General features: G+C 39.6%; 1 protein-coding gene across 1 annotated transcript; it reads left to right on the top strand.

The window, feature by feature from the left end:
- Positions 1 to 23,533: 23,533 nt before the first annotated feature.
- On the top strand, positions 23,534 to 53,788 carry LOC104514696 (cyclin-dependent kinase 6-like; the record flags this gene model as incomplete). Its single annotated transcript, XM_010158447.1, has 4 exons — positions 23,534 to 23,643; positions 46,983 to 47,033; positions 50,929 to 51,064; positions 52,928 to 53,788. Coding segments are annotated over 4 exons (444 nt in total), but the record flags the coding sequence as incomplete, so codon positions are not given.
- Positions 53,789 to 68,527: the final 14,739 nt, after the last annotated feature.

The raw sequence follows: 68,527 nt of genomic DNA, 5'->3' as shown, positions 1-68,527 counted from the left end.
AGCTCTCCCGTTTCCTTCTGCAAAGAGCCCAAATTTTCCCTGATGTTCTTTTTATCTCCTATGTACCTATAGAAGCCCTTCTTGTTGGCTTTGATGTCCCTGGCCAGGTTCAATCCTGTCAGGTCTTTGGCTTTCCTGACCTGTTCTCCAACCTCTCGGACAACTTCTCTGTAATCCTCCCAGGCTACCTGTCCCTGCTTCCTCCCACTATAGACTTCTTTTTTTTTGCCTCACTTTGTCCAGGAGCTGCTTGTTCATCCACACAGGCCTGTGGCTGCTTTTACCTGACTTTCTCTTCATTGGGATGCATTACCCAACTTCTCTTCATTGGGATGCAGTAAGTACACATCCAGTTCACAGGCTTTGGCCAGAGAATTCCACAGGTACTTTATAGAATACAGCCTCTTTTTTTTCCCCAGTGTTAATACAACAGTGTCAAAATAACATATTAAACTTCTCAAGACCTTGCAGGTGATCCATTTTCTAATGCAAGAGTGAATGAAAAATCTTATGATGGTTGAGGAATATGAATAATATTGAAAGACATTGTTGAATAATATTTTAGGTGCATCGTTTAAAAGCTATGGTAGCCAGTTGAGAGACACTAACACAACAGTCATTGTTGCATAAAAAAGAAAATGTATCAATAGCAGCAGTTATTGGCAAAACTATTGAAATCGTAACATTTCCATGTTGTAAAATTAAATTTGAGGTGGGAAGTAATAGGTGCAAGTGTTTAAAAAGCACCATTAGATGAAACAAGCAAATCAAAGGAAAAAAAATATGTTTGTGTCAGGTAAATTCAGGTTTAAAAAGTGTGTACGTTAGATTTTGACAAGTTTGGATAAAGAATCTGTATTAAGGCAGAAAAGAATAAAGCCTCTCTCAATGTAAACACTGTTTTCAGATTTTTATAGTCAATGTAAACATCTTCTGTACTTAGCCTGAGTTTCCTGAATGCTGTCTCACTCTACTTAGTGTTTACAACAGCAGTGATATATTTACCCTGCAGAGATTTCTTGAGGCCCTAAAGGGGGTGGAGTTCCCACCCTGCTGTGAGAAGGTTCTGTGCATATTCTATGTATAGTCACATTTGAAAAACTGACTACGGCACTGCTCCAGTGTTGAACCGTCAGGTTCTGAAAATGGGAGTCGTACATGGCTGACTCTGAATGTATGCACAAGTTTATCCCCTCTAGTTTTGGACATTGCCACTAGCTCACAGAAAAGCACGGACAAGAACTATGGCTCTTCTTTGAATTTACAGATAATGATACATTTTTCCCCAGACATTGGTTGTTTGGGGTTTTTTTTGCTTTATGTGTACACATTCTCATTTCCCTTCTATTCTGAGTGACGTCATACAGAACTGCCTGATAGCTCCAGCCACTCACCTTTTTAAAGAAATTATATTATCAAGAATGGATTCACCAGGAAGGGATTAAGGAACTATTATTTACCCTTCTCTACATCATTAGTTTGCAGGATAGTGTGCAAACACAAGGTTGTCTGAGAGGGCAACTGCTGTGCTTATGCAGAACTTACTTTTCCCACAGTTTATACACCTCAAGTGTAATCTGACCCTCACACTATTAGCAAGTAAAGTGCATAAATCTTTCAAAAACTCAGATTCATACCGAACTGAGGAAGCTATTAGACTGACTAGAAATAAGACTATTAATGATAAGTGGATGTTAATTCTTATTTATATCAAGTATTTGATATCATTGTGTGTATTGTATCACTCTTCCTCCTGGGTATTCCACTAGTAAGTTTTTCTTATTATTTTTCACACCAAGGAATGAAAAAAGGGTTTTCTAAAATAAAAGAACTACAAAAATCTTCCCAAATCATTGTATGTACAATCAAAAATATGTGAAATACCTGAGGCTTTTTACGTCATATTAAAAATCAGAGAGGTTTTTTTCCTCTATACCTTCAGTAACATCACAAGCAGTGGTAGCAGGCAACAGTGCACAGATAACCAGTATGATAAAAATGGAAGGCACTTTATATTTTATCCTGAGGAAAAGCTAAAGGTTAAAGGAACCATGTATTTTGTATTTAATATGCATTGAAATAGGCCCTCTATTTACTTGCTGCTTTCTATGAAATTGAAGTGAGTTAAAAGTTCAATACACCTGATATCCCAGTCTTAATTTTCTTTTTCAGTGCTGCTAGTGAAATCATCATGGCAGAGAAGCTTTCACCTTGTACCTTGAGAAGATGTTCACATTAGATTTACATTAAATTGATAATATGAATAGCTCAGTAGACAGTAGCTGTAATTAAGCCCAGAATTCTGAAAAGACAGAATGCATATTAAACAGAAAATCGTATCTGATTGAACATTCATTTCAGGACTGAAATTATGTGCTCTGGACAATGCTACAGAACTCTCCCTCCATGCTTCCACCTCAGTCCTCAGGAAATCTCCCATTGCATAGCATGTTTATGGCATCGGGACAGTATTTATGCTGTAAAGGATTCCAGATTTGGTCAGTGGAACTGAAGATGACAGGCTGTAAAATGAGGGAAGTTATGGGACCGTCCTGTCAGACTAAGCTCACTCAGAGAAGCTGCAGATTTATGTTCTGACACCAGGAAAAACTTGTCTGCATTTAAGTCTTTGCTGTCATAATTCCTTCACAGAAATGAGATTCCCTCATCAGAACATAGTTGTGTTAAGAGCTGTATAAATTTGACTCAAGATCTAGCTTTCTTTCATAGCATTTTTGAAGATGTTTTATCATATTATTTATTTTTGGCCAAGCATTGAATTTTTTAACTATGATAAATTCCTAGTTAAAATATTAATTCTTCCTATTAGTCAACATAATTACTTTAATCAAGGATTTTAACAATAACTCCTATTCTTCAGAGGAAAGAAGACTTCTTTATGTATTACTCTCCTCTGATATTTGTAAGCATCTGTGTGAAGTTATGCAATAGCTTTTCATTCTCAGGGTTTTATCCTCTCAGGAATGTGATCTAAATTCATGTACATTACATTAGTGAGTTTTTACATTAGTATTCAAGCTTATATGGTCAGGAATTGAAAATAGGGAAGAAGTTTGGAATTGTAGGAGGAGCTTGACCTCTGTTATGTCTTTACAGATTTCTCGTAAGTATACTGTAATAATTTTTTAAATTCTAGTGTTCTGGCTAGAATACAGCCCATCCTACCTCTTTCTCTGCAGTCTGCTTAGTACAGTTCTAACATCTTTGTTTCCTGCAAATATTGTATATTTGACGGCACATCCCTAACATTCTGTGTAGAGTACATAGCGGGAGCTAGGACAAAAGAGAGCAAAAAGAAAGTGAGGAGGCATAAAAAGACCAGGACAGTCATTGCATTGACAGGGAAAATGAGCCCATGCTAAATACAATGACAAGGATTCTTTTTTTTGTTTGATTGGGTTTTGTTTGGTTGGGTTTTTATAATTTCTTGTTGCTTTCGGCCAAGGAGTGCGTGAATTCACTTTTATTTCCAGTTGCTGCTTTGCCTTCTAGACAGAAGATGCTACTTTTTTATATGCGAGCAGTTTAATTTACCACATAGCTGAAATTCCTTCCTAGTGAATATGTGAAATATTATACCCTGAATTTGCAATTAATATGACAAATGACATAATTTTTGTTCTACTCCCTGCTAAAGGTGCTTCACAGGCAGAATCATTCCAACTCAATTAAGTGCTATTTTAAAGCTAAGTAGAAGACATTCCAGAAACTTTTAAGTCTTGTCTTCATCTAAAACATCCTGACATTATCTTTGTGCCCATGTGGTCACAACAGAAAATCCCTTGTGCTACCTTCCATTCCTGTGATGGGTTGGTGCATGAACTAATCAAAACCACCAGCATCTATGATGTTGATCACTTGCAGACTTAACATGGCAGTATACCTATTTAATAAAAGAAAAATGAATGAGGTTCAGTAACATTTCCTCAGTTACCATAGAAACCATTGCATCTTATGTAGGATACTTGACTGCTTTTGGGCCCCCATCCTTTGATATGCCAAGTGGCTTTCTGTGAGTCCTTAATGTCCTCATCGCCTATTGAAACTGCCATCAAAATCTGGCAGCAAAAACTTAAATTCTGCAACTTGAAGACAGGCAACGTCTATCTTAGCTTCATCTGCTCGAATTACAACCTACTACAATTGGATTCCTTTGAGCGGTCTGCAGCAATGAAGAAGTAAACTACCCACACAGAAATCAGGGCCCCAGATCAGTGTGCTGAAGCTAACTCGTATGATGGGACCTTGCAGAATTAGGTGCTTTCCCTGTCAATCAAATGCACTATTTGAGTTGTGGGGAGCAAGCCTTTGCATCACGTTAGCCAGTTCGGGATTGATCTAACCTTAGCTGAGAAAAATGGCACTGTGTTCCAGGAAAGCAGAACTGATAAAGCGCTGCCTATGTACCTAAGCCTGCACAGCCAAAATCCCAGATGACACAGTATTTTGAGTCATATGCTGACCTTAGTGTGAAAGGGAACTTCAATTAGATGTCTATTGTGTTTTCAAATATAGAAGAATGGCTTTGTGTTCAATGGATTACCCCACTGATTAAGACAAGGAAACAGATGCTGCAAGGGCATATAGAAGGGAAGAATTTGATTTCTCCCATTTTATTATAATTTAGAAACTATTCCACGTACCAGAGCAATTAATACATAAAATAAAAGCCCACAAACATATTAGGACCATGAGAATTTCCCAATAGACAGAGGTACTGGTACCTATGTATACTGAAACTCCCAGCACCTTCCATGTCCCAAAAAGCAAATAGAAAGGGTGGGGGAGGGAGGAGAATCATGAAGGAAAGTCTTTTTATTTTCTTCTTTTCACATGAAGGTTTATAATTAAAGGGGAAAGTAAATTAATTACATGAATATTAAAAGGTTACTCTTCTATTCTAACATTTGGTCACAAGTTGTCTAATGAAAAGGAATGCAGGCTGGAGGGCTGCCATGCCTTTGCTTCTTTCTGCAGAGGGCCACAGGCTGAAGCAGTGATTGTGCGTGACAGATTCTGGGAACAATGAGCCTGCGCACAGATCATCCAGATGGAGCATGCTTTTCTAAATTACACCAACAACAGGGTGGCCCACAGGCAAACAAAATAGTTAAACAATACATAATAAAGTTTTTATTTGGTATTTCCTGTGAGCCTCTGCCAGTTGCCAGGGAGTGTACTGTATTTTTCTTTTGCTGTATTAATTGTTGACCACAACTGGCAAAGACCCAAACTAGCAGGGACAGATAAGGGGGGGAAAATGGCATCTGGACACTAAAGCCTCAAGTGTACTGGGAAAAAAAAGCACAAAAAATTACAGCATATATCTGGAATTTTCCAACTAACGATGTGCGGATGTGGTAGCGCTAGGGAAAAAGAGCCAAACTGAGCCTGCTTTGTTCACTAAGAGAGGCCCCCCTGTAACATTCCTTTTAGCTGTGCATATTTTGGCTTCAGTTGTGCAGTTTTAACTATATACTGTGTATGGAGCAGTTCAGTTGTTGCTGCATGAATCTAATGATTTTGTTGCAAGAAGTAAAATGATGTCAATGCATATGCATTTTTGTTGTTGTGAGATGTTTAAACAGAAGCTATGTTTTAAATGTTAAATTATAGGTGTTAAGTTTTCAGAGGGAAGAGGGAGAAAATTTCTTTAAGTGCAACCCATCACAGCAACAGCTGCAAGGAGACCCTCAGTAACAGTGAATGCTGCCTTTTTAAACTCATCAATGAAATCAGTCCTTACAGTTATCTGGTTTAGGGAGAAGCCCACAATATAGCTTTAACACTTGGATAAAAACCGGATACTGCATAAACATGCTAGTTTGATACTGGTTTTCTATTTTCTTTATAAATAGTTAAGGTATTGGCGTCTTTTTAAGGAAGCTTTATACCCTTGATTTACTATACGCAATGTAGTAGGTGATTTGCTACTACTAGTACACAGCAAAGAAGAGAAGAAACAAGAATAGGTTGCTGTTGTTTTCTTCTACAGGTAGAATAACCTTGCAGATATTAGACAGCATCTCTGAAGAAATTTGGTGTGAAGACTATCAATATGTATAGAGAAGAGAACCAACTGCACTAGGCAGTGACATGGTTTGCGGCTACGTCAGGTCTGTAGTTCAGTTGATGGGGAAGAAATCACTGTTATGAGCTTAAGTTGTCACATATTTCTATGGCATTTCTGAGTGTACTTAGCCCATCTTCCAGTGACCACTGGCCCTTGTTGCCACAGGCTTGTTTTCACTTCCCAACTCACATGCTCTTCCTGGCGTTAAGTAGTTTGTTTCTTGCTTTGTCTGTGTTTTTGGTTTTAGGGCAGATTTTTTTGTGATTGGTTTTAGCTGCAAAATATGGAAGTCATCTATTGAATTATTTCTTTGTACATTTGCAGTTTTCTTCTGTAAGAAAAGTATATTAAAAAAATAGAATATCTTCATTTGTCATTATATTTACGTGCACGCTGGCTCTCAGCAGAGCTGAACCTATGGATCAGTCACATAGATTTCTTCAGCCTGAGCTAGCAGAATACCTGGCTGTAATGGATGGCTGTCATAAGTAGCTCATTAAACTAGAAGGCGGCAGGATGCATTGCCGGGGGGGTTCCCAGATTTCCATTCGTCTTCCAACACACAACTACTGCTATTCCTTCCTCTCAAACCTGTATTCCTACCTCTCCTCCAGCCCCTTCTCCTTTCTGTACTAAATCTAGCTCCCACTGCAAACCCTCTGGGAAGTCTGCCCTCCCACTAGGCTCCAGGCATGCCCCACAACAACTTCTCTCCACTGCTTTCAGCTTCAGGCCTTCCTCAGCAGTTCCCGTCTCCTTTAAAAGTTTTTGTCAGATCCTGGTCTCACATGCCTTACTGGTCGTTTTTCCTTCTTCTTCCCTCCATAGCACATATCTTTGTTCTCAGTCAATGTCATTTACCCCAACTGTCCACCACACTTCCACTCCGCAATGTTCTTCAACCCAACAAGGGGACGTCTTAATGTCCTCTTTACCTGGCTTTCATAATCCCTTCCCCCAGTTTGTCCAGCTATTTTCATCTCCGTGGCTGAGTCTGATAGGTTCCTCTTCAAACATGGGCTAGACCTTTTATAGAGTAACACACTTTCTGTACTCAGTCAAAAGTTTGATGTGCCGTGATGTCCTGCTGAGCCCCCTGGAGCTGGCCTGAAGCATGCTTATTGGAAACAAAACCTTCCAAAAGTGCAGTAATTGTACACTAGTATAAATCCTTACTGAGCATGTGCTGTTTTTCAGATTTATGGCATGGCCAGATTTAGAGCCAACTTTTACAGGGAGAGCAAGAGGCACCTCCTTGACATAGAGGCCAAGTTCCACAGCCCTTATTCCAGAACATGAGGGCACCATAGCTTCTCAAAAAGAAGGTCACAAGAATTTAAGATGGACAAACCATGTCTTGTTCCCTAGCCTCACTCATGGAAACCCCTGAACGGCTTCAACAGAAATATTCCAATAAAGCTGAGTACATTACAGAAAGATCCAGAGTGGAAAATATTATTGTAATCAGTGACATTTTTGGTGAAACTGAAAACTGCTGAAAACAGGATCTTGTGCAGATAACTTCAGTAACAGGCCATGCTAGAAGCTTGAGTGTGTGAAATAGGCGCTGCTCCTGATGGTTGTCCCATACCAGAAAGTTATCTGCAGAGTTCTGAGAATCTCAAAGTACTCTTTCTGTTTCCCTCAGTAAAAGCCAAGGTGCAAAATGACTCAGTTTTCACTAATATTTTTGCTGTTTCCTATGCATGGATCCTTTTGTCAGACCCTTAAAACCAACCATTGAGTATCCTACCATATGTGGAAACACTTATTCACTTTTAAGACCCTCAACACTAATTTCCAGTCCCTAAGGGCATCTGTAAATGTAATTTATTCACAACTCGGGGAGTCCGTTGGGAACAAGCTGTCCAAGTGGTGTAGAAACACTAGATGAAGGAAAGGGTCAGAGGTATGGTAGAGATGACTATGGGTAGCTACTGATCCCTGGCAGTCATAGGACTCCTGAAGTCCCATTTAAGTCAGCGAAGTTCAAGAACAGGTCTGTGCTTAGCAACATAAATGTACTGGTACCAAAATGCCTTTCCAAATTACGGATTCATCTTTTTCTCTCATGAAAATGAAAAATCATGTATTTGCAACCTAGTGAGCTACTATTCATCATAAAATATGTAAAACTTCACAGGAAGTCAGATTAATTAGAATAGGCTCCATTTCCCATGAGTAAACTGCTTCCTTCTCCAGTCAAGGACAAGGCAAATCTTTTAAACTTTGAAAAAGAAGCTGATTTATAGATCACTTATTATGGGAGCAGTAAGTGATCTACTTTGTACTTGCCTGAGACGTAGTTGATTAAAATTACATTTGTGCCTCATGTGTGAGCTACAACACATGGCACTCTTTGTGTACAGCATTTCCCAGTCAAACTGTCGTTCATCCTAGGTCCTAGAGACAGGAACAGCAGGATGATTAAGAGAGGTCATCTGCAGTACTCTACATTATTTTTCAGCCTGAAGATTACACCCTGCAATGTTTTTAAGAAATACTGTGAGTCTCTGCATAATTGATTTCAAGGCACGTTGCCAGACTAACACTTCAATTATTCAGAAGAAGCACTGGAGGTCTCTTTTATTGCTGCTGTAACACCTTTGCTGTAACTTAAAAGATTTAAAATCCATTCTGTTTTGTTCATTAGTTGTGCTGTTCACTTCTGTTTTCCTTCTGCTGGATTATGGTAATAGGTTATTTTATTCTTGTTCCTACTTCATTTCAAACAAGTTTCATTTTCATATTTTCTTCCAGTAGCCCAAACCAAAACAAAGTTTATCTGCTGTTTAAAGATGCTTTGTAAATAAAAAAAGCTTAAGAAGGGATCATTTAGACCCATATTTTGTAAAAGCTTCACATTACAAAGAGTAATTTGGTCTAAATTCAGCTTGAGAGTATCCTTCTAAAAACAATCATATGGTTAGCTCTTGAAAACACTTAGTTTCTGATCCCACAATCATTAATGATTTTAAACAGCAGTAACACAACCTCATTATATTAACAAAAAAAAAATATTCTAAACTAAATGCATTCTTTGTTTACTATCATAAAATATTTCTTTTCCTTGAAGACTACCACATTCCTAGAAAAAACAGATAGTAATTATTAGATGGAATTTTATACTGTCTGGAAAACATAGGTTACTCCTAATTTCTTGTTTCTAAAACTGGTTTTTAAAATGCTAACAATTAAAATCAAAGACAGATCTAAACATAATTGATTTCACTGCCTGAAGATGTCTTTCTCTACCACCCAGAGCTTCCACTGAAAACAGTAGGAATTACATGTGTATTGGGAGTTAAGTTGGAGCTTTTTATGAGACGTCCAGCTGGAAGTAAAAATTTATCACTGCCTAATAACATTAATCTTCTGAGGCCGTCTTTTGCCTCAGAAGAACAGGTGAGGTCCTATCAGCTTGTTATGGACGTTCTTTACCTTTATGTTTAGACCCTTAGACCATGGACCTGCTTTAGGGACTGTTGATCTATGTCAATCCCACAGCACTTGGACTTAGTCTCTGTTACGAAGCTCTAGTTTCTAGAAGCACTGCTTCGCTCTGCTCTCCACTTCAGCATCCATGGAGCTGCGCATTGAAGGATTTCCTGACCGCATGGGAATGTTATTTACAGGAATTCCTCTGAAAGTTCATGTAGGGGGGTAGGATGTTGCTGTCCTTATGTGGCCGTTAATGCCGTGAAAGTTTTCTGGGAGTGGCAGGCACTCTTCTTCCCTTGCAGGGAATATATAGGGAGATTTTTGCATGGAACGATTGCTTCTGAGAACAGATCTTTGTGGGGAAAAGGCATGGACAAGCATGATGATGAGGGGGAAACGTGTATAGACTATGAAACTGATTATTCCAAGGTCAGACGGCAGTAAGGTTGGTGTTGTCACAAGAGCTCTTGGCTCCTTCTCTCATAGTTCTTGAATATTAGTTCCCATTTGATTTATTCTCCCTTTCAGGGATGCATTACACTGCAATAATAATTTTAGAAGACCTTTTTGGGTAGGTCCATTTTCATCATTTTTATAAGGACTTTTCCTGAACACTTAGGGAGCCATGAGCGAGCCATGGAGCAGCAAAAAGGACATGACAACAGGTAGAGACATCCTGAATATTGCATTTCTCATTCTCAGGCAGGAGAGGGACAAAACCTTGTAAAGCAGTAGATATCCATTCCACACTGGGTGCTCCGTTGCAGTGTATCTCTATTGTGCCATTGGCAGTTCAACCTGTCTTCAATTTTAAGTATCATACCTCTTCCAAGGAGACCGCAGGAGGAGGTGTTGTCACTAACAGCGAACAACATTCCTACTGATTGGCCAGAGAGAACTTAAACTACCTCTGTAAATGTTTCCTTCTCTCCTGGAGACTCAGTATGCTCATGTTTCACAACCCCTGTGCCTGTGAACTGATGTCCATTGCCTAAAGCTGAGAACATTCACTTTGTAACATGCAAACACAGCTAAGCCCAGTTCTAGAGTATTAAAAATATAGCTATCTCAGTGCCACAGCTACAACAGCAGGTGCAGAGTGCATATATTAGTCCACACTCCCTTAACCACTGCTGAAATTGGAGTCTGTCAGATGCCTGGAAGCAGATTTGGACTCTCAGAGAACGTGTTTCCTCTCTAAGGCCTCTATGCACACAGTGTGCAAGGGGTTAACGAGGCAGCTACTTTGAAAACAGAGGCAGAAGGTCATTGGCGGCAACAGCAAAGGCTCCTACAGCCTGCCATGGAGTGCCTTTCACCCGGCATTTCCCACCCAGGGGATTGTAAACATTGGCTTGCAGCCACGGAGTCCTACAGAACTTCTCTTTACTTTCAGCATATACATTTATATGTCTTAATGGAAACTAAAGCACAGAGAGTTATTCCTGCGTGTCCAGAAGGAGAGAGGTAGCTTCTGTTCAAGCAAAAGAGATGAGAGAAAGAGCCATTACTCACACTGGAATTTGAAAACAGAGAGATATGCTTGTTTAGTGGTGCTTCACGTGTAACATAGCTGCTGTTCTCAGGCAAACTTTCTCAACTCACAGGAATGTGTAGAATGCTGTCACTTAATCAGAATCCAGAAGAGCTCTTTTATCTGCCATTTGTTAGTAACTAGCAATATTCTTCTTATCTCATTGTCCTTTAGCTTGATGCAGTGCCCTCAGACATGAGAACTTGTAACATGAAAGCACTCATTACCTTGAACGTTCCTGTTTGTATTGTCTTAAGCTATTATCTCTGGCTTAAATAAGGTGTTTTGTATCAATTTTTGAGAGAGTTGAGTCATCTGGAGAAGTCTGTTCTACAACATCATTTTCACAAATAGAACATTTCATATTTTTATAAGTCTATAACTGCTCTGAAGTAGAATCTTCAGTGATGTAGACTAATTCAGATCTTTTTCATCAAATTAATACAATATGTTACCTGTAATTAATTTCCCTTGGAATCTGGCTTCGTGAAAATAATGTAAATTAATCATACAAGATTTAAAGTTAAAATTGGGAAATAAAGTTTAGCAAGGTCTAGTATTGGACAAACTGTAATATTCTGTTTTTCTGCTAAATCTTCAGATTCTTAATACCAGCTTAGAAAATCCTCGCTTTGTACTGTGAATCCTAAGTCTTGGCTAGAGAGTAGTGTATCAAGTAGCAAGGGAGGAGATGCTGCCTCTTTCTCCACAGAATAAAACAGAGCGCGTTCTTCTAGAGTTTTTATGAGTCTCATCCATTAGAATCAGAGAGATGGAATACAATCTGCCTAGATTCAAAGTAGAATCCAGCCTGGTTAATGTAATTAATGCCTGCTTTTATTTTTATCCAGTGATGGTCTAATGTAAAATGCATACACATTCCAGAGAGCAGTATCCAGAAACTCGGCTCCTCGCCCCTTTCAGCTGATTGTTCTTAAGCAGTCAGCTACTTTCAGACAGTCTTGCCCCATGACTCATATAGTCCTGGCAGAATAGTGACTTGGCTTCAGCAAAGGCAAGGAAAGAGCTGTCACCCAAAAAACCCCTAGCTTAGTGGTCAAAGTATTTGTTTGGATGTCAGAGGTGCCAAGTAAGTCCCCTTTGGGCTGAGTTTCCACTTTGAAATCAACATAATAACATCTCTACAAGATGTTAATGTGGATGCAAACACGTATGGCTTCCATCACCACCCTCAGTTACAGGCTTCACCAGGTAGGATTCCATATGGACTTCTGTTGAGAACAACCAAGTATCTGTGGTTTCTGTCTGCCTAAACATGCATCACATGCAGTAGAGCTTCAGCTGAAACACAGATGCTTGTTTCTCCAGCACAGGCCTTTCTTACGTGTGACCATCTACACCTAAGACCCACACACACTTTCAGACTAAGAGAAATTTGATGAGTAAAGACGCCTGCAAAGCTCGTAGCCTTGGAAAGTCAGCGGATTGTACTGGGCATTTTATCAGTTTTAATTTCACAAAGCTACTTAAATGTGAGATTCAGACAGCCTGAAGACTGCCCTCAGTCTTTTTGTGCTTTCTATCCAGTCCTTGGTTTTGACACGAAATTATTTGTCTGTGGCAGGTCCTTGTCCTGCTGGTATTTACTTCAAAACTCAACTAATTTTTAATGACCTGTGGTATGTTTAAGCATGTATAACACATACACCTGCCCATATATTCCATCTGTGTATAGAAAGTTTTTGGGGGTTTTGGGTTTGGGTTTTTTTGGGGGGTGGGGGGAAGTGAGTGTTGGGGTTTTTATTTGTTTGTTTGTTTGTTCTGGAAACCTGTATATTTCCAAACCCCTTTTCTCATTTGTTTTTAGAAAGAAAAATGTTTCTTGAGGGTTTTGTTTCGCAAATGTAATTTCAAGGAACCCTTGAAATGCATTTCCTAGGAGTTTCATCTCTGTGGTATCAGTTACATTTTTTACTTATTTCAGTTTAAAGCCATACATTTATTTAAAGTCATAGTAAAATTTACTTCATTCAATTTCAAATGTAGAACAGATTTTCAGTGTTTAGAGTTGCCCAGATTCTTTATGCCGTAGGTGTAGGAAGGTCCAGCTTCATGTCAGCTGTCACGGTGATAACAGGATTGAAGTCTGCACCTTGTGAAGTAGTGAGGGCAGGTACATCCCAAGAGGAGCTTCTATGGCAGAGAAGCTGCTTAGTTTACAACCCTGGATTCCCTTTGGGTTTTGCTGTAATACAGGAGGTTTAACTGTAAGTTATTGCTTCACATGAGCATCACTGACAGATATTGCTCCACTAGCTCTTTTATATACTATATGATCCTATCAATAAAATTGGTTCTTTGCCTCCAGGCCCCTACTCAATCCTTGATAGAGTCAGTGTCACTAGGACCACAAGTTTCTGCTTCCAACAGAGGCATCACAGCCCCAGTCTACTTTGGGGAAGGAGAGCTGTGTGGGTGTGTAAATACTATATGAGATGCTGTAGGAGTTCCCACCATACTATACCATGCCATGCCATGCTGTAGCGAAAAGGTTACAGCTCTTATTGCTGCTGGTAGATGGGTGTTTCTTCTAGGAGCTGATGGAACATAGAAATGAAGAGAGCCTGAAGTTAAAAGGATTTTTAACAACTGTAGCTAAAATGTAGTAGAGAATTGAAATTTCTCATATCTATCAGCTTTATAAGTTATCCAGACAAATACCTGAGTTCTAGATATGCTAGGGACTACTCTTGTCAAATCAGACTTTCAGTATAAAAGACATTTGGAGAAATATTTTCAGATTAATTGGGGCTGAGCTTGTTTTACCTTCATTACACATTCTGGGTAAAGATCAGGTAAGCTGTTACTCAGCAGCTAACTTGCTCATGCACATGTCCTCTGCTTACCCTGCCATATGCCAACAAGGTATACCTCTCTTGCTTCTGTGTCCCAATTCCTTACTTTCCTGTCCACGTCTGGCCATTAACTCAAAGCACAGCATCAGTTCATAAGTATCATTCTCAACTGAATGGAAACAGCATGAACTGAATGAAAACAGCATCTTGTAGAAGTTGTTCACACCAAGTTTCCTATTTTTTAGAGTCCCAAGCCGAAGAACTTCATTTTATTCATGGTAGCCCATAACAATTCAGAATCCTAACAGAATTCTGTGTTAAGCTCTGACCCAGTGGTTACATTTGCCTCAAAATTGTCCACAGTATTTCTTTTTAAGGGTTATTCATTTGTTCAGATCAATTTTGGTGGTGGTGTTTCATTAAAAACGTTTAATTCCACCTTCTTTCTCAGCTAGAAGCAGCTGTAGAGTCCATGGTAATGCCTCTCACCTAGAGCTGGCAGGATTTAATCCATTCTTTGAGGCAGTATTTTCTTTGTGTATCATCTCCTTTTGTTAAAGATAGTTTGAAACAGAAGTGGGTCCAAGTTCCATGGGACAGAGGTCTGTGATGGTCTTTATGGTTTTGCTTTATTTAGGTTTTTTCTGTTCAGAACTGAAGTCTAACACAGAACCCCAGGAAGTGGGGAGACTTTTTTCTATTAACCAGACTCTGGTTTTCTAGTAGCAATGGAAAGCTGGTCTTCATTATAAAGCCAAACCATAAGTAGTAAGGCTCAGATTCTCTAGTCTAGCTGTGATGAACTTGGGAAAAGACAAGTCATTCACAAGGGCAGCTTCTGAGGTTCTCAGCATGGAGCCGACCATGGTTTGGTCCTTGGCGCGAGACAGAACTACATGTTCCCCTTTTCCTATGGACTGGGCATAAGTGGTGTGAGAGAATGTAGAAGAGCTGGATTCCACCCAGTGGCAATATGTAGCATGCTAGATCAGTTGGTTTTGTGGCTACCTAAAGATGTAGAGCAAAGCAACCGGAAGAAGGCCCAGGATCTGGTACTAGAAATTACGACTGTCCCTTCAGCTAGCTAGTGCCAACAGGTGACTGACGCCAAGTGGAGACATGCCAAATTGCTGCAGCCGCATCCAGAATAAGATCTGTATTCCAAGGCATAGTCACAGGCTGCCACCTTTTTAATGCTTTGTTTCTTTTGGTAATGTGGAAGGAATTCTCTTCTTTCTTATAATCGATGTTTGACTTGATCAGCATAAGAAGCCAGTGGTGTTTATTTCTTTTTTGCCTATGTGTCTTTTCCAGCTCTGAGATAGTTTATTAGAATTTGCTGTGTCAGTCTACAAGTTTTATTTGATTATTAAATCTTGAAGCATGACTTAATAATGGCTACTTTTGTGAAAGCCTGTCACTGTCATTGTTGTCAGGTGTTTCTATAGGTAGATACATTGCAGTACAGCACAAGCCTCACTGCATGCGAAGCTGACCGTTTCTATAAAGAACAGAGCTCTCCGATATTCCATAGAAGGCAGCTCAGAGATTAAGGCATCGTGGTGCTGATTTTAATACACAGTAACTCCTGGCAAGTCTGTCTTTGACTTTCGTGGGCTCTGGAACAGGTTACGGCAGTGTTGCTCATATTATTTTTGCTTCTTTCTTTTCATATAAAGATAAAACACTTTTCAAGTGAAGTTTCAGGTAGTCTCTCAGAATGTTATCTGCACGGCGTCAATACAGAATTCTATGAAATAGTCTGCTTAATGGAAATATATTTCCTCGTATTAGTTTTGAGGTAAATTCTGAATTATCACTAATGATTGAAAGTATTACCTCATCAAAGAGCAATTTTTCCTTTCTAGTAGCTGTTGCACACAGCTGCTAAGTGCACAGAGACTTTTGAGGTAAAAAACACTGAATGTGGGTAAAGTATCTTCCGCTTGTGTTTATATATACACGTGATGTGCCAACACACACACCCACTCACACACACCCACATGTGCACTCCTACTGACAACGGATGTACCTAGAAATATTCTTCAGCAGCACCATCACACAGGGTTATGTGGTTCTTCCTAGAAATAAAAAGAGCAAAATTCTGATTAGTTTTGTGTGTATAAACCACTGAAGAAATGAAAAGCTTCTTTATTTGTCAAGATATCTTACAGGAGATGCTAAATCTTGCTTTCTTCAAAGCACAAATGTTTTAGCATTAAAAAGAGGAGATTACGTTCTAAAATAACAACTTGATAGTGAGTGGTGCACGTGATCGGGACTTGTGTCTCCTATAAACAGATAATTTTTTGCTTGATGTTTTAACTAGGGAAATAATAGCAACAATCCTTCCACTTGTCACAAAGCAGTTAATTAAGCTTGTGCCTAAAATGGAGACAAATGTGAATAAAGAGATAAAATTGCTATTACCATGTGCACTTCATGAGACACACAGCACTTGAAAGGATGTCTTTTTATACATACATTGAAACTTTTGTCAAGATATAAAGTGGTTTCTAAAAGCCACCACAGTAGTTTGGTTCACTTTTACTTTAAAAAGGAAACTATTCTAATGTTTCTATAAACATGCAAAGTATAATCCTGCTTCCCTAAGAAAGACACGTGCTCTCCAGCCATACCTATCTCTGTGATGGAGCTAAAAACTGTCACATAATAGTGGAAGAGCCACTGCTCAAAAAAAGAGATTAGACAAATACAATGATTCAGGCTGATATCCCTGGAAACCAAAGCACATTGTATCGCGTAGTGATTATTACCTTCTCCATCACAGTTAGAAGTAATAATAGGTCTTCAGAGATAGAGAGTCCTAGGCTTGCTTTATAAATGTGGAATGCTCGGCAAATGATTTAAGTATAGTGGTGGGAAAAGATAGTAAGACAGTCCCCAGCAAATGAAGCAGACACACTCGTCTTCCAAACCAGGGATGAAAAATAGGTTGAAGTCCTTCTACAAAGGCTAAAAAGCCTACACTACCATCACCTATCTTGGCCTTATTAAGCCTTTTGCACGGGCGGGTTTTGGAAGGGCTGTCTCCCCATGCTGGAGATTGCTGTGCAAGGTTCTGCAGGGTGCAATGAGGCATCATCCGTTTCTCCCTTCCTCGTCTCCTCTCTCCTTGCTCTCTCACTCACCTTCCAGCACACCCCAGACTACCACTTCCTTTGTCTCCTGGGGCTCACAAACAGGCACAGTGCAGAGCAGGGCTGTCTCAGACCGCCTGGGGAGGCACAGGGCAGGATGCAGGGCAAGTGTCGGAGCCCGTGATCCTGCAGAACTGTCATCCCCTCATAACCTAGTGTCACCTGCCCTCTGAATCACCACTTCTGCCCTGTTCAATCCTGGTTGTCAGTCACTATTCCAAACTGCAGGTGATGATACATGATTAGGCAAGTTCTCTCTTTTCCTAAGCAATTTTTAATATTAGATTGACTTCATTTTAAGTAATGTTACACTGTCAGACCAGTGAGCCATTTTTAAGTATATTCATTTAAGAAACAACATTTCTTATGTTCAAACTCTGTGGAGATTCAGTGCAGTGTTTCTAGCAAATGAGAGGGAGGCATGTTAAGGAGAGAGGGTCTCTCTGTAGTGGAAATTCAAGCCAGGCTTCAATCAATATGCAAGCCCAGATTTTTAGCCATCTGTAATTCTGTCCTCTCCAACTAATCTGTGGTGAATGTGTCAAGCTTAGTCATACAGTTGAGGAAAAATTTCTACAAAGTTTGAAGTAAATTGTGCAAGTCATTTTGGAGCCCCAGACCTGAAGAAGGCGTCATGCAGTAGCAGCTCCATAGTGAAGGTGGAAAGATTCCACTTTGAATTTTACTGAACTGATTGAAGTGATAGACTTTTTGTGAAGTTGGGACACCATGAAGCAATACTAAAGAGCTATATTCTGCATAATGCACCCTATATTCTATAGCTGTATTCCCTCATTTTTATTCAAAAAGAAAGGATAAAAATAAATGAAAAATAGTCAAAAAGATGCCTCAAAGATAATGTGAATGCCCTGTTAGTGTGAACTGAACAAAATAACTGAGTTTAAGAACCGTGTTAAGAAACTTAATAAAAAATTTCCAAACAGTCTTTCATGAGGCTGAAATACATTAAGCAATGAAATGAGCCAGCATCTAATGGCAAATATAATAAAATCAGCACCAGAAAGAGTACAGTAGAAACCTCAGTCACAAAAGCAAAAGATGTGGAAGAAGATTTTTATTTGGATTCAAGGATACTTTGTATGAATTTAAGCACCCCGCTAATTGCCTTTGTGGCATGATTTCTATGAAAGCTAATATTTTAAAAGGTTTTATAGGCCACTTCAAAGTCCCCTCAGAATTAATTAGAGTAGAATTAATCTCATCGAGCTTTAGATGTCTGAAAGGAAGATGTCTACTTGTGGGCCAGTCAGTCAGATTCTTCTCACAGATGGTAAGCAGTTGCAGCATGTCTTGGTCTGACCTGTACCACACACGGTAAAATAAGATCAGTTGCTGGGCAAGATGAGGAGTGGGGCATGCCTCCCCCTCCCCACTGCTCTCCTGGAGCCTCCTCTGAATCAGTGGAGATGAGGGAAGCATAGCAAAATGCCTTCTCTCTGGAGTGAAAGGAAGACCCGGAGCCGCAGTGTGACTCACTGGCTAGTAGATTAGAGAGTGCCAGGAAACATTCGTGGGTACTGGAGCTCAATTGTCTATACTGTTAAATTATTAGAATGGTTCCTGGCAAGGTTTTGAGTTATGCCAACCAGCCTTTCCCCAGACAGCTCCGAGGCACAGCTAAGCATGGACCAAAGACCATTCCCAATAAGCAGTTTACATGCGGTCACCTTTTTTGGGAGGCTGAGAATTTAATATTATGGACATAGGCCACTCTGTGCCTGTTGGTCTCGGTGCCAAAGGAACATTTCCTGTCCCATTTAATTTCCTAGCACAGACATAGCCGCTGTGTTACAGTCTGATCCCTGCTTTGTTCCTGTAGCTGTGCAACTGAACATTGGTCTGTACTTAAAGTCTGTGGCAAACCGAAATGTCGTCTTTTGTGTCTATGTTACTCAACCCCATCCCTAAACCTCTGTTTGTCTTTGTCTTTTTTGAACTGTATGCTATTCAGACAGCAACTATATTTGGAAAGGGCTGTGTATTGTGCAGATCTATTTAAATTAAGCAGTTATCCAAAAGTGAAAATCTGCTCAGTAAAGTAAATTGAAATTAAATGAGACTGACACAATGCCCACATCTTGTGTTCACATTGCTAGTGAGCGTATACTTAATGCTAACTTGATTTTTCATCAGGAACCATGAAGTGCAGGATTGAAACTCCTGGGGCTAGATGGTCCCAGACAGCAACATCTGTCAGGTATAATAAGGCAGAAAGCTTTATTTCAAAATAAAGTTCTCTTTCTTCTTTTGACTCTAAATGCAGCTCTCCCCTTGCTACTCACTGAGCACATTTCCTTCTTCAGGGGGTCAGACACAGCCCTGGTAGGCTTTTGCAGATGTTCTTTTCCTTTATAATGCTTCTCAGATAAACATTTCATGTATTTTCATTCTGAAGTGCTGCCTAAATCTATTGACATTTGAATTGATAGAAGCAGTTATCTGCAGCTACTGATACCATTCTTATCTGATATCATCCCATATGATCTGGGTAGTGGAAACTCAAAATGAGCACTGGAAAAGGAGCATAGTTGCTCCTTTAGGTATGTACTTCCAGTGTACAAACTTTTCTCAGTCTTTTAATATGTAGCTTGATCTATGAAATACAGATGTCACAGGGTATCCTCAGGACAGACAGAGTGGGCTGAGAAGCTGAAGAGGGAAAAGGAGCTCATTTGCCCCAGAGCATTTGGAGGCAATTGGAAGAAGAAGGGACAGTGTGTGAAATTCAGGGGAGTTTGAGGCTGCAAAGAACAAACGAGGAACATGAGGGAAGGCAGAGCATATGGGATGCAGCGGGGCAGCAGGCTGTGTCCACCCGGGCGTTTGCAAATGAGGAGCAGGGTTTTAGGCACGTTTAGTGACACTGTCGGGGGGCCACTGTCTTATGGCAGAAAGGCAGTGGTGGGGAGAGGAGCCAGAACATTGAGGGACAGCTGGGAGGAACCTGACTGGTGCGAGAGAGGAGCTAAAGAGGCCAGGCTGGGTGGGGAGAAGCAAGGAGGACGCAAAGGAGGAAAGTTTATTAAATGAGAGGTCTAAAATGTGACATGGTCACCGAAGCCTACAACCTCCAATGTATTTAAGAGTCTTGTGCTGAATTTGGGATCGCCGTCAGCATGTGAGCATGAATCCCCTTTCCTGCAGAGCAATCACCATGTGCCACATTCCTGCAAAACTGAGGTATGCGTAGAGGCAGAATTTAAGTGAAATGTACTGATGCAGGTACTTGCTTTTTTCATCCTAAAAATGGGACTTTATCAAGCAGCTCTTTATCAAGTGCTCTATCTCTCAGGGAGATCCTGTCTCACTGGTGGTGTGGCTTACCTAAGCAAAGCATTTTTTCATTCTAAGTCAGAACCCTGCTAAAGAGGAAGCACGTTGTTCAGCCTCACCATATCCTGTGTTCAGAATAATTTTCATTTCTACTTATCTGCAAGTCTTAATGGAATGTCCACAAATATTTTCTTGGTTTCTATGGTAAGAAGGAGTGTGAAACTCTGTGTCAAAACCCCTGCATCATCTGCATCATCCTGTGCTTTTCAGGAGAAGACCCTGACCACTAGAGGAGTCATCTGTGGCATTATTTGTGCACAAACTCACATTTGGTACATTCTGATCCCTTTCAGGTTCACATTTTGAAACACAGACTTGTGTATTACAAACCGTAAAGGTTACTTGGTCACTTTTATAATTACACAGTAACGATAGAGTATATCAAAACAGCTCAATAGAGATTACTTCCTCTCTGACTATAAAGCAATCAGGCATTTGCTGGAATTTAACTGTAAGACTTTGGAAATAATTTTTTTTTAAGGTTTACATTTCCAAATTACTCAGAAGCAAAATCTCCTAGTCCCCTGTGTACGCATGCATGGAGCGGAACAGGGTGCAAATGCTTGGGGAACCAAGCCACTAAGTGGTCACATGGGAGAAGCAGCTAACACGCTGCACGCTTCCGCAGCCTTCTGAAAACAGCGCTGTTCCCCCTGAGCAAGCACCCAGGGACGGGCCTCAAGCTGTGACGCTTCTCTCAGTAAAGGAGCAGCTGTCCTGTGCCTCATTTCCCTGGAAAGGGGACTTCAGTTTGGCGCATATATTGTCAGAAATATTCAAACTGTCTCACAACCATGCATCCCCCAACCCTTTGCCTGTGAGAGTGCTGAGCCTTAATATGGCAGGGATGGTGGGACTGGGGAAAATAAAGCACCCTTTCACGCTGTGGGAGAAGAGCCATGCGGATCTCAAACCAGGAATTGTGAGGTTTGGTGGTATTCCTGCAGATCAGAGATTGCAGAGCTCTTGCTCCTGACAGTGCACCCAGCCATGGACAAACAATAATGGGTCAAAAATGTTTTATCTTAATTTTCAAATCAATGTTTCTTCAGTAATTTTTTCCACGAATGTACTGAGAAAATAAAAGTGCAGTTCAGTGTGAGGTGTATCTGCCTCAGGAAAAATACTTACATCTTTTAGGAGGAATCTGTCAGACTCTGATGAGGTTGCTCTGCTAAAAATCCCTGACCTCCAGTGGCATTTGTCTTCTTTTCCTGGAGTCAATCTTTGAAGAAACTTTTCTGGTTTTTATAGAGACAGGTATTTTGGAAAAGCATCACTGGTATGGTACCAAATCAGGAACAAGACAAATGGAGTTAAATAAAGCCCAACTTCCACACAGGAATCTCTTTCTGCGGACAGGTAGCTGGAAGTCTAGCTTGCCAATGCAGTACTTTGCACTGCGTTATTGAACTGTTTCAAAGACAAATTTTATGAATAGAGATCAAAGTGTTTAAGAGGACTGTTAGCAAATATGACCACTTGTGCAAATATCCGTGAACCTCCCTTCAATAGCCATTCAGTAGTTCCAAAGGCTGTCAGGGCATGTAATGATTGTAATAAATGTTGTATTTGCTTTTGTTTCAGCTGGCTTTGACCAGCAAATTCAGCTGATTACTTCCATTGTTATTGTTGCTTAGAAGACAATTATATTGTAATCATTTAAAAAATCCACTCTTCATACACATTTCTTTGTACTGGTCTTGAAATCCAGAATTCACTACCCTAGGTAAAAAACATTTAAAAGTTATTTTCATTCTTATATTTGCACTTGTTTCTTTTCAATGATTTTGCTTTGTTTCATGCTTCTCCTAAATGCTGCATCTCCCACCTTTGTGTTTTTTGGAGAAACAAAACCAATAATTTTTGAGATCCTCCCTCCCCTAGATTAATAGTCAGAGGTTTAAATTATAGCATACACTAAGAAAATATATTGGTATTTATCTGATGATCATGTGTTGTTATGGCTGGGTTATAACTGTATTCATGAGCAGTATACTCCCGTCACTCTGAGATTATATTCTAGCAACATAATAGCTCACGCTGGACTCTGAAGAAGCTCCTTGTATTCTTCTGTAAATATACTGAGGATACGGTCAGCCTCAGCTGTGTTTGGTCTACTTGTGGGAAACAAAGGATAAATATAAACTGTCCCATCTCTGTTGTGAGGCCAATGTGCAGGACTCATCAAAGTACATCGATGGAGCAGTGCCAGTAAAATTGCCACTGAGTCTCCGTAACATTTTGCGACATGACTACCAGGACAAGAACAGCCTAAAAACAGATGCTTTACGTGGCATATGCCCCTGGGAAAGTGTGTATCATTTGGAAATAAACTGTGAGAGAAGTTAGGTCTGGTCTAACCAGCAGCACGTGGGCAGAGACGGTCACAAAACTGTAAAAGTCAGGAATCTGCCAAGGATCCCTGTGCTTAGAACTGAATGCCTTTGGTAAGGGACAGCTTTGAGGAGGGTTTGACTTAATCTATATCCAACTGATAAAAAAATAAGTTGTAATTTCTTCAGTTTCTTCTGAGAGAATTTTTGAGACTGGTCAGACGTGTTTACCCAGGTTGGCCCATACAACCATTTCTTTTACAAAAAATAATACATAAACTGTGAAAGGCTTGGGACAGTCATGGGCTACAGGCTTTGATTTATCCTGGGGGTAAACCCACAGTATTCCCTTGCTTATATCCTTCCTGTTTGCCTCTGGTGACTACATTTAAGTGGTCCACAAAAGTTGTTTAAGAAAAGGAGAAGTTGTTCCATAGACTAACGTTTGCTTTACAGAGAGTCCAAACCTCCACTGGAAAGTGTTTGGGGTCCGTAAGTTGCAAAAACTTCAGAGAGTTGTGGTAGTGTGCTGTGATGTGATACCGCACCAATTCTCTAGTCTGATTCTGTATTCTTCTTGTACCCTGAACTGCAGTGTTCTTGGCAAAAAGTGGTCTCGCTTCCCAACTCATCATCACTGCAGCTATCCATACTGATATTTTCTGTACAGTACCCTTTTCTATGTGAGATTTTATAATTTGGATTAAAATAAATGAGGGTTGTAATGCACAACACTTATGAGGTGGTAATTCTGTAGATAAGTGTGCTGTCTCTTCTGTTGCTTTTTGTCTTTACAGGTCGTTACTTTGTGGTATAGAGCTCCTGAAGTTTTGCTTCAGTCCAGCTACGCAACACCAGTTGATCTTTGGAGTGTCGGCTGCATATTTGCAGAAATGTTCCGTCGAAAGTAAGAAATACAGTTTTATTTTCTTCCTGGTTTTTATTTGAGATTTGAAACAATGTGCAGTAATGTCTGGTACAATGCACTGGTCACATTTATGCTGGAAAGGCCTGATAGGATTTTTTATTTGCAGCACAAAATGTAAGTATCCATCGTGAATTCATACTCATTACCATTTGGAGTCTTTGTTGGGAGTCTGCCTCAGCTCTTGATAAAGCCTGTATGAGCATTGTTATATTGCTCTTAAACCTGAGTCCAAATGCAGTTAAAAGTGGGCTAGAGAGACTCTTGACCAATTAGAGTAAAGCTGGATTCTAGAAAGAATTGAACCTGAGGAAGCCAGAGCATGGTGGTTGGCAGAGTCATCTTGCTCCAGAGTTTGTGCATTGTAGCATTGGTTGTTTGCTCATAGTCCCCTCTTGGCATATTTAAGATCTCGTGAGTTACTGTAAAGTTGATTTCTAGAGGTAGGAAACAGAGGTAGGATTTTTTATTTTAAGACTAAGCTATTTAGTATGAGTGTAGGGTAACAGAGGTGTTAAATATATTCCATAAAAACACAGATAAAAACATTTTGGGGGGGGCTGATTTGATTAAATTGGCTATCAAAACTGTCTTGCTACAAAATATTGTAGCTGGATGCAGATGAGTTGTGAATGCAAGAGAAACACTTGCCTTTCCCTATGGAAGGACACTAATACGTAGATTGTACCATGTAGGGTGTGGAGAGGATCAACCCCCAAGAACCTTAACGAGGTAAATCTATCTCAATATTAACACAATTACATGCATTTTGGATGAGTTTACTGAAAATAGTGCATGTTGTCATCACCTGGGTGATCTCCATGTAGAAAACGTATAGCATTTTGTAACAGTCACTCTGAAATCAACGAATATATGAAAGGAAAATGTGAAAGAAAATAACATGCTGGGTGGCCTAAAAATCAAAATCAGTGTGATTTACAAGGAGAAGTCATACTGCAAGGGCCTTGAGAAACAACTATTTCATTTGTTCTATGTGAAGTTCAAAATACTAATTGAAATCTTGCAAAATAACTTTGGGATTCTACTACTTATTAATGTTAGTATATGGAAAAATCATTTTTCTTGGGCTTCTTGCCTGGTCAAATGGCCTGGGTAGAATTATTATACTCCACCCTCTCTGTCTCTGACTCAGAAATGAGGCCAGAAAATGAGAGAAAAAAGAATGTGGATTTTAGGAGTATCGATTAAACCCTCCATTGAGAACTTTTAAAGATTTAGTCTTATCGAAAATACTGCCAGGTTCTCAATAGCATTAAATAGCAGAGTCAACATCTTCATGTGCAGTAAGAGTGATACAGGACAAACAACTAAACGTGGTACTTCATTACATACTCAAAACTCTCTTTTTTTTCTCATTTATTTTGCAGTATGCTGACAGTTAGGAAATATTGCCATATACAAGCACCACCAATTTATCTTTATTTTTTCTTTTATGATGTATGAGCCTCACTGACTCTCCAAACCCAACACAGTAAATTTAATTAGGGACAGTTAAATTTTTACTTGTTTACAAATGAAAGTATTATATTAATATTACAAAATCAGAGATTTTTTTAAATGGAAATGAGATCTGACTTGAAGCAGAGTTTGATAAAACCAGGACTTCTATTATTCTTGCCAAATGCAGGGTCAGTTTGACATTCTCAGTCCTGAATTTGGGAGACGGTCAAAAACTGTAGAAGTCAGGAATCTGCCAAGTCTGTATGTACTATGTTGTTTCATTGGAAACAATATGTCTTTCACATACTTCAGTATACAAGCATGATTTGGAAGACTGATGTCAAGGCTCATTGCCATAAAGCTACAGTGAACAGCACTGAACGCCATCTCCGTGGACCGTTGTATTGGGTTAATGTTGCAATACTCTCTGTATGATATATGTTGTCTTTCTGATTCTCCTGATGGATTGCAAAAGAAAACCCATGTTAACTGTGACCTTGGTAGCAATAAACTGTAAAATTTTGCAAACTTCATGGATTATTTCCAAAAGATTGAATAAATGCAACAGCTATTTTTGCAGGAAAATGGTAGTACCCTTGGGTAATCACTGATGTGCATTTCCACTGGTGGTGATGATAGGGTAAGAGCATGAGAATGCAGTTACAGCTTAGAAGTAGGTGTTGGTTTGACATTAAGCCAAACTTTTCTTTTTACTTTCCTACTGGCTACTTGTTGCCTTATTTCACTACTCTCTTTTGCTTTCTTTTTGAAATATTTTAAAGCTCTGACATTTTTAAAAACTGTACTGAGATTCCTCTGGGCTTTTTTATATCATGGAGACTTCACAGGAACAGGTTTCAAAATAAAACACTACAGAGCATCACAAAACATATCAGAATCCTGTTTACACCAAGAAGATGTACAAGGGTTTCAGTTTGCTAGAAGGTAGTTTTGGAGGCTGTTACAAACACAGTCAGGGTGCTGTAGGTTTGGACAAGTCTGGGATAGAGTTGAGTTCTGTATGAATGCTCCAGTCCCCGTGTTACAGATTGCTATGTCTCTAAGCAGGAGACACCTCATTTAATTTAAACCAAAATCCAAAACAGTTTAAGACAAATGCAAAGAAAGTATTTGTTTAAGAAATAGATCTGAAATACACAGAAGTGTATAAAAGAATTCATAGATACAAAAAATAAGATATCTCTGTCTAGATAGACCTAGCGTAAATTTGAGTATTTCTCTCATCTTGGCTGGTTCAGCTAAACAAATCACGCTTCTCAGGTCAGGACTCTGGTCCTCCTGTAATCTGAGGTTTGTATAAAATCATAGCTGTGTTTAAAACACGCACGTTTTAATTATGGTGCAGATTTGTAGGCTTCTACATACATGAGCGCCCAAAGGTTGTCTCCTGAAACCCCTTGCACAGATTCCCAAGGATCCTTCTCTACTTACAGGTCATCAATAGATTGCTCAGGTGTATGTGTATTTGTGCAGAAACTATCCTGCTTTGTGCATCTTTCTCTGTCCATGTGCGCTGCTGATGAGAGCACCCCCAAATAAGGCATTACTTGAAAATTTCCTTATACAGTGGTTTCAGTTTTTAACTTTCCTGTCCAGTTAAGTAGGTTGCAGTGACTTCTAGACACTTTTGGATGGACTGTCCTTATCTAACAAAAGTGTAAATGTAGTTGTCCCAGTGACTGTTTTCTTTGTGATTTAAAAGCTATGGTGCATTAATGATAATAACCAGTAAGGAAAATTGTAAGGCATGCTATGGCTTGCTACTATATCACAGAATCCTGCAGAGATACAGCTGGCCCAATGGCATGGGAGCATCCTTTGGCACAGCAAGAAGATTAGCGCTTTTTTTGTTTATGTTTACATAAAAATAAGTATTACTTATAAAAAGTTTTCACTCTGAGGCTGAGCATTTTCCTGGCCAGTAGGAAAGGGCCTTGTACCTCCTACTCTGTGAACAACTCATTAAAGAGAAAGGCAAACATGGGAGTAGCATCCACTTCTGTCTGGATACATGAAACCCTTCCAGCTGGTTCAAGCACTCTAGGCAGCTCCAAAGCAGGAAGCCATCGCCAGTGTTTTAGGGAGAAAGGGATTGTCTCTCTTCTTGTTTGGATTACGTAAAACTTAATCAAGGTGAATGAGTGTGAGAGGGGAAGATGACTATGTTCTGAACCTGATTGAAAAGATCTATAAAAGAAAGCAAGGGTCACCAGTCTTGGACTCTTTTCTGAGTAGACAGTCTTTAGAAAAAATGTCCGAATGTTTCGATGCTTAGCTCTTGGTGCATCTATACATGCCCAGTCTTTAAAAAAACCACAATCCTATATGATTTCAACCCTGCACAGACTAGGGTGTTAGTAGTTGTGTATGTGGGAATAATGATTCAGATACCTATATAATAATTCCAACTAGGTAAGTTTAACTATAATATTACAAAAGCAACTGAGTTTGTCTTCCTTTTTAGTAAATATGGAGCTAAAAATCATCATAACAAATCATCAGTTTCTCTAATCTGTGTTATATTCACAGCCCAGTCAAGCTGAAGAAGTCATGCATTTGAGAGTGGCGGGTGTTGTGACTGCATGTGCAGTCTTCACAAACATTACAGGTACTAATTAAAACCCAAAACTTGAAAGACAGTCCTCTCCCAAAAAACTTTTCCACCTCACCAGAGCAAAAGGAAAACTATATTATCTCAGTGCCCCAAACTTCATCCATCCGAGAAGGAAATTAATACCATGTACATGGGCTTCTTACTGAGACCATTCATGCACCAGCTCCATAATGTTTTAATCAGCCTGCTGTTGGTAAGATCATCAGCCCCAGAATTTCTTAAGCCACAAGATTGGCACAAATAGCGTGAGGTTATTTTTTATTCATTTTCAAAAATATTAAATCATGGTTTTAGCGGTTGTCCCATTTTTCATCTTTCTTTGCCAGCTCCTAATGTATGTGAAGCAGTTATTACATTAGAAATCATGCTTGAAAATTGTAGCAGCAGATAAGATGTGTGTGACTAATAAAATACCTATGATGGGACAAGTTTCCTCATGGGTGCAAACAACAGACATAGGGAAACAAGCTATAGGTATATAAGTAATCTTTCAGTGGTATAAATTTGTCCAATTAGAGGAGTTACATCATTGTGTGTAGAAAAGCCGTGAATCCAGGATTTTGTCCTCTAGGTAATATATACAGATGTGATGAAATCAAAGCTTAGAACCTCATCTGGTGATCAGGCTGTGATGTGAGCACTGGATTTGGGACCAACAGGCTGTACTTCTTGTGTGTTGACTTCAGAACTGGGTAGTAGGATAGGTCTGTGGAAGGAGATGGAGCACCTATGGGATGAGGGATCAATAGCATCAAGTTGTTGCAGAAAAGAAATAGCCAAATGTAACAGGAACACCCTTTTTTAAGCTGTCTCCACAACCTGAAGCTGCATAGATAAGTTTGAACTTCTATCACTGAGTAAAAAGAAAAACTCTTTTTACATGGATCATGTGGTAAAGTCTTGGCTTTGTTAAACTCATTGTTGAAATTAACCCTGACTTCAAAGGGGATTGTAACCTCTCTAGAAACAATTCAGTGTGACAGAGTGGCCCAGAGAGTGGCAGAGCTACTCTCTGTTAATGTGCATAGTACAGCACTTAGCTGGGGTGATCCCTGTAAAGGAGTGTTGCAAACCAGCAAGGAGAAGAGGGTATTGCACAGCGTTGTCCCAGCTTCCATTCCTTGCACCTCTTTTGGTGATCCTGTGCAAGCTTGCTGTTGTCTTATCTGTGAAACAAACCTCGCCAGGTAACTCCCCAGGGCTGTAAGACTTTCATTCAAACTAAGGGTTGCAATGTCTGTGGGAGATAGGAAGAATTGTCAGTTGAAAAGCTGAGGCTGGAATTCGCAGTGTCTCTCTTCTGGTTTTCTTGTGACTGTAGCACAAGCAAAAGAGTGTGTTCAGGCTGAATTTGCAAGCATTTAAGCCACTCTGCTAGTATGATTGTTGTTATCTGTCTGCCAAAATATCACACACACACAGAAAAAAAGCTAACCTCAAGGAAATCAGGCCATGAGTATGTAAGCCACTGTATGCATGTCCCTGTCAAAGAAGGAGGTACATATTCCCACTAACCAGTAGGCAACAAAATGATAACTGGTAGCAGAGCCTGCAGGTGCTCTGGTGCTTTGGATGGAACAGGCAGCTTTTAGGTCAGAGATCTGCAGTCCAGTTCATCCTTGAGTCTGTTCTTCTAACTAGCATCAGTTTCGTCGTGGGGTCATTTGGTCTGCATTAGCTGTTCCTGTAGGTGCTAATCTCTCACAGATGTAGTCTTTTAAGGTTGCACTTTGAAAAAATTAGGTATACATCTGGCAACGTACGTTCAACAGCAGAACCACAGGTTCTCAACTGCCTAAGCATGTTCTTCATCTGGAGAATGAAGTAGGGAGGACAGTGGGCTATGGGGAAAGCGATTCACAGAAATTCTGCTGTTCCAGAGAATTCCTTGAAAATTTGAAGTACGGTATTCTCTACTCCAGACATATTGTGGGTTATTCATTCCTTGTGATGAGTTGCGTTGATGTTGAATGGTCTTGAGGAACAGACAATGAATCCGTAACTTCGCAAATGCATACCTGAAAGGAGGATTTATGTGTACTAAGTGACTCTTAATTCAAATTATGTAACAGAATGTCATCACTTAAAAGTGTTATTCATTAATATTGTTGAATTATCCAAAGCATTGGGGGAGCAGAAACACTTGTTCAAAGCCTGTAATCACCAGTATAGTATCACAGACTGGAACATTAGCAGCAAGGTAGTATGCAATTTAGTATGGAGCTTGTTTTTCTAAGTACAGCACATATTCTTGCCATAGCCCAAGTGCATCAGTGCAGGCAAAGATGTGACTGACGATACTTTGGTTTGGACAGGACCAGAAGAGAGAGACCACGTATTCATATAACACACCATAAACAAAACACCGTCTCAGACTGAAATCAATGGATAAACCTGGCATGATTTATGTAGGGTAGGAAATCATGGAAAAATCACAAGGATTTCTGAAGGGAAGGATTATATTCCTTGTCTTTTTAAAATTATCCTTGCTAAGAGTTGTTTTGCACACTTGTGAATTGTCACCAGACTGGATTTTTAACTTCTTGCTGTGTGTATGGATATTGCAGTTGAAATGCTGGTCGTGCTGAACACAAGAGAAAGAAAGGCAAGTCTGACTGATTGCAGTGAAGACTTTGGTTTTGTTTTATCTTTCTGGACATACAAGGATAGTACCGTGAACCATCTGAAAAGAGACTCTAAAGATAATAAAGAGACTCTAAAATATGAATACTGCCATGTAAGGAATTGTGAGGCTTACTTCTATGACATGGGTTTGTCTCATTTCAGATGCATTTTAAATCTTTGTCTTCCTGTGCTTTAGCGTATCTGATCACTTAGTACTCACTATTTTAAGTGGGCGTTGTAGCTATGCAGCAGTAGGAATATTTTGCTTTGCCTACTAGATCCTGTATTTTCCATACAGTAAAGTTTCTACCTTTTTTTTTTCTAACTCCTAGCTTAACCTTTACTTTTTGTGCTCTGTTCTCTAATTTTCAACACATTTCTGAAATGCCTTTCAGAGGCAGAGTGAGGAGAGAGCTGTAATATATTTTCAAATCTTCTCTATGTTGAAAGGAAGAGAGAAATAGAGGGAACGGTAGAGGAATCCATAAAAGAAAAAAAAAAGGATATATAAATGGATTTTGGGAGGGAAGATATGATAAAACCAAGACAGTAGAGACATCTAGGCAAAAAGCAACTGAGTAAATACAGCCATGAATGCTGCGTGTGAGTTAGGTTTTGCACATAAAGTGGCATCTGTCTTAAATGTGGTTTAAGTGGGAACTGTTCTCTTTATCATACAGCAATTTTAAACACAGACTTTGCAATCATATTATCTGGTGTTTTCCAGTGAACCTTAAACCAACATATCTAGCGGCCCAAGAGCTCGAAAGTGTGATCATTCACTTGTCTGCTTGCAGTTAGATTTTGGTGGCAGGAAAACTAAAACAACAACCTTTTTTTTTTTTTCCTTTTCTGCTTTGTCTTTGTTTTAACAAGCAAAGGTGAATGTTGCAGCTTAGCACTGTAAAAGCTACACAGCTTGATTTGCAACCTTTGAACCAAGGTACTGTACAGTTCTGGCCTGAGTTTATTTTTGCCATTTTTGGAAATTAGCTTGTTTTGTTACAAGAATGATTTAAGTTTCAAGTGCCATAAAAGTTCACCACAGTCCAGACCAACTGTACTGGGAGAAGGTTTGCTCCTTGGAAAGATCTTGTCAGTGTTCAAAATTCTGCGCTTTGCACTTTTCCTCCTTTATTCTTCTGCCATTCATGTGCATATGGGTGTGTGGGAGGCTGATGGTTTTTCCAAACCAGACCTAATAAAATAGGATTTTTTCTTCCTCCCCAGATAAGTGGCCAGCCTATTACAAAGATTTTTTTCAAGCATTTTTTAAGTTGAATGGACCCAAGCCACAATTTAGCTTAGTGACCTTAGTGATCTGATGGAACAACAATGACATTTTGCTTCAAACTTAAGTAACAAAGGAAAGGAGAAGACTGTGCTCGTTCATGTTATTCCAGTTTTCAGATTAACAGGATTATTTTCTGTTTAATCTGACCTCCAAGGCAGAACTGCCATTGGCTTTGGGCAGAGGACAAACACACATTAATGGAGAGAAGGCCAAAAAATCAGAATGATACCACTAATTATCGAGCATGAAATAGATGCAAATTTTTAAGACACCGTCCAAACATTAAACGTAAAATACCCTGTTGTTTTTCAGCTCACATTTTCCCTCAAGCCCTTGCTAGCTGATCTAAGTGTCTACAGTTGGGCTGATTGATAGCCGTTAGTCAAATCCAGTAACTGTATCAGTCTGTGGTTGGAGATGAGTGGTAAGTGAGTGCCAGGCCATTCATCTGTGGTTTTCCTTCTAGTTTCCAGCTGTGCCAGACTTTCAGTCAGAGGAATAGGTCTGTTGGTAAGGGTAACCGTTGATAAACCATAGAAACCAAAAACTGTCACTACCCATGACAAAAAAACCCAGAAGGGAACCTTGAGGGAGGGGTAAGAAGACCCGCAGAAACGGTGTTAGCTGACCGAGTTCAATTTGACTGTTAAGTTCAGGTGTGGGGTCATGTCAGGCCAGGACACAGCCAAGGGACCAGAGCCGGGTGGCTCTGGGATGGCAGCTGGCGGCTGCACACAGCTTAAACCCAGCAGAAGCTCACGAGAGAGCTCCCATCCTGGAAAGCTTCCCATAGCTTCTCCATGTGCAGGTGGCACAGCACTATTCTGAAAGCCTACAGCACTATTCTGAACACGTCATCCTTAAAAAAATATACATTCCTTGGGGGCGTTGATACTCCAGTCTGTGACAATCTGAATTAGCCTGACCAGAGGTCAGAGGAAAAGACCTTGTGGCTAGGAGAAAGACCACAACATGTCAATCATGATGTAGGTATTTGTAAGTATTAACATTGCAGCATTTGTTCTGGATATTTGGAGATGCAGCTGGCAGCAGAAATGCCTGGGTCCCTCGTGCTGAGCTGTGCTCGGCACAGCTGCGGGCCAGTCAGTGTGAGGGTCAGTGTGAGGGTGCACCATTTTCACGTCTTCTGGAGCATCTCAAAGACAAGTTCATTCCTGGGATAAGCCAGGGCAGCGTGAGGGCTGCTTTGATGGTATCCCCAGCTGCAGATGGCTTTCAGCGGTCACTCCACCAGCCAGAGAACAGGAGAGAAGCAGAGCAGCATTACCCGTGCCCCTTCCTCTCTAACCGGGAGAGGGATAGCCAGCTGTACGCTGCCCAAAGACTTTCCTTTTGAAAGGGTCTCCTGGCTCTGTCACACAGCTTCCCTCTTCAGGAACTTGGCTGAGAGAGCCTTTGCTTTCTGCCTAGAGTTTGGCCGGGGGAAGCTCTGTGTACTTTTGTTTGACTCGTAATAGAACTAAACATTGTTTTTATTTACTTTTCTCTTTCATAAGAAAATGGCTACAAAAAGGTATTTCAACTCCAAATGGGTGTACGGGATCCTTTCCTGGGCACTGCTGCACTCAGGAGAAGGGGGAGAAAGACTAGATTTTAACTGTGGCTCATGTTGCTGAGCTCCCAAGTGCTGGGTTTTTTCCAAATTGAATGTCTAGTCAGAAATTTTGATCTGGGCATCTTTACGGAGTTTTGTGTCATAAAACCAGTATGTAATAGTTCAGAAGTATATAGGACAAATCTGTCTCTCATTTGTGTCTTTTCAACAGCTTTGCACTAGCACTCCTCCGTATGTAGGTGCTCACCGTAGCTGTTAGATGTTCTTTACATCTAAAAAAAAAATCATAAATCTGCATGAGAGAAGTGGCAAGTGGACCTAAAAGAACAGACAACAGCAAGAGTTTAAAAGCACCTAAGGACAGCAGAGCAGAACATAACAGCTTTCTGAAATGTTGTACTACTTCCTACCAAGTAAATAATTGGCTGTGAGAAGAGAGCTGAGAATGTCAAAGAGAAAGCAAGAGGAAGTTTGATATTTAGATTTCTGGAAAACCATTTCTCCAAGGGAACCGCAGTGCCCAAAGGCAACTTCCCAAAGCCTTTGTGAAAACACTTACCTGCACCACAGGGTTCCAACCACTGCAGAGAACTTGCCAGCTGGTCTGGGAGTTTGTGTTTTGGCTCTAGTCACGGGTGTCAAAGACCTAGATAGAGTCCTAATTTGGGGAGGAAGGGAGGTGGCCACTGCCTCCCCTGCATGTGCGTGCTGAGTGCCACAGAGCAGCACACGTGGTGCCCACACTTAGCTGGAGCCGCCTTTGCCACCAGTCCTCAGGGTCCTGGTGTTGGCTGTGTGCTAAAAAATAGAGAAGAGGCATGGCAGGATACAGCTCACACTAGTTCTTGTCCCTTCTTCCTTTGAAGCCACAGCTCACCTTGTGATATGAATACACGTGTTGCTGCCTTGCTTCTAACTTTTGTTTGCACAATGCCTGTGGCAGTGGCATCACACTCGCGTGCTCGACACGCTGGCCCTGTACAAAGAGCCTGTGTGAGGCACAGCCGCCATGGTACGCTGACTGCTGGAGACAGAGCCAGGATTTGACAAGTTGAGAGCTCTAGATGTCAGCATGTGACATGCCTGGCTGCCCTCTTATGCTGGCGACATGCTTCATGTTGCAGTCTTTGAGGAAATGGCAGTCTGGCTATGCATGGTCAAACCACATGACATCTTCCAGAAACTCATGCATGATGCGCTCTGCTTTCCTTTTATAGATGCACTGAACGCATAGAAGCCACTCTAAGACAATCTCTGATACACTATTTCTCCTTTTACTTAAATAGTCTCCACATTCATATCTTCTCTCCTAACGTGTCCGTGTTTGTGAGTAATAAGTGCTTTTGTAATATAGACATTTGACAAATAAGAATTTTGTCCAAGGTATTACTTCATTTCCACTCATTTATTCTACTGAGCTGGAGTAAATTGGCATGAAGATTCAGTTACTATTGATTTTGACTGAGTCAGAGGCAGTTACCTAAAGATAAATGACTCAATCAGCTATATCATCCAGAATTTTACAAACTACAGTGAATTATCAGATCATTTTTTTATTAGATTATGTCCAAAACCAGGTTTTGTTATTATGTCAGTACAGCATACACACTGTTCTATACAACTGAATAATTTTAAAGTGCTCTTTATATCCAAATAATTGGAGTGCAAGCTTTCAGCATCTAAAGGAGTATATGTAGCAAGGGATTTTTCAGTAATGTTCCTATCTGTACCTGTTAAATTAAGCCTGTTTGGCAGTGATGAATCATATTCTGCTGCTGTAAGAATGAAGATACTCAGTTACAACTAGATCTCATCAGGCCATAGTGTATGTACAAAGTCAGAACTGTATCCTAGCTGGGTGTCTTACCCACTGAGGCACAGAAACAGGGTTGTGTGCTTCTCTTCTGCCTTGGAATCAGTTTTCCTTTTCTGGAAAGTAATTGAAAAAGAAGAGGTAGGTGTTGCTCATCTCCTAGATCTTTTAAGAGTTTGATGGTGAGGGCACTTTGCCAGAAAGTGACAAAGGAGTTTAAAGAGGGCCCAGGCTTTTTGGTAAACTCTCCATTTGTGGCAAACACTCCAGCCACAGCTGTATGAAAAGCAAGGCATAAAATGGCTTACCATGGAAGAAACCTTTTACTTAGTTATTCATTTACTGCAGAAGAGGATTCTGATTTTTAAATTCTGAGCAAATCCAATTTTTTTTTCCCAGAAATGACAGCCAACTCCATCTCTATCCTGGAGAACTCCTTGTCGTAGACATTAAGGTGAACAATCTAGTGATGTGGGGACTGAAAATTTCAAGATGTGCGGTGGCTCAAGGAGCTACAGGTGCTCAGTACTTTAGAGACTGAGAAAACATTCATTGTGTAAAGACAGAGTTGTATACTATTCCCATTAAAATAACGTCAAAAGCCAAGAGTTGTGCCATGGATAACACAGAAGTAGGGTTACGGCTCAGTAATGGCAAACAAAAGACAACAGTATAAAAGTTGTCCCAGAACTAATTTGGGAAGCTTTGAAACACACAGATCTACAGCATAAAGTCTGTTAATGCCACAGTTGCATAGGGCAGGATGGTGTCTGAAGAGTGTTGTCACTTGGAAGTTCTTTTTTGTGTTTTCTCTCTAATGTGAGAAATTAAGTTACTCTTTCTACTGGTCAGGATTCAAGTGGGAAAAAATTATTTCATATGAAATCATTAGTAGATGAACAGGATAAGTAACCAGAGATCTCTCAGTAGGTGAACTCAGATTTCTATGCACTCTTATAGGTCAGTGAACGTAGATCTTGCAGCTTCTCCCGCCTGAGTAAGAGAGCGTATTGCATGGGACAAAGTCTTGCTTAAGTTATGTCTAGTTTAACTGGCCTTTGAAAAGTGTATCAGGTTTCCTTGCATGGTTGCTATACATATCTTCTACCTTAAATGCTTATCTCAAGTTTGTCTGCAGGTGTTTATTAATTCACTGTAAGCCAGCACAGCTGCTAAAAATTAAAGTATTTTCTTCACACCATCCTTCTAATTCACTTTCACGTCTTTTGTCATTCAGACTCAGCAGCTGGAGAAAAAGTCTGAAGCTGAAATTTCACCTCCGCTCGCATAACACTTTACTGTTTAGTACTGAAATGTTTTCCCGGCCGTTCTTGTCTGAAGGGTTGTAATCCCCTTTCAGAGATTTTTTTCTGACCAAGCGTGTTTTATTACAGCTGAAGGTGACAAGGCATATTACTTGCAGGAGGGGTGGCAGTTCTTCTGATGTTTTGGGTTTATCTGAAAAGCTAGAAAGGCTTAGTGCAACAGGTGCTATTAACACCTAATATGGGGGCAACAAAAGTGATCATAGATCAAAACATGTACTCAGTACTGCACAGGAGCAGCTCAAGCCCAGCTGAAGCGAAAACCCAAGGATTCTGTCTCTTAGTTTGTAATGTTTATTCGGGCTGGGGGGAAGCAACACTTTTTTTCTTAGATTTTATTGTGTATTGACACTTTTATGTTCTAGATTGTGTATAACATTTTGAAATCTACATTTTCCTTCAAACATGGATATTTGACATCTATTGGAGCTCTCTCTTGTCTGAAGTCTGAGAGAGTGCCCCTGCACAGCCTCTGTTACTTCATTGTCACTGTTACTGCGCTACTGCATGTGGTAGAGTTTGTCTTTCAGATTTTTTTTCTGATGCTTTTATAGTCAGATATTTGCTTTTCTGCCTTACTCTTGCCAACCTTAAAATTAAAACATAAAAAACTTGGACTAGTAATTTAGTCAAATAGATGTACCATTTTATGTGTAACTCATAATGATGGAACTAAAGCATGATCTATAACACTGTCATTTCTTATGATTTTATATTATGTATTTAGAGTATAAGCTCTTTTATCTATAGGGTATATTTTAGTCTGTGAAGCTCCTTGCTTAGCATTATTGAGAAAGACATAAAGCCCTAGAAAAGCTGGGAATACATCCACGGATGTTAATTTGCTAAGTATCTTTGGGCAGATTGAATGAACCAGTATGTGTAGTATATATAGTGCTCCTTTTAAATTAACTTCCTTCTCTTTTCATATAGAAGAATCAGGGATAGGGAGTTAGTTTCCTTCAGGCAATAATTCTGTGTGCCTAGACGTTCAGCTGATACAAGAATGACAAGACTCAGACATTTGGCTGCAAAGGGTATGTTCCAAGAGAAATGAACCTAATGGCACAAAATCTTTCAGTTTAAAGCTATACTGGGAAAGTAATCTGATTGAAAATACATTCAGTTTGTGGAATATGAATTGGACTTAATTAGAGGGTCTCAGACTTGAAAACCTATTACATATCCCCTTAATTAAAACTAGTTCCAGCATTACAGGCACTCTCAGAGCAAACTCCATTTTAAAAGGCTTTTTAAGACCAGTAAATATGGTAAATGTCAAGTTATGAGCTTTTTCAGAGCCACCTTGGCATTGCAAGAAAAGTTGTGGAACTATAAAAACCTAATTCTGTATCTCTGAAATTTGTGATTTGAATCAATGAAATTTCATACAGGATAAAGGAGTAGATACTTCATGTAGAAGATTGCATTCATTTCATTTTTGTAATGGACAATGAATAGGAACACACTGAAACTCCTATTGCTTACCTTGAAGGTAGGTCTTTTGCTGTGATATAGATGGTTTAAAACTACTTCTTTAAAATACAGCATTAAAGAGCACCTTCACACTGACTAAAACGTGACATTTTGGAGTGCTGTCTGCTAGTGAGGAGTAAGTTATGAGTTAAATGAAAGGAGTGGTTAAAAACATGGTTCTGGCATGTTCTGGAAGGAGGATTTAGATATTTTCAAGGAAACCATGGGCAAATTTGTTCACAGGCACCAACACTTGGATGTGAGGATTTTCCTGAGCTCTGCAGAGACACACACACGCTGCCTGCACACAGCATCTTGCACACTGATTTGCACCATTGCTGATGTGAGTGAACTGGAGAGGAAGGAGCCCTCTTGGCTCCTGTCCATCCACATAGGACAGCCTTTATCTAATCCATAGTTCAATTACTGCCTTCAAACCCTAAAAGTGAGTTGCACAAGAAGAGCAAAGAACCATGGCAGTTTTAGAGAGTACAGTTTTAGAAAGGGGGTATGAAACAGATTAATGAGAGAGAAGGGAATACACAAAACTAAGTAAGTGATCACAGGAAGAGTGGGACCATATTGTATTTGTCATACCACTAGTTCTTTCAGGATGCTATAAAAATGCAGAAGCCTGCCATTTAGTTATATAATTAAACATCAAACAGCTGACTGACAAGATAGGTGTAATTTAACTGTGTGTAGTGATGGAGTGGGTGTTCAACACACAAACGGTTAAAATATATTGCTGGTAGAACTGTCAGTACAAACAAGAGGAATGCTTCTTTTTCCACTCCGAGCATAGACTATACATTTTTTTCCTTTCGCTTTTTCCAAGGTCAGTTGTATATGTATTTCCAGAACTTGCTTCAAATGTTGGGACAGTTTTCAAAATGCCACTGTTATATCATGCTCCCTGAGCTGAGATAACAACTCTTAAAGCCCTGGTGAAATAAACCTACAAATCTTCTGGAGAAGCACATGTCCACAGATAAGAAAACTCTGACGTGCATGCTGAGGGAATAAGTGAAGGCCATTCAACCTATCAAGGCTCTTCCATTTCACAGAGTAGCATTAAATCATGAATGCTGAAGCAGTTCTGCCCAGGAACAGATGAGATCTGACCATGTTAGAGCATATTCTGGTCAGAGATAATATCTGTACTTACCTTACTTGTAGGGTTTTAAATGTATGTGTGTGTATGTATATCCTTCTGTTAAAGCACCTGTTTTTTCTCACAAGAAGTTGTAAAATCAGATCTCTTGCAGCTTGATCTTGGGGTTATTGATGTCTGTGATAAAGCTTCCTTTTATGTCAGCGTTGGGGGACAAAGGCCATCATTCTGCTCCAAGGCCACCTGGGACCTTGAAACACGATGCTTACATGAAATGTGTCAACCAAATGTTAAGCACCCACAAGAAGATCTTCCTTTGCCCAGTTCTTAAGACAGCTTTGAAGATGCTTATATTGTCTCCCATTGATGCTCTTTCTCTTGCTTTTTGCTGTATTTTTAGTCAGGAACTGAATCTACACAGTAAGCTGACCCTGCTTTGGTCATAAAGCTGTACACAGTGCCTCTGTTTGGTTTCCCTTTCACTAACGTTTCCGTTTTAGTTATGCACGCAAAGGCAACTTACATATCCATCTGCAAATTTCTTGTGATTGGTCTACTTTACAACTCTGGCTTTTCCCAGGCTGCGAAACTGTATGTTAAAAATGCTCAAAAAGTCCAGCATCTCCATGTAATACAGTCATTTGCAGCAAAACACTGAAAACTTTTCATGAGGAAAACCCACATCAGGAAACATTCATCCGATGAGCAATCCTAACCCCAAAGTGGCTTGCCAAAATTATGCCTAATCTTTTTTAGTGTGTTTTCTCTTTCACTGTTAATATTCTTTTCTATTTTACCTTTCACCTCCTCCTGCACACCAGTGGATTGCAGCTTCCAGACACATTTCTAGCACCTTTGGACCTGTACATGACCAGTGACCTGGAAGTTTGCTGTGCCATCTGGGTCATTCACTTCTTGGCTTCTATCTGCACACAGCTCAGAAACCACCTTGCTTTCTCAGTTCAGGTAGAAATCCCATATTTTTCTTAAGAAATAGAATATATTTGCATTTGGGGGTCAGAATATTATCTTTAGTTTTAGAAGTCATTTACTTCATTTTAATAGCATTGGGGAGCAAATTCAACACACTACAGCACTTGAAGTTTGCAGTAGTTTTTCAGCAACTACCTGTTTTCCTTTATCTGCTTCTGTCTGCTTCATGACATGAGAAACTCCAGAGAAAATAAGAATTACCACAGTTCTTTTGATGCATTAGATCTGATTCTAATAATAGTTTAATACTGACTTAGCCCCAGTGAGCTTATTCCTGATTGTGGTACTATCCTACTTTAAGAATGATAGATTTTTAGTAAAAAAAATGGGCTGTTAAAGACTAAAATAAGAAACCCAAGATGTCTGATCTGTTTTCTGACAGATTTTAGCTGAAGAGTATTTTCTCAGTCTCAGTGTTTATTGATGTCATCTTTCTTCTTATATGTAGAAGTTTCTTAAAAGTTCTGAGCAATTTGTGATGAAGTATAATAAGCTCTACATGAAGTAACTTCTTCCTATGCTGTGTCTGGCACCCACCCACACAAAGATATTATTAAAGGGAAAGGAGAGGGAGAAGTACAAAAAATGATACGTTTAAAATGAGAACTCTGAATTGCACAACAGCTGAGGCAAGTCACTTGTGACTGGAAGTGGGTAACTGTCCAGAGCGTGCAATGTTGTCAGCAGTGGCCTGTTTTCAGACTAGTTTTATGCCATACTCATTTTACCTATCAGAAGGGCAGATGATCTTCATCTTTAATCAGTGATACATATTTTTTTCCTTTTATTTTGCTTTTGTTTCTCTTCTCATGCCTGCAGTACACACTTCTCCAGGGGATCTGTCACAAACAGTGGTGGGAACGAGTGAAGAATCAGCTCAGAAATAATCCCTCTGAATAAAAGTTTCCACAGGATAGTGCATATCATGTTATTTCTAATCATCTCACAATTCTAGTTTTAGGTATAATTGTTTTTAATTCCAAAAATGAAAATATTTTCTTCATAACTAGTAACTAAGAATCTGACAATATTATTTGCCAGCTATTCTCATTTTGTAATATGAAAAGAAAAAAAACACACCATTTAAATATATCTCTGAGTCACAGGCTATGTAGCTTGGCACGCTTCCCATGGCACGAGGTAGGGTTCCTTGGCAAATGTTTCTTGGCTTTAGCTTTTTTAATTTCTTCACCGTCACCTTGTTTCTCTTATACACACAGACATACAAACTCCTAGACTTAACTACTACTACTTCTAAAATTCCTTGTACCAGTTCCATGAACTGCTGCTATATTCTTTCCCTTTACATTTTCCTCTCCATTATGTCAAATTATCATGGACTTTCTCTTTCAACACCTCTCCATCTTGTCTAATGCCTTCAAAGCAGCAGCTACCTGTTTTGAAATCACTGCTCTTCTTCCCAACGCTTCTCCTTGCCATCTCTTCAACCAGACTAAGCCCTGTGTGCCCAAAAAGCAAGTTGTACCTTTCCCATCCATGATGCACTTTTCACTTTAGAGAGTTCTTGTATGACGTCACAGAGTACATGTGGATTGCCAATATACAGACTTTTCACTGAGAATATTGTGTATATTCAAATCAGTAATCAAGAGATAATATTTACTGGTTTTCTGTGATAATAATGAAGGGGATGAGATTCCCAACTGCTGTTGTCACCACACTGAGGAAAGGGACTAGCAGGAAGAATCCAGGTAGATTTTTTGGAAGTTATTTCTTACATATCTGGAAAGATACAAGGCTTGTCTAGCCTTGGGGACACTTGTACTGGCAACTCAAGGATTGTCATGATAGCTCTGTGATATGTTTTCGTTAGAAAGCTTATTTCTTGACTTTTTTTCCCTCGTCAATACTGTTGTTCTTCACATGACCTATCTTCCATGTCTCCATCTTACCTGTAGTCAATGTCAGAAATTGAAAAAGTGTTTCCAACCTGCAGAAATATTTTCCTGTGGCTCAGTGCATGTGGTTTTATTAGACTGTTTTTTCCCTTGTGTCTGCACTGCAGGGTGGACTAGAGCAGTGCTTATCAGTATCTTTAATTCCAATCTTTATGAAAATTCTAACTTTTCTAGTGAAAAGTTACAGACCCTCTTTGCTTTGTAGACCAAAGGCTCAAAGTCAAGTCTAGAAATAATGTGGCCAGTTTACAATTAAACCTCATTTATCTCTTGGGTGTTGTTGCACTGTCATTGTATACAATACTTTTAGAATTGCCTTGGCATGTCCATGGAATTGAACCGGGGAAAATTTTTTCATGGAGACTTGCTTAGGAATTGTTTATATCTCAGTTTTTACTGAGTAGCACAGACATGAATCACAGTGTCTATAAAATAAAGTACTCGACCTTTGAGGCACAAATATCCAGTTCAGATAGATAGAATATTCAATGAAGTTGAAACACAGCATGAAACAACCACACGAACTGAGTATATTCATTTGGACAAGAGAAAAGAGCCTAAAGTTGGTGAATGGTGAAATCTAATTTGTTCAGCTACATGTAAGCAGGAGAGCCTTTCGGCCAGAAAATCAGTGGTGCAAGTCCTTCTAAACTATAAGCAGATGGTAACTTTTTCAGGATTTGTGAGTTTTTACATTGCAACCTTATGTCATGATCTGTATTTTTATTTATGTATTATCACAGAATCACAGAAAGGTTGAGGTTGGAAGGCACCTCTGGAGATCGTTTGGTTCAATGCCCCCCTGCTCAAGCAGGACCACCTAGAATTGGTTGCCCAGGACGATGTCCAGATGGCTTTTGAATATCTCCAAGGTGGGAGGCTCCACAACCTCTTTGGGCAACCTGTGTAGGTGCTCGATCACCCTCACAGTAAAAAAGCATTTCCTTATGTTCAGAGAGAACCTCCTGTGCTTTCCATTTGTGCCCATTGCCTCTTGTCCTGTCACTGAGAACCACTGAAAAGAGCCTGGTTCCATCTTTGCACTCTCCTTTAGGTAATTATATATATTAAGAAGATCCTCCTAAGTCTTCTCCAGTCTAAACAGTCCCAGCTCTCTCAGCCTTTCCTCGTATGTCAGTAGCTCCAGTCCCTTAATCATCTTTGTGGCCCTTTGCTGGTCTCTCTCCAGTATGGCCGTGTCTTTCTTGTACTGGGGAACTCAGAAAAGAGCCCAGCACTCCAGGTGTGGCCTCATCAGTGCTGAGCAGAGGGGAAGGATCATCTCCCTCGACGTGCTGGCAACACTGTTCCTCATGCAGCCCAGGAGTTATATGCATCATTGTGTTGGACTGTGTATAAAAAGGTAGATTTTTTTCTCTGAAAATAGTCACAATGCAGACTCATAGCTAATATCCCTTTAGATGTCCAGCTGCATATTTTGTACCTCAGGAACTAAGGTGCATGCTTATTGACTCAGTAGAGTTTATTTTAGCAGGACAGGGTAGTAATATGGTGCCTCCAACTGATTTTCATATCTGTAGGTTGAGGGCATTCTAGTCCTACATTAGACATGAAAGGAGTTTTCCTCCATTCAGTGGGCCCCATGCCAGAGGCAATGGATAACGGTCTAGCTCCAAGGTCTGGAGAAGGAGTGGTCAAACAAGATGGACACCTGCAGATTCCTTGTAATGTTTCTCTTCTCCCCTCTCCCCAAAAAATCAAAGAAGCAATAGCCAGCAAAAATTGGAAATTATGGGGACATAACAATGTCTGAGACTTCTTGAGCAAATAGGGAAATTACATGTCTTCAGTGTCCTGTAAGTCTTTTCATCCCATCTTCTTCCCTACTCAAGTGTGTGTTTTGTAACAATGATGGTGGTGGAGCCCTCAGAGCATAGATTTTTTAACAAGCAAAGTCATGGAAGGTTGAGACAATCCAGGAACCACACAAAATGCAAGTGTATTGCCATGGATAGCCCTTTCCTCCACTGGAATATCCCTCTTTCCCGAGACATGAGTACACACAGATTTTAGGAGTTCCTTGAAGTCAAAGGACAGACATATCCTTTGCCATGAGACAAACTCAGCTGCATGACTTTCCCGAGGAAAAAGAAGGAATTCTACAAAATCAGACTCTCAGAGTTTAACTAGTCTTATACAGATTATTGTCACAGAGAGAACATATCCCCAAGTAAGGACTTCTGGATTGAGCTTGCATAAGTAAACCTCGGGGAGTGAGTGGGTGAGTGAGTCAAGTGAAAGATACCAAGAACAAAGGTAAAATGTAACATTTCTGTGGCTGCCGAGTATGCTCCCAGTTCAGTGGTACTGGGAGAGCTAATGTTCATCTTTAAGAATAGAATTTAAAAAAACAATCAGCTTGAGGTGAAAGTTTTTGTGTGTACTGGACTTACAGTGCTGGCAAGTCATTACTAAAGAGTAACATGCCAAAATGTGAGACGAGATCTTCATACGTCTGCTGATTAAGTGGATCTACTTCCCCAATCATCCATCCGATATTCCAATTGAACCTCCAGCCAAAATTCATGAGGCAAATTTCATTATGTTAGTGCTGCCTAACCTGGAGTTGGCATTCTGTTGTGCTCATGATGGTGGGATGGATAGGAGGCTGAAAGATGAATTAAGAACACTTCATTATGATGAAATATCAAAGTGTGTTGGAAGGTCACCTTGTGTTGTATAATTATATATTCAAAAGAATTTAAATTCTTGCTACAGCCCTTAGTGAATCTGAGACAGCAGCAATGATGGGAAAAACCTCCCTTAAAAATCCCAAGAATCATACTTGTTTTGGCATGACACTGCCTAAGGTGATTTGCAAACAAGGCTGACTTTGCCAAGCTTTCACATTAGCGCAAGGTTCAGCATACATTTAAAAACATTGAATCAGCTTGCCACTTGCATGGATAGGATTATTTGATTGTGTAGAGTTTGTTAACTTACAGAGCCCCAATATTCTAATGCTGGAGCCAAAGTGAAATACTCAATTAACCGTATATTAATAATTTTAAGCAATCATTCCAAAAAAAAGTCTCAGGTTGTCATATTGTCTGACTTGGGAAGATACAGAGTCTGTCTATTGCCACAAAAAATATTAGGATTGCAGCTACTGACCATTTTGAAAATCAGTGTCAAAACTTAGAGCAGAATTAGATGCTCCTGTCTGAGTGAAGTTAAGCTTTGGTTGTTTTGTAGAAGCCAGTGTTGCTGGACACCTCAGCTTAAAAAATTTCAGAAACATCTAAGTATGGATTGAAATGGTCCCATCAAAGAGGCTGCAGTTAGTAAATGTCATGTATATCTAGAAAGCAGCACGTGCCACAATTTATGATTTCTTAAGAGTCAGAATAAATAACTCCTATTATGGACAAGTAACAGGCATTTTATTCCATCAGTTTCAATCTGATGTCATATAGTTTCAAATCAAACTTGATGAAATTGTTCTCTCAATGTCCCTGTGCAAAGCATTTTGCACTGTAGGTTGATACGACATGACCTGAGTGGCAGTAAATGTGAAGGAGACAGAATGCATGTTTATATCGTGAAAGATGGCCAGCACGTCTTCCCATTACTGCTCTTTTTCTTCATGACACAGATTTCTGCAGAGATCATTATGTCTAACTGAGAAATGTCACAATGCTCTGGGTCTACTTACTGCATTTGGTGTGGACCCACAAGATTGGCAGCGACATAAAGCTCTGTTGTCCCTGTGAGAGTGTTAAGAGGTAAAGCACCATTTTCCAGAACTAACTCAGGGTTAGCAAAAGGACAACCAGATCCTACACCTGCTCCTGCATGTGGACAATGAGAGAGGAAGGACTAAAGCTGAGAACTCCTTGTTTTCCCAGTGTAGATGGGAGAGGTATTCTCCTATGAAGAGCAACAGTGAAATGATGTCTTTGGCTACCACTGCTGTTAAGGACCTGCATGAGACAGAAGAAAAGGCGTATGCAGAGAGAGGCAGGAGAACTGGCATTTTGCCATAACCAAAGGCTGACAGTGAAAACATAGGCATACTCATGGTTTGTCAAGTCACCAGGTCTCAGCTGAGCAGTTTTGGAAACTGTAACCCTAAGTTACAGCCTGCACTGTACCCCAAGAGCTGTGCTGCGGGAAGAGAGGGGCAGCCTGGCTATCAGTTGACCTAAGTTAGTATCTCAGTTTGCAGTGTGTCGGAATTGTGTTTCCTGGTATGCACATCTGGGACCTGATCTTCACAGATACCCTCATCCTTGGCTGGATCCTTAATCACCTGTCAGTAATCTGTTGGAATGTCTTGGGAGTTTAAAGATAAAATTGCACTGTTGATCACACCTTAGTGAATTCAACACAAAAATAGCAACACAGCCATACAAATCTGAATTTCATATTTTCCTTAGGCACTATGGGGAGATAGTATTTTATAAATGATGAGTGAATATATTTTAAATTGCACTTTGAAAAGGAAAAGCATGTACCACTCTCGCTGTTTTTTTCTGAAAGCCTTTGGACATTCAGCCTATTAATTTGTTTCTTTCCTGAACATATTTATGCAGCAGAAGTATTCTTCTCCTTCAAGGTAAATTCTGTACCGTTTCACACCCCATTCTTTACAGACCTTCATAAATCCATTGTCATTTATTTGACCTCTTAAACCTAGGAGTATGTTTCCAATACACAATATACAATAAGTTTAATTTTGCATTTATATCCATAATAAATCATCTATAATTTTATTGTGTTTTGATGAATTGCATGACATTCACTCCTTTTTTGTCTCTCTAAACAGCTATTTAGGTATGCTATTTATAATGAAAAATGTTTTGTTTAAAATTAATTTTATTCATGTTAAAGGACACAATTAAATTTCCAGAAGTATTCAAGAATATGTCTCATCTGTCCACTTTTTCATCAGTTTTAGTAGTAACTTGAAAGGTACACTCACAGACTGGGTAAGACATGGAGGAAGAAGAAGTGAGGTGTCAAAAAAAATAACACATTTTCACCCTATGTTGGCAGCTGTCACTGACATATAAATTCACATCAATTAAAGCAAGCCACATCCTAAAAATATTTCTTTATTCTTTCAGACCACTCTTCCGTGGAAATTCAGATGTTGATCAGCTAGGAAAAATCTTTGAGTAAGTAATAACTAGTTGCATTATGTCAGTATCTGTTTTAACACTGAAACGCTGTGAGTTTTCTTTGCCATGTTTTTATGCAATAACGTAACTAGAACAAAGTATTCCTAAAACATATTTCCTATTGCTACCATATGCAACATGATATTTCCGTGTATTTTGTGTCAGAGTGGGAGGAGGAAGCAACATGGAATATAGTTCTGCAGAGTAACAGCCATCATCAGGAAGTTATGAGGGACTTCTGTTTCGGGCTTTTTAAATCTCTTAAACATATTGTCCACGGGCCATTCATGCATATTCCTAAACAGACCGATCAAAGAGATTTTCTTCATGTAAACAAATGCAGAGGTTGTATTTTTTCAGTAATCCCAAAGACAACATTAGAATACTTTTAAATTGTTATTAAACTGAAGTCTCTAAGATGATTACCAACAGCTTCTTTGCAGAAAAGACTTCTGCACGTAAGAAAATATTTTTGCTTTTAAAATATACAATGTATCATGTTGAATTGTTTAACAGTCCATATTTTGCTCAGAAAAGTAACTGTGAGAACCGAAGGAATACGAGCATTTCAACATATGCTTTGTTGGAGATGTACTGATTGACTTTATTTAAAAACCATTTTACAATTCTAGGAGTTTGTGTATTTCTTCTTCAGATATATCAAATATGTTGAGGAGGTGGGGAGGCTCTAAGCACTCTGAGGTAGAATAATTCTCTTATGAAATAAAATAAGTAAGTTACTGATATTACTGGTATGATAATGAAGTAGGATTATACCACTTATTCTTGTAAAAGCTCTTCAGAACAAGGAATGTTTCTGAATTTATAAGAACCATGTAAATTTAAGATCTGATGTATGTACCATGTAGTTAGGAAACCAAAGCCACATATGGCTGGTCCCATTCCAGAGGCTGAAGAATCATTTTCCTCTGCACCTCTGTCTTCCCTTTGTGTATGGACAGGCTGCAGGGACCTGGGGATCTGGGTGAAATAAGAAACAGATAGCAGATAGAGAAGCCTGAATTATTATTCTCTTGAAGATATTCCAAGGAGAAGACAGTAAAATTTCTAAGGAGAAGAGCTCAAACAGAACCAATAATGAATTTCTCGGTTTTACCATCTTTCCAGTTCTCAAATCATAACAGATCTGTTTCTAAGCATTTTTATTATTTAATAGGAGGTTCCTAAATTGCAGGTCTTGATTTCACACAGTTGACTTCCCTTTCCTGCATACCATACCAGTGTATGTGACTCACTTGCGTGGTTAATTTGTCATGCGCTGAATAGCTCTTCCTGCCCAATCCAGAAAAATCAGTCGTTAAAGTTTACTTTTTCTTCCTCTGCCAAAGCTAATCCTTTAGTCCTACAATATTCTGTTTTATGAAATGAAGACAGTTTTGATGCATGCAACATATTTTATAATTAGAAAAGTCATAGCTGTGATTTTATTTAAGGATTTTGAGTCATTTATGACATTTAAGGGGAAAATACCAAAATTAACTGGGCCAGGTTTAAATGCATAGCTGCTAGTGGCAGCCTCCGACGGGGATCTTTCCATCCCTAGGGGACGAGATTACCTGTGCAGAAAAGAATTCATCAAAAAGAGAAAATACCATGCTAATTTTAGAAGAAATTCCTTATTACACATCTACTTAAAGAGAAAGTTTGATTTTGCTTCCTTTGTGCAGTTCTGCTTAAATAGTTCAGAAGTTTCTTTCTTGGCTTCTTGGAAGGGTTATGCTAAATAGTGTTTATTTTGTGTTTTCACAGCTGGAGAACCCCCTACAGTTAGGCATAGCTCTTCTTGTAGGAGGATTGCTTCTTTCTACAGTAGTGACTCATTCTGCAGACTAATTTGGACAGAAAGTAGTTTCGGGATTTTGATGCATTCTTTCAGGCAATGGGACTGTGGTCTGCCTTTGCTTTACATGTGCGTTCTAATTTACGTCAGGTAAAATTCCACCGTGTTTGAGGGTAAATCCCTCAGAGGTGGCCCAGAATAATTCCCTGCTTTTCCAGGACACCGTCAACATTCGGGATAGCCTCCTAAATTTCAGGTTAAATGCTGCAATGGTTTGAGCAGACTTGTCTCCCATTGTGATCAATGGGAGTGGAAAGTACTCGGCGTTTCTCAAGACCAGGCCTGAACCTTTGGCAGGTGGTGAAACTAATCCAAGATATTCCCAAACTTAGTCACTGAAATGGTAGCGTTACCAGACCCAAGTGAGAGCATCTACTCAGACATTCATTATTAAGAGTTTTGAGTACTACGTGCGTATGTAACTAAAAATGTCTCTCCTTTCCACTCTTGGTTTTGTCCACCTTACCTGTCTGACAGGCTGCATCCTTTTTTTTTTGTTAGCTTTGCCTGTGTCTGTGCTTATTCTGCAATGTTCATGCTCTCATGCAAACATTAAAAAAACTGGGACTAACCAAACACATTTGAATGTCAGGTTAAACTTCATTGTTATTTAAAACAATTAACTCCCTCATCTTCCTACAGTGCTATTTGTATTATATTTAATGTAGGTCCAGATCCTCAAACAGCTAATCACATGGCTTTAGCCATCGTGGCCAAGGGAATTGCCCCATACCTTCACTGTACCTCTGGGGATAACAGCCAAATTCAATTTTTCATGCAAATTTAACTTATCATTTCCCAAGAGCTGGAATTAGAGATGGAAAAGAGATGTAGTAAAATTAAATTGTCTTGAGATTTTAATTGCTTTGCCCTTCTAGCCATGCTGTTGTTTTGAGGATGTATTCATTTCCAGAGGTATTTTAGTTGAGCCAAATTACAATCTAAAATCCATGTAGGTAGATGTGGAGTAATTCCATTAAGTTCACTAAGGTAACCTATGAATTACATTAAAGTGTTTGGCCCATGGCCTCACCCTCGTAGGACCAACCTCAGTGAGAATAAAGGTCGATGCTGCTCCCTAGTGGCATTGGAGTTACTGCAGATCCAAGCATTCTGTGGTGTTTTCTCTTACCCTGTCAGGTTTCCATTAAAAATCTCCATTTTACAGACTGTAAAAATTGATTTTCCCTGAAACCTGACAATGTTTCATGTATGGTCTTTTCCAGAATCTTCATCAGAAACTGGTGTTTCAACCCCACAAATACTAGCATCAGACTAAAACACAAAATGTATGGAACATCATCTATCATTGGCAGTTTATCTACTATTTAATTTATTCGTGTTTTAAACCTTAGCATGATTATTTAATAAGTATAAATATCTTGTAGAATTTAAACAACAAAGAAATAAATTATAAAAATAAATTAAAATATTCTATTAAAAGGTAAAGAAAAACTAGAATGCAATTGGAGGTAAAAACATAAAGATACTCAAGTCCTATGCCACTTCTGAATTGAGACTTTAAAACCTGTATTGTGAAGCAAATAAATTGGTTAAATTTGGGCAACAATTACTGCACATAGCTTTGAAGCATTATGAAATATCCCTTTTATTGCCTTACCCTCATCTTGACCCACACTCTTCTCTCAGTCCCTATTCTTGTGAATAAAGATCCTTGCATGCAATTCCCCTTTGAAACTTACTGCTTTTAATCATCCTGGAGCGACATATGTTGCACCATCAAGAGCTCAGCAACTTTCTTCTAAAGCACTCAGCCCTTTTTCAACAAAAAGACTCAGAAAATTGAGACCTGGTGCTGAAAATTGAGAAAATGGTGCTGGCCACAAAATTATTTCTATCCACCACACTGAGGACATACACTCATCAGCTTCTATTCGCAGAGATCAGTGCACTACTGTAAAATTAATCTCATTTAAACAAAAATACTTATAAATGGCCACTCAATAAAATCAATATAAAGGGGAGACAGCATAAATGTTCAGACTTAACATTATGTTTTTCCTTTCACAGTGTAATTGGACTCCCAGAAGAAGAGGACTGGCCTAATGACGTTGCCCTTCCAAGAAATGCTTTCACTTCCAGACCTGCACAACCTATTGAAAAATTTGTACCAGATATTGATGACCTGGGCAAAGACTTGCTTCTTGTGAGTTTCTCTTTTTATTCTCCTGGCCGCATGACTGATAGTTCCCACTGTGCATGCAGCATGCCAAAAACATTTATGTTTCCATTTAGTGGAGTTACTAAAGAAAAGCTCAAAAGGAGGTAGACAGATTCATGTAAATCTGTGAAACATCATCACAAAAACACCACCTTTGACTCAAGAGATCTCAGAGCTAAGATTGCTTAAAAGTCTAGGAAACTGTGTCAGGGAAGAACCTGTTTGACCTGTCTTTAGACCTTACGCATAGATCCTCGCTAGATCCAACCAGTGAGCACTGTTGTGCCACTGATTCAGACATTCTTATAGTATTATAAGCCTGACGTGAGTATAGAAAATGATCTACCATTTTTCATGGTATAGTGGGCCCAGTGTAAAGCAGAAAACAGGCTGTGGAGGCAGACTACATCTGCATGCCTTCTACTGAATGCTGAAAACATGAGGTTCGGAATTCACCAGTTGTTGCCTCTTAACAAATGACTGGATTGAACAGAAGCAAGCAAATTGTGCTAGTAATCTGGTAACACCAAACCAAATTAAATTATTTCCATCATTTTTATAGATATGTTATAAACTCCAGACGGGAAATTCAGTCTTGGAATGGAATATAGGGAATAGCGTTGCTTCAGTTTGCCTTTTGCCATGCTTGTTGAAATGTAGCTGAATTTGTCCTCTGGAAGCCTTTAAATGATCTTGGTTCACATGTGTTCAGCAGAGTATGCTCAGTGCAACTCTTGGAAGACTTGCTGCATCCCTTCAGGAGCTGCTGTCTATGAGCAACATTATCTCTACAGAACAGCAGATTGTCATCTGTTGTCTTTATGACTGCAGCTTACAGGTTTGGGAAGCTGGACTACATCTGGACACTTGAAATGACAGGAGAAACTCATCTGTTGTACTTGCAGGCAGCCTGAAAATGGAAGCTAGATGTGGAACAAGAATTAGGTTCAGGGAACAAGGAATAAAACATGGCAGAGAGCTCAGTGAGCATGTGGCATGATGGGAGGGAGGAAGACAGCAAGTATCTATGCCTAGGAAGTGAGGTGGGAAGGGAAGCTGTTGCTGTTAGGCAAAGAGTTGATCACTGGGAGCCATAGGTGAAAGCTGAGAGTAGGACTGGAAGTCACTGAATTAAATTTCAAATGCTAAATGATAGAAATTCTGATACAAGACAAGAAAGTAAGAGTAGGAAGTGGTTAGACAAGCATAGTAGGAAGAATATTATTTGGAGGTGAATGAAGGAAAGGAGAAGAACAATTTATAAAATGCAAGTCTATAGGAGAGATTTCAGTGCTGGTTGGATAAAGGCTGGGATAAGGATCTGGAAAGAAGGCAAGCAAAGTACAACTAGGAATAAGAGGGAGAGACTGAACGCAAAACATTAGCATACAGAGGCTCTAAAGTCAAAGACCCAACACCTATAGAAATGCTGAGCCTAGAAATTAACATATACCTTATGATGCTGTCCATGTTTGCATAACCACAAAAGAACAGTGTATTGAACACTGAGGGGATTCAAAAGTTGTTCAGGAATAGTTGCTTGCTGCAGTCTGAGACAGATGTCTTGTGCATGTGAATTCAAGAAAAACTGAATTCTAAGATTTCCTGAACTATGAATGCTTAAATTTTTTAATTTATTATTTCCTATTAGCTTTGGGGATGCCATATTAATATACTAAGACCCCACTGCTTGTTTTAATATGGATGATCATCTTACCGTGCAGCACTTACTGTGACCCTGTTGTGTTCTGGTCATAAATTGCAGGTAGCATGCATTAATGTATATAGGCAATGTTAGCACTGTTATCTGTACATTTTAGTAAAACCAACTTCTTTTCATACTTACAGAAATGCTTAGCGTTCAATCCAGCCAAGAGAATATCTGCCTATGTTGCCCTCTCTCACCCATATTTCCATGATCTGGAGAAATGCAAGGAGAATCTGGACTCTCACATGTCATCCAGCCAAAACTCCAGTGAGGTGAATGCATCATAATGCTGACTGAAGATGAACCATAAATGAACAAGACGTGTAGCTGACATGGCCACTGTCCCATACAAACCACATAGCTGTTCTAGTGAAGATCATTATTTGGAGGTTTTATGCACTTATCTTTTATTTTGGGATTGTGATGTGCTTATCCAAGGAAATCAATCTAGTTTACTTTCATCAGAGCAACACAAGGGCCAGGGCTTTGACCTACTCCCATTGCAGCTTTATGTTTTGTTTTTGTTTTGTTTATCTACCTGGGAAAACTCCAGACGAAGAGAAGCTGCTGATCGGTTTTGCTGCCATTTTATCCTTCTAATATTGAACGCTGCCAGTGTGGAGTAAGATGATCAAGTCACTGCCAAAACATGATGCAATCTCACTCTCTTTAGCTGCTGAAGCATGATTTGGTACTTTTTTTTTTAATTATTATTATTATTATATGATCTTTTACAGTGATATTTAAAGAATGGCATTGAAATATCAGATCTCTGCGACCTGCGGTTAACTGATACGTGCATTAATACATCCAGCTACTGTTCATTCATTGCGTATGTGCAGGTGCTTCCCCACTTGAAAACTTGGATGGATTATTTTATCATTTCATTGCTCTATAAAAATAACAGTGATGATTGTGATCATAATAAATGTCTCAACTTTTAGGTTTTTTCATACACAAACGAGTTACTATCTAGCTACGTTTGTGTGCATGTTACAAAAAATACTAAGGGTTTTAGCAACCTTCTGGAGTCCTGTTCTTAAAGACTCTTTGGGTTTCCAAATGGTCAGTTTCTGTTGAAATCCAAACACACTCTATCCCATCATCTAACCCACCGTTCTCCCCATGGAAACGTACATTTTCCTTATCTCATTCCAAATTTTCTGATATGCAGCTCAGCGACATGAGCAGAGCCAATGAATATCAATACAGTTTTTCACCTTCAACATGTTCTGATTATCAGCCAAACAGGAAAAGAGAAAAAATATTTCCAGTTCAGAAGCAGAGAATCCTATAGCTGTAATAAGCACAGATGGGTATTTGTGCTGAATGCTGTATACTGTGCTGCCTTACCTGCAACACCCCCCCACGCATCACAAGCGCACAAACATTACCGTCTCAAAGTCCCTCAGATGTCATTTATTAAGCAGACTTGTTTTCTATGCAGAAATGCATGAGCTTCTCTCCTAAACCACCATGTGGGTTTACTGGCACATGCTTCTTTAGTAAGATTAATGTGCCTTTATTGAATGTCAAAATATCTAAGCAATTCACATGCCTTTATAGCACAGTTATTTTAAATATTACATTAAAATTTTATATTTAGTATTTTTACCTTAACTAAAATATATTTTCAGTATTTTGAAAAAGAAGCTTTTATTTTTTTAATACTGTACTGGGGAAAAAAAAAAAAAAAGAAATTTTTTAAATCCATAAAAGTTATTCCCTGGCATGACTTTAGTGCATTTACCTGGATATGACTTGGGGGAAAATATTGATCCCATGAGTTAGCCCTTACTATAAAACCAGAAATATACACTATTGCAGTATAACTGATGAGAAGTGAGGCAGCTAGCTTTGCTTACTCCTGTGGCAGTCCCTTAGGCTTATCTCTTCCTCATCTCTATTTCATCTTGTCTAGCTAGTGAGCCAGAACTATATCCTCCTTCACAGCATGCTTGGCAGAAGCAGGTCCTTATCAATGAGTTGAGCAATGTTGTTTTCCAGCTGTGGCAGGGAAACTCGTAGCCGCCTTCCTGGCAGGTTTCTCAGTTCTGTGATAGACTGGCTCTTGAAGTGAACTTCACTGTTAACTCTGTTTCAGGTATCTGCACTCTCTGGGACATGGCCCATTGATAAGGATAGTGAGTGGATCTTACCTGTCTCTTGGGTGAAGCTTTTCCTTACTGTTAGACACATAACTCTGTGACTTATGGCTAAATTAGGTCTGTTTTAAATAAGCCAGATTTTAAAAGGACCACTTGCATGCATGCATGCAGTGGCCTGTGCTTTCCTTCATGCCCAGGATGATGCCTATGCAAAACCAATCAGCATGAACAGGCAAGTTGCAAATTAGGCCTGGCAAGAACATGCATGAGGCACCTGGGCACAGAGATACTACAGACAGATGCATATCACAAGAATTTTGGAAGTTCTGTGAGTGGCAAGCTGAAGGCCAGGGAGCAGTCACACAGCTAGCTCTGTAATCTTGGCCTTGGCTCTGTCATTCTCTCTGTTCCTACATCCAAGGGGAATTGCAAACGCACTGCACTGGAGTTGTCCCAGCCTTATTCCTCCACAGGTCAATGGACCTGAGTGTGAGTATGTTTTAACATTCATAGAAAAGGATGGGCCTGGGCCTGTGCCAGGATGAAATTTTTGCTAGACATTTTTAAACACTGATTAGAACAACAAACAGCCAAAATTCAGGAGAATCTTGTGACGGTAATAGAAGTTTTTTACACAGTTCAGCACTTCTAAAAACATTCCACATTTTACCTAACGCCGAGCTATCATACATACTTTATCAGGGCATTCAGCTGGTCTGGCTTTCCAGCAGCTGTCAGGGAACTCTCCCAGAGCTCTCCAACAGCTAACACAGGATGAAAATGTAGGGGAGGAGGGGGTGTTTTCAAAATATACTCAAAACTCTCAGATAGATATGTACATCTGTTCTGTGTTAGCAATGCTTGTATTAAGCTTAGAGAAGCAAAGGCTGGAAGAGAGTATGATTGCTGAATGCAGGTATATTATTAGGGTAAAACAAACAGGAGGGAAGAGAACACTTTACGCCAAAGGTGGAAGTCACAAGGAAGTTAACTACTGGAGCACTGTTTCCCAGTCGGTAGTTTCAGAAGAGCTCAGAGATCAGCAGCGAAAAGCAGACCTTAGGGAATCAGAAGCAGAGCTTCTGCAACATGGTGCTGTATGTTGTCTAATATAGGATCAGGTTATAAATGGGCTTGACAAGGGCTGCATTAATTGTCATGTTCTGGAACATCCTTCCAGTGGGAATGACAGGAACAAAAAAAAGAAATCTAAGTTCTGTCATGGCAGGGTTAGGGAAAAGATTTATCTAATGGTAGCAAGGGCCTAGTTTCAAAAGACCAACGACTTTTCAAATTACTTCCTTTTCAAAACCTCTTTAGGAAGAAATTCCATTTGACATGCCATAGGCTTACTCTTATTCCAGTGTTCCCTGCCAAACTGTGGGGCTTCACTTATGCTAGTAAACTGAGAAAGCCTGTTCTCTGGCTGGGCAAAGTGCGGGCACTGCCTAAAATCATGCCAGGAATTATGCTCATAATTAGACAGTACAGACAACTGTGGGACTGTGCTCGAGCCCGTGCCCTTGCTTTTTTTATTTTACTGGTATAGCTCAAGTATTTGAGTACCTTTACTCATTACCACCATATGTGTAGGATGTAGGAATTGTACATGTGAAAAAGAAAGTGCTCCTTGACACTCATGTTCCAGACTGTGATGAAAACTCTTCTTACACTCTTTAAATAAGACTTCAGAGTGCAATTCTTCTTAGCAATAACTATGCCTGTGTGTTTTTTTTGTTCAACAGTAGCTAAAAAACACTGAAAAACAAAAAATATATTAAAAACAAATGTGAGTGCTCACAACCAGGCACTGTGCTCTTCTCAGTCCAGGGTGTTCTAAGTAATGGAAGGAGAAATTTCTATCTCCCACCAACCTTTTTTTTATCACTACTACATAATTCTGCAGGAAAACCAGACCAAATAGCCAAGGGAAGAATCACCAAAGCCAAACAGTGCTAATTTCTGAAGCATAGCAATACATCTGGAGCAGCCCTTTTCTCTCTTCTCCCTGTCTCCATGCCTACTGTAGCTCTCCAGTTCTTCTCCTTCAGCTCCTGTATGGAAAGAGGTTTCAGTGATGCTCACAGGTGCTATTTCCACAAGATTCTTCCAAATTTCCAGCAGCTTCACAGTGTCAAGTGTCCCCTACGTGCCTATTATCAAGTGTTGCTTCTTTTAGTCCAGCGGCCCAGGACCGATGATTAAAAAAGAATCTCTTTGTGCACCTCCTTGCTTACCCTTAGATTTGCATACACCTTTATTGCCTTGTGGGTGCCAAGTAAAATTCTAAAAATAGGGTTTGTACATATTTCTGTGTAGGTTGTGCCGACAATCCAGGGTTTTTTCAGCCTGTTAGTCCACGATCATAAATGTTAGAGATCCTTTCTCTGGTGTTTCTGTCCTAAAACACACCAAAAAACAAAGACATCATGTTTGCAAAATATTGAAATTTGGTGCTATGTGTACAGAGCCTTTTACACAAAAGGAATCGGTAAGTTGTAGCATTTGAGAATCTTCTGCATGGGGGATGGTATCCGGCATTGTAACTCCTGTGTGGTTTTTACAGTCGATGGTTGGTTTGGTGAATAAGAAGAAAATACTGTGCCATGCTACTTTTCACAGGTTCTCTCACTGTCTTTGAGAAGCATGTTTTATTATACACATAATTCTCTCTGCTCTTAGGTATTAGGACAACTTTAAAAAAGAGAAAACATGCTGGTTTGGCCTTTTAGCCAACAAACTTGGAGCACTTATCTGACTCACAACTGAAAACACATCAGTTGTCAAATATGTATATGAATCATAAGCCACACAGTTTGGTTTAAAAGGCCATGTAAATTAATTATTTTCCATGTATAAGACACAGTTGAATAATGAGGAAGTTTAGTCTAAGAACTCTGTTTTATAGAACCACTTCACTAGTGTTTTTCATATACAGTAGTTTCAGGAATAGTTAAATTTTTATATACAATGTGAATTAGAAGATACTAGGCTATTAGAGCGATTTTGTTGTGTTATGCTTGAAGCTTGACTTGATCACAAGCTTAGGAACCTAACGTATTTATTTTATCACTACAAAACTGCTTCTAAATATTTTTTGACATTAACAGGATTTCACACTTCTCAATGTGTAAATGAATTTCTTGAAATTAGTATATTAGAAAAAATGTTTTTCAAAACTGCAGTTGTGCAGGAAAATGTAAGAAATCTATTTTTACTTTCACAGAGAATAATAACATATTATGTACTGAATTCTTCAGTAACTGACTGTTAATAAGCTATCGCTTTTATTTCTTTTTGATTAGTAAGTATTGGAGTATACAGATTACTTTTCATGAAGAAAAAAATCAGAAACAATCTCTAGAAAAGTAAATGGGATTTTATATGTTTAACCTTCCAAGTTTCGTTGTCATATCCAGATGTTTTGTGCAAGTACAGTTCAGGTGGGCAAAAACATGACTACAGTTGCAACAGTCTAACAGGCTGTACAACTCAAATACAAGTTTAATTTGTGAGCTATTTATTTTATTCTATCTCTTGGTTTTGCAAACTGTTAGTTGATGGCTGTAGTATACTTCTAGTTTCTGGACAAGACTCTGTAACCATCAAATCCCAGTAATATATGTAAAACCATAAGACCTTTCTCATCAATTTAAATGAACTAGGCCATTAAAAGGAGAAAGATGTAGACATATGAACTGACAAATATACTTTTTCCAATGTTATTTCTTCCCTTTAGTTTGAAACTTAGCAAGTATTGCAAAATTGATAGGGTTTTATGGAAGAAAAGAATCCAAGTATGACCTTATTCTAGCTACCATTTTAATCTTCATTTGCACTAAAGCAGCCTTTACTGCTATCTGACTGTGTGATACTATCTGACTGAGAGGAGAAAGGAAAACAGGTAATGCTTAACTTGTGATTTACTGTGATGACATACATCTACATGAACATGCTGTAAAGCTCTCAAGCTCGCTGTCCATTTTTGAGTGAGGTAAATTTACATCCACATGCAAATAAGGTGCTTTCTGCACCCTAAACCCATCCACGTGCCAGAAAAAAAACCCACATTTTCTAGTGTTTACATGGCTACTTGCTCCCATTGACATGTTAAACCCAGAGAGCCCTGTCTCTGCCACTGGATGGGAAATGAACTTTCACAGACTGCCAGCTCCCTTCATGCAATTACTCCTAAAGAGTTTGTAATTAACGTTCTACAATATGCAGCCTTTCCTCTTATTCCATGTTTCATAAGTATGTCATGTTATGAAAACCCTCAGCTTTTTTTTAAAAAAAAAAAAAGTTCTTGAAAGTTAGGATAAATTTTGAGTAGCCGGATGAGGGAGGAAAATCGTGAAGTGCTGCAAAGTTAGAAAAAATGGGCAGAGATTAGGAGAGTTCAGGACAATTTTGGCAAGTGAATCTGAATATGTGGAAAAGTTATGTATATGTGTAGGGGGAAGACTTTTTTCCCACGTGTTTTGTTTTTTTCCTGTCATTCACTTTCATAAACATAAGATGATAGAGCAGGACTCTTGCACAGGATTTTAGTTCCAGATACTTATTATGCCAACTCAAGTCATGAGTTCTAGTGCAGTTTTTCAACATAGCAACAGCTCTATTTTTAAAATCAGATTTTGCAGAATCTGGAGGTTTTTCTGTGTATATATAATAAAAAAACCAAGTCCTGTGAGACAGCTTGAGAGCAGATTAAGCTGGCCGCAGCAGCACTGCCTGCAGTTCAGCTGCAGAAGTGGAGAATGTAGAGCTCTAATGCAGAGGGGAGGCACTAACCGTGTCTGTTAGTGTGCGATCCCGTTGTGCGTGGCAAGCTGACTCCTGCTGCAAATTGAAAATCCTTTGGCAATCCAAAATAGCACAGTTTTAAGCATTTGGGGTTTGATAAAATAATCCACATGCAAGTTTTGCTGGATCGGTCCAGGTGGTTCACCATCTTACAGGAATAAGTCTGAGAGCCTAGCAAGTCTTGTCTGATGCCCAGTGTAAGTAATACTTGGTGCAAAACCATCTGCCATGGACAAAAATGTCTTTTTGTCAGTTGTACAACAGGAATGGAGCTTTCTGAGCTGCTGTGCCAACCTGAGAGCTACCACTAACTGTTGTTATGCCACCTCCAAAAATACAGAATATAAGACCTGTGTAGTATTTTGTTGTGTTTATTCCCTGTGTGTGGGTGGCTGGGTAAGTGTTGGCACAGAGCGGCTAATTTTGGTCCTTCCATTAAGCGTGAGCAACTAGCTTGGATTGGAGACAAATTTCACAGTTCCAGGGATGGGAAACCTCTAATTCTACACAGCAGTTCTCTGGCATTTGTTAAATACATACTGTGATAGATCACCTGGCCACTCAAGCTGTCCTTTCCTTATCCCAGGTCATCCTACTGTGACACTGTGGAAGAAGCCCTGGGGAGTTCACTCCTCAACTGTCTTTCAACACCCTGCTTCCTCTTACTGCAGTGACACATAATCACCTATCACTTGTATCTGACCCTGCTGATTCTTCCATGGCTGCTTAAGAAGCTGTGAGCTAAACTGCCACCTTGAGATTCTGCAGCCGCCCAGTCTGCAGGCAGTCAGTGACAATAGATTAGATTGAACATAATGTGTTTGACCAGCCAAAACAATTTTTTGTTCAGAAGATTATTTACAAGTATAAAAAACCCCTGGACAACTGTCTGTGATATACACGTTTTTCAAGACAGCCAATGATGCTTCTGTTATACAGAAGTTTTAAATGGAAACAAACAAGTCCAGCAATGCCAGCCTTCTACTGCTTACCCTTTTTCCCTTCCTTCCCCAAGATCACTATTCCTAGGGAGAGTTTTCTTCCCAGCATGAGGCACAGCAACTGAAAGTCCCCAACTCTCAAGATAACTTGGGTGCATGTACTCAATCGAGCTCATTCCTTTGTTTTTTTGCTATGCCCGTTTTGAGTACAGAGCCCTGTCACAAGTACTAGGCACAGACAGACCTTAACCCTCAATATATCCTCCTGAGGAAAAGTCTTCCCAGGATCTAGAGGGGACAACATGCTTACTGTCTCTATGACAGTTGCCTTTTTTGCATTTTAAACAGCAGTGTTGGAAGAACTCCCCTAAGAAATCTCTCTCACTAGACAAAAAGGATGACTCTGAATTCTGGGCATGCTGTGGGAAAAGACAAAGTGTTTTATTCCAGGTGGATGATGATGTATCACAATCATCCTCCATCGGTGATAGGAAAAAAAAAAAAAACACCACGCGGTTCAAAATACAGCCTGGATCTGCCGAGTGCTAGTTAAATAAGAAGTGCTTCTCAGTCTTTTTCCAGCAAGACCCAAAATCCATCACAATTTCTTGCAGGGACTTCATCTTGGAGCCCCTTGGACAAAGGTGGCTGTAACCACAGGTTGCAACTGCAAGTCCTTCAGAAATTGGATGCTGGCAAGAAGTTTGTGGACACGAGGCTGTGCAAGTTGGGTCATATAAGCTCAGTGAGGGTGTGCTCATCTGAAAGTATTGATTGCCGTGCGCATTTTGAACTGAAGTTAGCTATCATAACATGATAGAAGGACTGCAGTGTCATGAGATTAGAGGCTGAAGGGACTGCAAAGATTTATCCAACCTTTCCTTTTTCTCTCTAGATGTCTAGTAACCCAGTGTTTTTCCAGATTTGAGTTGTTCTATTTCAACCCCCATCACCACCATTCTCCTTCCTAATGTAGAAAAGCATTACTCTAATTTATCAGCTTCAAACCAGAGCAGGTTTTAGCACTGTTTAAAAATTTTGGTCACTCTGGTGGTCAGTGTTAAGAGAATCATTTGTCTCTCTTTAGATTTCAACAAACAGAATGCGATGTCCATGACACCTTCCTTGCATTCAGCACTGTTACATGACCTTGCTGTCATTCTCCACAGTGTTCAAAATCTCTTTTCCTGGTGACTGAACTCCCTGCCTACAACCCACTTTGAGTCACAGCAATGTGAGCAAAAGAAGTTTACATTATGGTGGTGCTTTTCGCTAAAGAATGAGCCGGTTCCAATTGAAACAGGGCCCGAAAGAGTCTCGAGGACTCTTAGCTAGACACCTTTCACAGGCAAGGCAGGCACTTCTGTTAAAGCGAGAAACACATTTTTAAATACTTCAGATAGAGAAAATATAAAGATGCCATTTATTTTTCTGATAGAATATTTTCTACACAAAGCTGTATGATTTTGGCACTGAAACCAAGCCCACAGGCACACATTTATTCTTTTCTTTCAGTCTTTAATTATTTTGTAAATCTTTTCAGGCATTCAGATTAATGTATTTATGGTCCATTTCATTCCAAACCATTTAAGTGGTCTATATCTGACATTGAATCTTGTATGGGTTTTATTCTTAATGTAATATTTAGCTGCATTATTTGAACAGCTTTAAAAGTATAATGTCTTTGAATGCTCTAGTTAAAGAAAAATTATACCCTCAAAATGGTGTCTTAGAAGTTGAACAGTATACTTCGGGAATGATGTTTTATCATAACTCCTAGAAGCATCACAGGGTGCTTTCGTCTGTATGTCTGTCTTCTACTTTCTGTGTAACTGTGTGTATTTGAGACTCTTCGGTCTGAAGGCCCAAGTATGCAAACATATATACTGCACCTCACTTGAGAAGTCCCACGGTGCTGAGAGGGGTTACTCATGTGAGGGTAGTTGCTCACAAATAGTATTTGCAGAAAAAGGCTTTCCTTTAGTAAAGGGCTGTTGTTGTGAGGACACGTGTTAAATAACAGCCCCAAGACCACAGTCACTGGGGTCAGTGTTTATTGAAGATGTGGACACATTCATCTGCAAACTATTTGATGTTAACTTAAATTATTGCTATTATAATTCAGTATATTATTTCTTAAGAAAACACACTAGTCCTGTGAAACGGTAGTTGCCAAAAAAATGTGTTGAGTCTTGCTGCTTTAGTGTTTCTTTGCATTTAGTATACACTTTGGTTGTTGAAGTGAAGCTAGTTTCATAGAGGCAGAAAGCTAGATCAGTCAAAAGAAATTATAAATAAGCTTCATACTGTACATTGAGTTTTGCAACTAGAGTAGTATGCGTGTTCAGGTGTATTTTTATGCTTTAGGGTATCTTTGTTTTAATATGTAAGGGAATAAGCAGATTACTTTGAAATGGTATTGTAGAGCTAATTTTACAAATAGTGGGGGAATGTTGTCTGAAAAATTAAAATTAGAAAACATTTCATGCGCTGCCTTTGGCTTTATTTTGTTTGTAGCAGGTCCAGCAGGTATCTGTCGATTCCAGATGCTTAAGCCAGGGGCCAAGTTTGTCTGGCATCTTGTAACTCAAAAAAAGGTTTTTGCAGTGATAAAGTTGCCGGTTTGGGCTTTAAATAAGATCGTTGGTTAAACAAATGCATAAAGGCAGCAAGTTTAGGTTGGGGGCGGGGGGACGGGGAAGGGGTTGTTTGCTTGTTTTGTGCAAGGACAATTGCATGGAATAGCATTGTGGTTTCAAAGTATTTTAAATCATTTAGCATCATTTACTCTTGCTGTAACTCCACTGTGTACAGTTAAATTAAAGCAAGAATTTGACCTTGTAAGTCTACAAATTTCAGTGTCAGGCAGCTCAGGTCTATGTAAAGATACTTAAGCTTAGCAAATCAGCAAGAATACTATATAAATGGTAATGTGTGAGAAAAAATCTGTAGTAACATTATTTCTCTCAAAACTTCTATTCATTACTTTTTTATACAAAAGTTCAGAAGTGCACTTAGAGCCATTGGGATATGTGGAGAAAAGCATGATGCTGGTACAGAAATGTATCAGGAATAAGATTTAGTTCCTCCTGCTCCAGACACTCCATGTGTGCCTACCGTATGTCTTACAAATCCCACTGAAGTTAGCGGAAGACATGTATAAAGTAAAGCCTGTTTGTAACCCTCATGGGATACCGCTTTCAGAACCTGCAAGATAAGTTGTGTTCTCAAAAGGCATTATTAAAACTTGCGTTTTCAGGTTTACAGAATATTATGAACAGTGAGAACAGCTTCTGAGACACGTCCAGAGTAACTTTATTGATACTGCATCAGACCAACATCCATTAGCAAATCACAGTCAGTCTCGGTACCTTTGTTTCTCAGTATGATTTTACAAAAAATAACATGAAAAATATTCAGAAGGTTAAACCAGCCCCCAATGCTGTTTGGTTTATTTTTTTCTCTTTGTTTTAACAAAATATCCTTTGCTCTGGAGATGTCTTGAATTTGATAATTCAAGGACAACATGCAAAGCAGTTTTGAATATTTTCTTTTTCTTTCACCTTAAGGTGTACACTCAGCTGGTGAGAATCAGCATAGTCCTGTTGACTTCTACAGCATTATATCCGCTTAGCCCAGCGAAACAGCTGGCGCAGTCGAGTTTTAGCATTTCAAGTCACTTTACCTACATACGCAGTAGGATTTTATTTTGCAAAGTGGAAAGTTACCTACGGTGCAAACTGTACTACCTAGACTACCATTGATACCTATTCACAGGACATGATTTCACTGTATCACTTCATACTTGAAACTCACCATGTTCTTTTAATCAGGGTACAAACATGAAAAGGTGCGTGTGTTACTGTTTCTTTTAAAGGTGCATCTTTTTTTTTTTTAATTCTGTGTGCTTAATAGCTACTGTTCAGCGTCCTTTATATTCTTTGCATTCAGCCTTAAAATCACCTACATGTGAAACACAGTATCACCTGCAGAGGTACAGAAAAATGTAACAGCGACTTCTTGAATTGTTACTCAGATAGACTGGTTTACCTTTTCGTCATCAACATGACATCAAGGGGCGACAACATGCAAACTGTGGTAAATAAAAGTTTTGCGCCATTGCTGTACAGGAAATCTCGCAGCCCCTCTCCTCTTCTTGCCCAGCTGCCGATTACCATATGCGCATTGGAAAAAAGTATGTTCCTGCTGTACAGAATGGCTGGGAAATCACGCAGACGCTTTGGAAACTCTAGAGCTCCCTTTGCAAGCTTTCGAACAAAGCCCTTTGATCTAACTGCATGCCTGCTCTCTGTCCCAAATCTCACCCTATGGGGCTTTCTGCTTTACGAACACCCTCCGCTGGGGCTACTTTACATCGACTGCATTGAAGTTCATCGGAGCATGCACCTTACCATATAACATATTCTTTAGCTTCTACAAGTTTGTAAAGATGGTTGACTGCAAAAATAATCATGTGTCAATACGGCAAAAATTAAATTAAGGCACACAGAAGGTTATCGATGTTGTATTATATCAGAATTACAGTCCTTTGGAACTGAACGTTTTGCTGCTGGCAGTGCAAGAAAAGCAAAGATGTGTATTTATTGTTGGGCGCTGAGGGTTCAGTATGAAAACCAATGTAATAAAAGCTTTCATGGTGTCAAGTTCTTTTTAGTTCTTCCCAAATTATCAGAAAGTAAAAAGGAAAAAAAAAATTAGTTTTGTATTTAAAACTGCTCTCCTGAGGTTTACTTCACTTTTCTAGCTATATTTTTCTTTTATCTAAAAATGTAAAATGAATATAAATGCAGTAAGTATTGTATATTAAATACAGAAAATTAGCAACATTGTTTCCTAGTTTTTATGTGTGCAGCTGTTTTTCTCAACACCCTGGGTATTCTAGAAAATCAGCAAACATGACACACAACACCCTTTCCTTATACCCTCGGTTTTATAAAAATCTAACCTCATTTGTCCTGATTTCTCATTTCTGAACTACTTTATTTCTTACCTAGGATGATTTCCATTTTTAAAAAAATTAGATCTGATCCGAGTGATCACTCATTCTTTCAAAGGCATAAAATGGTTGCAATTGCTATGAGTGAACTAGCACTAGTTTGTCTTTACTGAAATCTTTGGTTAGGTTTAGGCACATTGTGCTTTAATTCAGCTATGAGGCTCTCAGTCGTTCATGAGACACAGTTGTTTTCCCCAAATGTTACTTGATCCAACTGCTGTGCTATCGTGCATGGTATTTGTGTGTTCCTGAAGATTCGGCTGCTTTCATCTTCCATCTTTTAAGAAGCTGAGCACCCTTTATCGATTGACTCTTTTTTCTTGATTGGTTATGACCAGTACCACCTCTGGGTATGTAGAAATGGTAAAAGTGCGTGTTTTGAGTCAAATGCAAAATGACACAACATCAAACTCTAAAACCAGGGGCGTATTTTTGTCTTCACTCCTAATCAACCAAAAAAGCCTCATCATAACAACTCAAATAAATCTTCAGCTTATTGTAAAGATCATTAAGTGCTCTACGGAGCAGAATAGAGCTTCCTTGTTAGTTTCTGCTAACGAGGCCTCCAATGAGCCACCAGACACAGGAATCTAAAAACTATTAGCTCAAGCATCCAAACAGATTTCAGCTTCTGGATGAAAGCTCTAGACAGAAATGACTGCAAAGCCAACCAGATCCCAAAGCCACAAAGGATTTTACAATATAGAACCAAAACCTTGTGCTGCCCCTAGAAGCTATAAGGAATCATGGAAGTCCTTTATAAAATGTAGCTACGTACACTGCAGGCGTGATGCAGCATGAAATAAAAACAGCAGCTCCCTTCACGTTACGTGACATTCCAAATTAGTTTTCGAGTTTTCGAGCACATTACAAGATTACAAGCAGCAGTGCAGCCAGGGACAGACACAAACCCAACTGCAGTGAGGCCTGTGGCTGCGCAGAACAGTTAGCCACCCATATTAGCCACAGCTAATGCATTGGGAAACAGGGAAAAAATCATGGAAACAGTTAACAGATTAAATAAGAGCTACCATACAGATCTGGGTACTCCCCGGTGTCTTATCTCTGATAGCGCTCAGGGCAAGATACCGCAGAAGAAAATTGAACAGACTATGAACAATTAGGGAACAAATTCTTCATACGGGAATTTTCTTCCTAGCTCTCATCTCTGAGAAGGTGACTTTCCCCCGCATGAAGTTCATAAAACCCCATTATGGGAAAGAAAATTGTGTTTTAAAAAAATCATTTAAGCAAAATACTAAGGACCGTGTAGAAATAAGCACAAATGCTACTCTTCTTATTCACATAAATGTCCTCATTTTCTTTGCCTGAAAATTATGACACTAGATGTCACATGCTTATTAGCACCATAGAAACAAAGGTTCATTTTAAAATATTTAAATGCACTGCCTCTGTCTATCATTTGCCTGCCTTTTACTGATACCCAGAAAGCAAGATTTACAGCATTTGTATCATTCCTCATCTTACACCCATCAGTTGTGTTGCCTTTTTCCCCCCTTTGATAAATAAGGTCATCTTTCAGTCTCCTGTCACACAGAAGTCCTTCTCTAAGTATTTTCATCCATTTTTAGAAATGTGATTTAGCTGGCTGAATTGTCTGGCTGGACTCCCAAGCCTCCTTTGCAGCCAGGGAAGAAAAGCTAATGGGAGTCTAATTAAAATTCTCTGCCGTGCCCTAGGGAAGCTTCCCTCCTCCCGGAGGGACTCTGCACCCCTGGTTTCCTGAAATGGCAAGTCTCCGTATTTCCAGGCACCAGCTCAAAGCCACCAGAGCCTCACAGCAGGAAGCGTTGGATGAATAATCTCTCTTTCTTCCAATTTGGGCAAAACATTTCTGAAAAGCAATGCTGTTCCTGACTTGATGCAGCTTAGGTAGCGCCTACACTGCTGCAGCGGAGCTGATGCCTGCAGACACCCACGGCCCTACCGCCATGTCAGCGCAGGGACGGACGGACGGACAGCCGTGCTCCCACGCCTGGGGGCCACCCTTGTGCCACCGAGGGCCGCAGCAGTGCTGGGGAACAGCCCGCACGGGTGCAGCGCCACGGCATTCGTCACAAACTGGGTTATGCAGGTGTGCTCCAAAACGGCCCAGTTTTGGAGGACAAAATGGCCCTATCACACAAATTTCAACAGTGAATTTTACTTGCCATTGAGCAAATTTTACTTGCAATTCTGGTGTGGTAACCCTGTTAGTTTTATTTCCAGTTCCTCACAGCCTGCTCTCGGTTTTACTAAATAACTTGGCTTTTCAAATTCCCATGGACTCGCCAATTTTTCCAGCTATTCCCAAAGACAACGAACACAGCAATGCTGTTTTCAGAAACAAAACTCATTTGTGCTTTGTCTGATTGACGTATTAACACGTGATTCCTTTTCTTCGCTGTTAGAAAGCCATAAGTAACACGCAGTAATTTTTAATGGCAAGAGTTAAGGAAAAGGACATTTGAAATTCTTGAGTTTGTAGATCCTGGTGACTCCCGGGCTTCTCTTAGCAGTTGTGTTAGTCCCGTGCAATATTAACCTTGTCAGTATTACAGCGTTCCTTGCTTTGGAGTGCGGACAGCTAACGACTGATGGATAAGCACTTTTTATTTTTTTATCTTTTCACTGAATTTTGTGCGAGGACAGGCTGCTATTTCACGATACCTTTGTGCGTAAGAACGCTGCCGTTTCACCTGTAACTGACCACTAGATAGATCAAGAGGAGAAAAAACCCTTCATACTGAAGTTCTGTCCTCTCCCGGGATGTTTATTCCAGACAGGCGCCCCGGGCCCCGCGCCCCAGGATACAAGTGCACATTTACAGTCTGTTTCACCCCTCAGTCGCCCTCCGCTACCCCTCAC

Source organism: Eurypyga helias, unplaced genomic scaffold (genome assembly GCF_000690775.1).
Source record: "Eurypyga helias isolate BGI_N326 unplaced genomic scaffold, ASM69077v1 scaffold24129, whole genome shotgun sequence".
Classification (NCBI taxonomy): Eukaryota; Metazoa; Chordata; class Aves; order Eurypygiformes; family Eurypygidae; genus Eurypyga; species Eurypyga helias.
Note: the sequence above shows the minus strand (reverse complement) of the source record. Positions and strands in the feature narration are given on the sequence as shown.